The sequence below is a fragment of the Rhopalosiphum maidis genome, chromosome 1, assembly GCF_003676215.2.
Source record: "Rhopalosiphum maidis isolate BTI-1 chromosome 1, ASM367621v3, whole genome shotgun sequence".
In the NCBI taxonomy this organism is placed as follows: Eukaryota; Metazoa; Arthropoda; class Insecta; order Hemiptera; family Aphididae; genus Rhopalosiphum; species Rhopalosiphum maidis.
This window is the reverse complement of record NC_040877.1, coordinates 87,004,328-87,065,275: the sequence shown is the minus strand read 5'-3', so window position 1 is coordinate 87,065,275 and position 60,948 is coordinate 87,004,328. Positions and strand designations below refer to the sequence as shown.

Here is a 60,948-nt window from a genome sequence, read left to right as displayed (position 1 = left end):
CCCAAACCAAAAAATAAAACAAAAAATGACCAGCTCTGCCTAAAACAATAGTAAGTACTAAGTAATTGTAATTTTTTCTATAATTTTATTATATTATAATAAAAAAATATTTAAAATGTTTTTTTTTGTAGTCGGTAATGTTGGTATAGTATCTTTGCGATAGATAATTAAACATGAACAATAGGAATAATTGTTGTGTTTCTCGTCGAAAATGTGGCGAGAGAATAATATTACAGTGCGTAATATATTTTACAAAAGATACCTTCCTAGTATTGTATTTGTCAACTATGTAGTATTTTACATTTTTAATCCGTCTGCATAAATATATAATGTATATCAAATACATTCAAATGTAGATTTTGTGAATAATTTATTCTATACTTGCATATTGTATGTCGATAACTATTTTATAGTTGGAGTATGCGAGGTAATATCCCAAGTTTTTTTAATTAATATTATAGGGAATTCAACTACCGTCAAAAAGAAATTAGCCAAATTTTCTCCTATATTGGTTACCATGGATTAAGTAAAATAGATATTTAATTTGTACTTACTACTATTTAATTTATGCTTGATTAGAAACAAAAGTAGTAGTTAACTAAAAGTCCAAAAATTAACTTAAAAACAAAAATAAAATTACATCATAATGATTTAGAATGCGACAGTGGTAAAAAATATATATTATTAAAATTAAGAGATTTTATATACTTCGAAAACGAACATTTATTGTTAAACAGATTTGCACAATTTAATACGTACATTTATACAATTTTTTAATTAAAAGTTTTTATTTGCAATATAAACATATTTAGGTTAGATAATATTAATTTTATATCGAATATAATAATTATGAGTTAGTTTAAAGTTGCTCAAATTAACATTAAAGATAGTTAGATTTTAAAATGTTAAACAAATATATTGCAATCCGTTTAGATATTTGACATTTAAATTAGTGTATACGTCAACACGACACACATTAATAAGATTTATCTAAAATACATCTTAATATAGAAATAATTATTACTAAGATAAATTAATTTAGACAAATAGTATCTTATCTTGGTAGCATTACACCAAATAACAACTCCATAATTAATAACTGTTTGTACCAAAGCCGAGCATTATAGTTTTCTAGACATAAAGTTTGTAAGCCATTGAAACTCACGATTTTTTTTATTAGCTCGAATCTATAAAATACATTTTTAATTCCATTAATATCATTATTTATTTGTAACTCCCGACTTCGATTAAAGTCAAAAATAATACTTAAATACTCAATTGACATCTGAATCGACGTTTTCCAATTTATCACATAAACTATAAATTAATAGTCATAATACTACAATTATTTAAATTATTCTAATGAGGTTAAGACAACATTATTGTTATTACTATAAATTAAAAAAAAACCATTAATTACTTCAATTTATTAGTGTTTAATTCCATAAAGTTATGAAACCATATTTTTAGTTGATTAAGTATGTAATGATATACTGAGTTATTACAATAACAAGTATAACGCTGTCTAATAATACTAATCTTTTTACATTTACTCGCCTTCAATACTAAGACAACAATTTAATAACTATAACTAAAAGAAATTATCTTAAAAACATTATTAGTATAAAAATATAAAGAATCCAGTACGGTTCATTGCGATCCACCACACTTGGTTTAAAATAATAACTGTTTACCTCATCCATTTAAGTATAGTAGCTTATGATTAAAAGTCAAAGCTTTTTTAAGTCATTAATAAATTAACTAATAACTTTCAATAATCATTATTTTTTCAAATATAAGATTCGGCTTGGATCAAGGTATCGATAATTAACTTTCCTAATTTAAAACCAAATTGGCTTTTTGAAATACAGCTATAAGAATTCTAAAAATATATTATCCTACTTTTAATACATTTTTCAAAAATTGTACTTAAAAACAAGGATAATTTAAGTACTCAATATTTTTTACAAGGTTTATTATTATCAGATTATATAAATAGATAAAACACTAAATATTTAGGAAAAAAAACATCTCCACTCTACAATGGGAAACAAGTAATTCGATATTGAGATGTATGATATATCTAATAATTTTCGTTAAAAAGTAACTATCTGTATCATATTCAAGAAAAACACATTTCTCTTTTAAGTCACTTATTATTTTTGTATTAAAAAAATAGGTGATACAAAAATTGAGTTGTTTATTGTGTGATATTGTAATAAACTTAATACTATAGATAAAACATAAATATATTTAACACCTATAACACCTATATAATTTTAATATAAATGTCCATGATATCATGAGTATTATATTATTGTATGCATCTACCTATAAATTATAATTTTTATTATAAATCTATCTACATCAATAAATTTAATATAAATTGTATAATATTTTTTGTTCATGGTTATTCCATTTTTCGGCGAACGTAATTCTCACGCTGGACAAAGTACATATTATAGTTATGTATATATATAATTTCGACAATTATGTATATATATATATTTTAAAGCATCAACTACAAGGTTATTACTTTATTACTTTATTAGCTTATATTAAATTAATTACATTCAACGAATAAAATAGTACCTATTGGCATGTACTATTATAAATTATAATCTATCTGTAGTTATTATTTCATGTTTTGCTTTAAAGGTTCAACAAAAATATAAGAATTATATATTATACTGTTTATTAACACTATATTAACTATTAATGTATAATATTTATATACAACCGCCGCAGCGGCAGACGAATCCGTGACGTCACACGAAATTTTAAAAATTACCGTGACTGGCGAACTGGTAGTCACAAACCATAGTTGTATCATCATGCTAGTTAGACTGTATTCTATTTATTATGGTGATAAATTGTTGATTTTTTTCAAGTTTGACGGTCCTTCAAGTATTAAAATGAGAGCGTCGACCTTTAAATAGGTAATTACATTGATTTAAATAATCTTCGGTTACATCAGTTCTTTATAGGTTCTTTAGGAACTGAATACTGATGGAGCCAATCCATCTTTAAATGAAAATATACCAAAATTAACTAACAAATTACCAGAGATACAGGCAATTATTGCCTTGTATACATCTTTGTAAATCAAATTAATGTCCAATAATAATAAAATATAATATGTTTATATGGTATCACTGCACAAAAAAAATATATATATAGGTACATACCAACAAATAACAATAATAACTAATAAGGACAGTGGTAAACTCTCCCGATAAGACTTGCCACTTGGGAGAGTTTACAATTACCCAACAATAATCTTGTCTTATCTTATTTTATCTAAAAGAATAATGCATTTACATTGTTCATAACATAATATATTTAAATATTTAATCAACATTCCATCAGCCTCTTACTATATAATTATAAAAAGATAATTTATTTAGGATAGGTATCACTTATCAGACATCAGTCATAAGTCATATAGATACACACTTTTTTATAAAAACTTTAAAAATCCATTATGACCTAATATATAATACAGCAGTTCAAGTGTACATCAATTCTTAATAATATTTCTTCAACAGAGTTTGGACCAAAAGCATTGTTTCTAATATAATTAAATAGGCACATACTGTTTTTAAACAAAAAACAAATTCCAACTACAACGGTACTTAAATTTATTTTCGTGATTTAATTAGTTTATAATTATTAATTGCATTTTATAATTTATGATGATATTACTTATTACTTGTTCTAAACAATACTATCACCATTTTTATTATATATGAGTTAATCCAATATGACTAAAAAAGTATAAATAATAAAGGGAGTTATTTATTTTGCTATACTTTTTTGAGTTAAAATGAACAAACAATGTACATAAAAAAATAGTGGCAAGTCTAAGAACAGAGAACATTTAATAAAAAATATTTCATATGTCAACAAATTAATATTACCTATACATTTTGGGTTCAAAAAACAAATACCCTGCCTAGTGTGGTCCGACTCCATCACATCAAAATGTACAATCTTTACAAATTTCAATTACCCTGATATTATTTATTTTAATAAACTTATTTAATATTGAAAGCTGGTCCAATTCTAACATGTTTCAACTTTTGCCAGGGTACTACCCCTCGATGTTCGTTTTCAAGTGGTTTGGCATATATGTCACTGGCCAACTCATCTAGTGATATTTCTGCATCTTCCTTTGATTTCATGACCGCTTGATCTATTTCTATTTTTATTTCACTATCAATTTTCTAAATAAAATATAAGAATTTACAATTTAATACACTAATAAATAGGTACACACATTCATATACATACATAGAAATATAGAATGTACTAAAATAATTACCTTGAGATCGTCAACGGTTGCAAGGTTGGTAGAGAGTATTTTTTCTTTAAACGATGTAATTGGGTCTCTGGTCATCCTTACAGCCTGGATTTCAGCTCGAGTTCTGTATGATGTGCCAGGATCAGACATTGAATGACCGGAATACCTATAGGTAACTGTTTCTAAAAGTATCGGGCCATTTCCATTAATACAATGATCCACCGCAAACTTTGATGCTTCTCTTACAGCCAATACGTCCATGCCGTCTACCTATATTTTAATAAAAATATTAATACAGGCAGGATATAAATATATAATGGTTTGATGTTCAACCACAATTTTTTCCATAAAACAATGCTAATCTCATCCACTATAATAACCTACTCAATGGCGAGCTATACACAGACCTACTAAGTATAGTATAGTATTATATAAACAGTGGAACCTCGATAACTCGAATTTTATTTTCGCCCCAACCGATTCGAGTTATCGAGGTCCCGCTGTAGTTATTTTAATTTACACACTAATGGTCATATTATATTACAAAGATTATAAAAACTAAGCCACTGGCGGACTTATAAAAATTAATGTAAAATATCAAAAGCGGAACTAAAAACATTAATAACTCGTTTTAGTTATAAGCTATGTTAGCACGTTATAACTTTTGTACCCCATAATTAACAAAAGCCAACAGCCGCCATCCAATATCTAATTAAGATTTAAGAGGACGTCATACCAGCATGTGTGGTCTCCGTCTTACGAAAGTAAAACAGAAAATTTGCGTTCAGCGGTATTAATTTTATGCTGTTAGTTTTTGCATTAGAATAAATTTACCTATTATCAAACTTAAAGGTAATAGTAATATTATCTATGTTATTTCATACGTTTTATTAGCATTTTAATTTCAAAGTGAATTACGAGCATTTTAAAGTTTTAGTCTTTTACATAACCATAGGTAGCTGAATTAAATATTAAAATACCATTAAAAGCCTTCGAGATGCCTTGGATAATATTATTACTAAGACTCGGATTTCGATGCATTTGAATCTTTTCTCTTGGAATGTCTAACACGATACTTTCCAAGCTATAAATGTGTTTCAAGTACTCCGTGTTCTAACCATAAAATTGTTTTGGAGCATTTTTTGACGTTTTTAATGCATTTTCTACTTTTTTAGGACATTTTGACCTATTATAACTAAAAATGATTGACTTCATTTAAATATAAGTACTACATAATACCACGTAATATAAATTATTTTCATTTTGAACTTAACATCAGGTAATTTGGTTTTAAATTAGATAAGGCTGAAATTGTAAATTTCTCTTATTGTACAGCGCCATAATGCAAATGTAATTAAATTTTTAACTCATTTTTTTATACTATATTTTTTTACACAGTTATATAAATTTATTTAATAAATAATGCATTTTTTAGAGTTTTAAGCTCATGGATGCAATTTTTGAAAGGGTATTTTTGGTATTTTTAAAGACAATTATATCCAAGCTCTAATTATTACCTTTAAATTTGGTAATAGGTAAATTATTACTCTATTATTAACAGCATAAAATTGATTCCACTGAACGCAAATTTGCTATGTTTTATGTTCGTAAGACGAAGACAATACATTCGGGCCCTCTTAAGGTTAGGTTAGGACCTTCCTGTTAAGGTACAATCACAATTATTAAAGACATTATCTATTATAATTATGATATTGTGGATACGTCAATATCAAAATGATTAACGGTTAACAAATTCAAATGGTAATGGCAGCTCTATCTGTCGTTATAGTTTTAAATATTTTAACGAATTTACGCGTAGAACCTTCCGCGTTATCGTCTACTTTGATCACTAGATAGCTCAGCCATTTACGATATTTGCTTTCTCTATTTTAAAACCTACGATGTTCGCGGTGTTCATCATCATAATATCGTTGAGTTGCAAAATTATAAAATATCTCACTAAATTGAATCTAACCATCCAAGTTGCGTATGTCAAGTCGTGATCTTATCTTATGTCATATAAATATCTAACTCGCTAAACATTCTGTTTATACTTATTAGTTATTAGTTATTGATGAATTATTATTTCAAATTTTTAAAAAGTCGATAAGATATTTTACACTTAAGAAAGTGTTTTTTCAGATTTCTGAATGTGTGTTGTTGAAATATATATGGGTAGGTATATAAAGAATAATGATACTTTTATGCTTTTTACTATAAACTTTTTACGAGAAAAAAATGTAACTATTCTTTAACATAGTGAACAATTAAATAAGGAATAATTGTAAACTTTGTTAGTGATTGCTTTTCAAAAATTTTAGTAATTTTAAAATTAAAAGCATTACAATTATATTTTTTATAGATATAACTAATTATGTCGTTAAAAAATATATAGGCATTAGCCATACATGTAAAGTTGCAATGTAACTAAACTAATAATGAAACGCTACTTGTTTAAAAATGTTCTATATGAGAAGTGTTAAATCACGCAGACATGCAGTCATCATCATTTTGAATCTAACGATGAGTTATTAATTTCAAGTATAGATAATACACCAGTGGTCCAACCAACTTTAGGATCAGTGTTTTAAATAAGTATTATTTTCTAATTTCTAAGATATTGCAAGAAGAAATTAATAAGGCAAAAATAATCCTCTATAAGCATTCGAGATCGAATATTCCGGGATTGTAGAAAATAATGTTTACATTTTTCAATGGCCAAATAGCTAAAATCATAATAGCATATACCTATAACATATAGAACATAAGTAGGTACTAAAAATATAGGACGAATCGAAGTTCACGTATCACTTTTAAATACTTAATATAAGGTTGAATATAGTATATACACAGGAAATTTAAAATAATTATTAAAATGTCGAATTCTGATCAATAGTAATCAATAACTATCGACCATTTGATAAAAAATATTTAGATCGGATGTTTCCAAATTCCAAATGTCAACGAACACTAGCTACTAGGGTCGGTTGGTTACAGTATTTTTACCCAAATGCCGGGTATGTAATCGCCCCTGGTGTAGTAAGACGTGTTTGAAGCTGACCGTTCCGAACTCGTGCCCATTGCATACCCGTTGTTTTCACAGACAAACACGCAGGGCAAGTTCCACAATTTAGCGATATTGTATGCTTCGAACACTTGTCCTTGATTTGAGGCGCCATCTCCGTACAGGGCAAAGCATACTCCTCCGGTGCCCAAGTATTTTGCAGCCAACGCAACGCCCGCTCCTAAAGGCACCTAAACAAGAATAAGATTATCAAAATAATGAATCAATCAAACAGTAAGTAGATAGGAGGTACCTTTCTATTAAATTCAATATTTTTATTTTTTATTATTCGATATCATAGGTTATAATTTTCAGTAGGAGCCTATATGATAATAATATATAATATATTAATTGTATTAATTAATAATAATACTAATGGTATTATTATGGTTAAACGTTTAATATTGTTTTTTTTTTTCATATAAATTTTAAGAAGAAAATATAATCTTAAGTCCTTTAAAAGACCGTTAAATAAAAATAAAAATTTAAGCTAATAACTGATAATCTATGACAATAACATAATTAGGTACTCAAATAAACTAAGAAAAATAAAATAAGTCTTATCTAACTAATATGAATTTATTTATTATTTAATGTTTTTTTTCTTCTCCTGTAAAATGTACCATTTGGACTTGCGACCGTTGTGATTTAAGTTGATGTTAAATAAATATAAAGTACCCATATAAGATAATACAATACTTATTACTTATTAGGTACCAACCAACCTACCTAATAGTATATTATCATACATTCATACACGTTATTAATATTATTAAATACTTTAGTAAGATATTAGGATGGCTCAAGGTACGCAATACTATTGATTTCTAAAATAATCAATAGTATAAATGAATGCTGTAATTTTTTTGTGTTCTTTAAAATGCCCATAGCGTACTTTAAAATTAAAATATCAAAAAGCCTGCGTGAGGCCATGAATAATATTATTCACGTCTTTAAATTTTATAATAAATCAATTCACTCTATAGTATTAAAAATAACATAGTAAAATGAATTGTAAAATTAAAAATGTAAAAATCTTATGTTTTAGTAAAACGGTGCAGATAATACGACGTCCAGGTATACTTGACCACGTCCACGACACAAGGAAGCGGAGTCCTTTAAAAAAATATACAGTTTATGCGTACTCCTTCTAATTATATATTTATATCCTAGTCAATAGGACATTTAAATCTCGGGGTGTGCATATTTATTTCTAGATGCACTTATATGCAACTAATATAATAATAAACATTTTGTGTCTAAAATATCCAAAATAAATATTGTATATATTATAATAATAAACTTAAAATTTAATTATACAAATTACTCGAAATGTAACGGTATTATAAAATATGTATTGGTAATAGTTTTTCAATACAGCGTTTAATTTTGCGTGTTAGGTCCTTAACCGTATTATGATAAAAATAAAAATCATTATACCAACCTGAGCGCCAACGATGCCGTTTCCGCCGTAAAAGTTTTTACCATACATGTGCATTGAACCACCTTTTCCGCGAACTACTCCGCCTACTCGACCGGTGAGTTCGCTCAACACCTCCACAGGTGTTGCACCCATCAAGTATGTCCAGCCGTGAACACGGTACGCTGATATTATTGAGTCCTGTTCACGGAATGCCGATTTCATGCCCACTGCGCAAGCTTCCTACGTTTATATCCAATGAAATACTTCGGCAAAGTTGCTAATAAAATCGATAGACGTTCGAAAATATACGAATACCAACCTGTCCGGAGTATAAGTGACAAAATCCTCTGACGATTTTCTCCTTGTACAAGTTACCGGCTGCCGTTTCTATACGTCTGATATACTGCATCTGCTTGTAGTAATTTATGGCCTCGTCTTTACTCACGGTTACTATAGTACTGGGTCCGGTTTCTAATTTGTGAAGTTTGAACGCCTTAACATCCAAAAATATTACTAGGTACCTATCATTTTAACACTATATAATCAATAATATAATCAAGTGCATTTTCGAGTGAAAATTACTTAAATCCGTTTTATATTAATTTTTTTTGTGAATATTAAAAACAAAGATACATCGTAATTACTTATTTGAAAATTTAGATTATGATTCTAGACTTATTTAAAGAGCATAGTATTAAGTCTTAATTACATTATTTTATAAGTTAACCATTTTAACTACTTATTTTACACGAGTTACATAAATGGCGGTCATTCGTGGAAATAACGGTAAACAATGATTATTAAAAATTGTATATGTAAAATATATACAGTATAATTTACCAAACATATTCGTTCACAAATTTTTCATATAATAATGAATTTGTCCAAATTCAAATTTTTAAAATTTTGTTCAGTATGTAGGAACTTAAGAATCATATTTTCAATTACTTAATATTTTACCATTTAAGGAGTATTCTGTGATGATATTAACTTCTATTTTCCAAAAATAAGAATCACCGTTTTACTGTAAATTATCAAGTGGAGAATTTCTTTTTAAAATTTTCAATTTAAATAAATCAAAATGTTCAAATAAAATCTTCTGTTTTACAATATATTACAATAAAAAATTCGATTTTCATTAGAAAAAAGAAGTTTGTATCACCATAGAGTTATCCTTAAAATGTGAAAAAAAAATGAGTTTCTAAAATGGTCTTAGAAATTGATAAATTACCGTTTGTTTTTTAATTAAAAGGAAGCAGTGCCGACACTTTTTGGTACCAAAAATGTGTTAGATAACTGTATATGAGGGAATAGGAGAACATTTACATGTTAAAAGAAATGTTGCTAATATTTTTAGCCAAATTAATTAAAAATTTAAAACATCCAACTAGTCTACCTTAAAATCTCTAATATTAATTTTTATGTTAGAAATTATTTTAAATGAAGCTGTGAATTACTGTTGAATGTACCTACTGAGTAATGAATACTGAGAATATCAATAAATCATTGCGTTGCATACAATTATATTAGATTAAACTAAGTTGGATCAATATAAAATAGATAGGTAGGTACCTACTTATTATTTTAAATATGGCTCTATGAAATTACTTTTCTTTCAGAAAGTGATTATAGAAAAGTAGAATATACTATCAACTACATCAGCATAATTGCAGTTAAATTAGAAAGTGATATATTACATACGTTTATTAACATTTATTAATTCACTCAAAACCTAAAATATACATCATTTTCACATTGGTCTTCTAATTTATTGTATTTAAAATGTTACAAACTTTTATATCAAATGTGGCATCAGTTGCAAGGCTTCTGCATTGCCATGCCGACGTTAACTTCTGCAAAAAAAAAAATAGTCATCACACATTTAAATTAAACTGAAAATATTTTGTTCAATATTTGGAAAAATTCCTACTTATAAGGTTGGTATACTCGTAATATACAATATAATTAACATTATATGACAACATTTATTAGGTATTTATTTTACTATATTTTAGTTAGAAAACACGACATAAATACATAATAATTATTATATGGTATAAATTAATACATATATTATTTCACTATATGCAGTATAATATTGAAGTATCTATAATGTAGAATAATTTACAGCCATGTTTTTATTACCAAGGTTTCTTGTTTGAATTTGTCTCATTATATTCAGTAAATGACTATTAATTATAGAATTTTTTAGTTTAACTGTAAACTACGTAAAAGTAATGATCTATTCTTAATAATTATTATCAAGAGACACTAATGAAGTCCCTTAACAATTGTACAGCGCAACTAATCAAAATATAAATTGTTGTTTAAACATTGTTAATCTTTTATGTAGTTTTCGCCACAGTACGGATACATCATACATATTATTACATAATATTACATATTATATAGGTGCGCAATAGATACTTGAACTTTCTGAACTTTATTAATCCACAACTTGGTAATAATAGTTATCGATCCGCAAATACTTAATGTGTACTTAAATTGCCTTTTATAACGCAGGTGAAATATCATAGTACAAGATGCCTGTTGACATAATAATCAAGTGTTTGGCTTTGCGCCCGCGCGTATACGAAAATAAACGCTGCGCGCTACACCGGCGTCTGTTATGCAACGTGCGCGATTCTATTGACTCTCAATTTAGGCTCATTTTCGTTACGTTCGAAGTGTATTCTTATAGTGGGGTATCTTTCGAAGAAGCTAATCCACATCTTTTCTAATATGTTTACTTCAATTACTTATACATTTATTTTATACATACTTATGATGCGTGTCAGGCTCACTCACCTAGTAATAAACTATGAATTTATATTGCATATATTATGCTGCAGAGTTGGATGTGAATATATTTCATTGTAGATAAATGCAAGAAATTTAAATTTCGTTTTTAAATCAGTCTGGGAGTAAAATTAACCTACACATTTCTAAAAATCATCCCCTCGATGCCACAACCACCTAATAAGCTCCGTGAACTATATACCTATTTCACAGACCAAAGTATAATTGAATGTCTGCACAAAACAAAGATGTACCTACATTGTTTATTTGAACCTGTATGGGCCGATATCGAGTATAATTAAAAGAGCCAATTATAGAAGAAATTATATAGTGGACTTGAGGTAAATCCCAAAAATGTTCACAGATCCTTGACAACAAAAATAAAAACTTAATAAATATCATGTATAATATTTAAGAGAAAAAGATTTTCCGTATTTACTTAAATAAAAGACAATAGATTATGATAGATACAAATTTTTATTCAATTAAGATATATAATGTTGCTGTAAAAAAAAATAAAAACTGTTTTTGATGCAATATAAAAATAGAAATTATAGCGTCTAAATTGTTTTTTATTATTTGTCATATACTTATAAACTTTAGTTTGAGAAGTATCATAAATATATATGTTTCACTTGTAACGACTAAAATTCGAGCCTTATTAAATACAATTTATCACTATCAGTAATTGAAAATATTTATTTCTCGAGTTTTAGTCAGTTTATTTATATTTATTTTTTAGACCCATTTTTTTACATTCTAATTGACAACAATTAATATTATTATTGTGAATTAGGTTTGGTAGTACTTATGTATTAGGTACCATAGGTTACTGTTATATACGATTTATAAGTTCAATACGTTTTGGTAAATGCCATACACCCGGATGGTGGTGATTGTTTTGTTTTATGTAAATTTAGAAGTTAAAACTACATAGATGTATTCAAATCTTACTAAAAAGTATAAACAATTTAATTTAAATACATATAAATCGTAAAACAAATGCATTTAAACCAAATATAAATAAAAATAAAGTCAAAATTACGTATAATATAAAACATATTATACACATAATGATGTATAGTACTACAGTATGACTATGAAAAAAACGTACCTCTCCTTTTTTAGGATGTACATTTATGAAATTTTTAAAAATTCACCAATAATATTGAGCAATATAAATTTTAAAGTTTTTATTTTAGAACAATTAATTTTATTCGTTTTACTATAGCAAAGTAGTTTAATAACAACATATTAAATAATATCTGGTTGTTAATATAATAATAATAATTTAAAATACGAAGGCACGAGGAAAGAATACCTCGTATCATAACAAATCGGAGAAGCGCTTGGACCAGATCCTCAATCAATGACCAGTATCGGCAGTATCCTACAATTCATAAAAGAAATTCAGCTATATAACTTAATTTAAGCCACACAACAACATAAGTTAAACATATCTGAAAACTAATTTTAAGTTAATGTCAAAGTAATGGCCAAAGAGCCATTACTTTGACATTAATGTTGCCGATGTTTTTTAGTTCAATAAAAAAAAAATAAATAATAATAATTTATTGTAACAAAAACAAACCACAGTCCATGCAGGCATTTCAAAATGTTTATTTTTAATTTGGAAAGAGGTGCAGAGGCAAAACTCTTGTATAGCTTTATGCGGTCTCGAATTAATTCTAACCCTCTCACCCTAAAAAAAAAAAATAAAACAACAATATGGTGGTGCTGCACGTCCTTAAGCGCGATACACGATCTGGACGGGTATGTGTAAAACGTGATATTACAGAAGGTAAAAACGGATTGGCGTCTCTGCGGTCGAAAATCGAAATAACACCCCTGCAGCAGAGTATCGCGCATAATACGACGACGTACTCGTACAGCCGATATACAGCCGTACGCGTAACCATCAGCTACCTCTAACTATTACTTGTTTGTATACACCTACGAGTATTTTACATCCACGCGCGCGCTATACTATAGGCGTACCTCTTTCGAAATTCTTTAAACAAACCAATACAAACCGCGTTGACCAATTATACATAATATACGCAATGGCTGGTTTAGAATTTTTGAGGCCCCGGACAAAAGATTGAATGGGTCTATTATTATAAATTTTAAATTGAATTAAAGGATCAAAAATTAAAAAAATGAATTCTAGTCTGCATGGGCCCTGGACAAATACCCATGATGTCCCTGCATAATATGATGGCAACATAATATAATACATATCATAATAAATAAGAGTTGCGTTAAATTTGTATTTTCAACCGCGTCCGGAACGATATTATATTAAAGTTTACCTGCAGGGTGTTGCGGATAGCGGGCACCTTCACGGTGGTGAGGGTTATCATCGTGCGTGCGGCGCCGGTGGATTGATACGAAAGTCGGAAAGTGTAGTGATATGGAGTTCAATAGCGTCCGTAGACCTAGCGCCGGCTGCGTGGGCGAGGTGGTGGAACGATGCGCGGCCAGGGCGTTACGGACACTAATGCAACAACGAGCGCGCGACACACATCTCCGCGGCTCACTATTATAATATTATTACTATTATTGTTGTTACGTCGTATTTTTGTCGTGGCGTTTTACACGACGCTCAAAGCGCCCGTTTTTCGAATCGATGTTAAGGCAGGTCTAGACGGCGGTGGTAGCATCGTCAGATGGCGCTGCCGATCGCCGATGACCTTTTCGATTCAATAATAATTCATCATAGCCCATAGGTGTTATTATAGGTACCTACTACCTATAATTAATCTATTATACTATAATATTATTCCACTTGGCCGTTTAAAACTAAGGTATACTTGTGTTATGACATAGTCATAAAATATCGCAGTATTCGATGGACAAACAGATCCGATTCCTCTATCAATATTATTATAAGTGTGCTATTACGGCGCCGAGAAAAATTTACAAGATACTAAACTAATAAAGGCTCATCTAGTCATCTGCGTAATTGCAATTTCAACACTAACATTGTCATATAGTCTTTTCTTTTGAGAAAGTTCATCTCAGCATAAAACAATTTATATTAATTTGAATATCTTTGTTCTTTCCCGAAATTGTTTTAAATACAAACTAACATTATTATCATAGGCGTGCGCACAGGGACAGCAAGGTGTGCTCTTGCTGCCCCTGGACGGTTTGAATATATTTGTAAGGGCCGAACTGGTCCAAGCTGGGCCGCCACACTGCTCAATACAAAATAAGTTGGTTATCCAAAAAGTGTATTGCTACCAAGCTAATCTTTTCTGTGTTTAAACTTTAAATTTGAACTTAAAAATTTTAACCTAATACTCATGTATGGGCCGGTAAAACATTCGCTGCCCCCGACTTGAAACTCTGCGCACGCCTATGATTATTATTGTTATTGTTGTTAAAAGATAGGTATTAAATATTAAGCAGGAATGAGGTAAAAATAAGGAGTAATTAACATATTAAGAAAGAGCGAAAAACGAAATCCAAAAATGATTAAATAAAAAAAATAATAGTAAGAAAAAAATGTACCTACCTCAGACAATTATTGTCTGTTGCTTTATCGTAATGACAAAAAAAACCGACATAATATTATGTAGTATAATAAGTCTTATTATTATTATTATTATTATTATTACATTTTCATATTCTGTTTATATAATTAATTTTTCCTTGTCTGCGTAATATTACCTATAATCATTTTTAAACTACATTTAAGTAAAACTCTTTTCATTAGTCGTTCCTATTTTGTTATTATTTATTTCATAAAAGTACAGGTATTAGAGGTATAAGTTAATACTTAAAAATAAATCAATAAGTAAATGAGTAATTTTAAATATTTAGAAATCGTATTAAAACAAATTGATTTTTATCATACTAATATAAAATTATTAAAAAATATTATTGATACCTGTAATTCCATAATTTATAGATTAAGATATATACGCTATTTATAGGGGAGTGCTTACCATTTTTGAAATTATGATCAGTCTCAAGGAAGGGAAAGGATGCAATTGCTCTTCGTATTCGTATAATCTGTGAACAGAAGAAAAAAACGAATCCTGAAAAAAAAGACCAAGATTAAAAAGAACACGGAAAAAAAAATATTAAATAAATTAATTGAATATGAAAATTAAAAAATGATCACTTACTACGCACACATTTATACGACCCGTAAGTATGTACACACATAGAAATTGTCTACATTGAACTCCTTAAAAACGGTCAGTATCTAATCTCCTCAAGAAAAATATATAATAATTAATATAATTTTTAAAAATATTGAAATATAAAAAATATATATCTTTAGAAAAGTGTTGTTTTCTTATTGCATACAATTATGTGAAAAAATATAAAAAAATGTATCTTTCATTCTTAATCTTTGTGTATAGGTACCTAGTATATTTTTATATATTAAATACAATTTATTTACTTTGTATAATATAGATAATAGATACTATAGAGTAAAATACATATTTATTTCAACAATTTACCTACATTACAATATAATTATTTTATTTTTTTTATGATTAATTGAACAAATGTTACCTGCAACATGCTAAATGTTTTTTTATTTATTACGCTTGTAAAATTATAATATGATCCAATCATAAATTGATTAATAATTAATAATAATAATTTAATAATATCTACAATTTTTTCGGGGGATAAATTGAATAATACAGATAACAACGTTTTTAGAAAATGTTAGCATACACTTTATTCTCATCATATATCGGTATATCCTTAGGTCATATAGTAATATAGTATATGATTTAAGGGTTTATATGTGGTTTCCGTTTGGCATTCGTGGTCCTATCATGGCCCAATTAGTCCAATTATAATATACTCAGGTATGAGGCATGGTTTAAGATGTATATAATTTATATTTAATAATATATATAATATATAGGACATAGATATTATTATAGACTAATATAGACAATAGTATATCTTAAATTGTGGTATATGAGGTATTATAGCTATCTCTTTCAAACAACGTTGACACTAAACTCTGTCCAGCGAGAGAACGCGCCGCAAATCGATCAAAACCAGTTTATCTGCGCATTCCCAAGTGACACCTTGCCATGGGCAAATCTGGTTTGATAGCAGGGTAACGCAAGAGGTTGCGCAGAATCAGCGCGTTCTCTCGCTGAACAGATTAAACATTTAAACATAGTATAGACTATAGAGCACTAGGCAACTTATGGCAGAGACGCCAGAGTACCTACTAATTTCGACCTATGTGGGTAGTTCGTAGATAACTCTAATTTCTAAACAATCGTTGTTCGTCAATCGATATAAAAAGAAATTGTAGGTTATATCTTATATTATATATTAGAACTTAAAACATTTTAAAAATTACGAAACAGTAAATACATAATAACTAATAAGACATAAATATATTAAATCAGTAAATAGGTACACAGAGGGTAAAAAATTTATACTAAATATAGTATAATTCATTTTTCACATTTAAATTATCTGAATAGGTGCATTGCATATAGTTTTCAAAAACAAAACCCAAGTATTGTTTACGATCAACGGACTCGATAATTACTACAATATAAATAATTTTTACGAATATTTTAACGTTACGGTTGACACGAGTGCTATAGTTGTTTTAATTATACCTAAGAATTCAATTCAATATAATGTAGTATGCTAAATAGAAAAATAAACAAATATATATCTTTTTCTTTAATAAAATTTAAAGTATCAAATTTATTCGAAATGTCCTTAATTTTGTGTTATTTTTATTAGCAAACAGTCAAATTTTATTTGGGTATATGTATTTTTGGGTACAAAGATTTATTTTTATTGGAATTTATTATGAAATATAGAAGATTTGAAAGTCGAATAAATTGTTAAAATCCGATTGGACCACCTCACAAAAACCGCACATACATAGTGGCTGTATGAGACACGTAGTCCATAATATATTATTAATATTAAATGTACAATGCGTAACAGATAGAAACGACTTTTGGAATAATTGCTGTTCTAATTAATATTTTCAATTTTTTTTATTATTTATTATTAAGATTTAAAAATCCCTGGCGCTACATGTATAATTTAATTTTTTTATGTTTATTTTTTAATACTGAAAATAAAAAATTTAAAATTTGATTTAAATTTTTTTGGATAAATTCAAAATTGCCAATTTGTAAATCTGATTATAAGAACAATTTTGATGGAAAAAGATTTATCTTAGTCAAATAGTTTATTTTTTAAATTATTAATATTTTTTTTTGATTAAATTTATTTGAAACGTAATAACTTTTTTAAAAATATGATTTTTGAGAATTTGCTGACATGAGTATATTTTTTTTTTTGGTAATGTCCATCTGTTACACTGTTACAAAATACTATATAGCATGAACTAAGAAGATAGTTCATGCTATATGAACATAACATTAATAATTAATGTATCTCTATGCATTATTAACTACTACTTATACACGAGCTCACTATTTGTTCAGTCAGAACAGATTTTGAAAATGTTTGAAAAATATAATAAGTAATACGACAACATATTGATTATTGTTGTTCTGTGATATTCAATATTTTTTATAAACGTAATGCGTATAATTATTTTCTTATCATATATTTGTTATCAAATTATGTGATAATAATAAAATATACGTATAACAAATACTAACAAAATAAAATATGTTTTTAGCTACTACCTTTTACAAAAAATATTTTTAAATTACATTAAACTTACTAAAAAATTTAGAAAAATTTATTTTAATATTTTAGTTGGATTACCGAGTAATTATTGAAGTATCAAGAGTTATTAGTATCTACATACTATTCTAAAGAATCATGACAAGTTCAGAAAATAAATCATCATCAAAAGATTCTAACAACTCCAAATTGTCAAATAAAGAAATTAGAGAAGAATACTTTAACCAACTGCGTTCATGGTTGAATACAGTAAACAGTTATCAGTGTTATTACAATAAATTACAGCAAGAGTGTTTACAAAAAAACTACCGTCAAGTTTTAAAAAATCCTAATGAAGTTTCTAAAGTTGTGCCTAATGCAGTACCTGAAACACCAAGTGTTAATCAGTTTGTGGGTATGAATCATTCTTACATTATATTAAATAACAAATTGTTTTATTCTTTAATGTGATTTATCTAGGGATAAAATGCCGAGTACCGTCTTTATGGAAGCGTTTTGGAGCTGAATTTATTGATTTTTTAATATTAAGTATTGTTAAATTCTTAATTGCTTACTTTCTAGTAGATTCAATTCTTGAAATGTAAGTATAACTTGTATTTTACTATTTAAAACAATTAAATTTGATTTTTATGTTTTTCAAAATAAATAGTATCTCACTCTTTATCTGATATATCATCAGAAGTATAATCCACACATAGTATTTAAAATCTATATGCCCAAAGGAATAAAATTGATGTGGAACTTATTTTAATTTATGGTAATTTAAATAAATTATTATTAAAGTAAATCCATTTAAAATTAACACACTGTAATAAAATTTAAAAAAATCTAGATATGGTACAGAATCACCTGTGCATCCGAATTGCATGCCAAAAAAATAAACATACATTGGAATGCCCAAATTGCATGCCAACCCTTAGTGGGGTTTGTCCGAATTGCATGCCGTGTACTTAAAATTTAATCTTTATTTATCGTGCACAACTTAAACTTTTTTTTTGAATTTTCTATTTTTTTTTTTTTTTTTAATGCATGAATAGAAACTAATTAATTTTTAAATTTAAATATTTTTATATTCGAGTAAACATTGTACCAAATTGGAGAAGATTGTAGTTTTAGGTAATCAAGTTACATTTGTATACATGGCATTAAAGATTTTTTTTTTGCATATTTTTAAGGTTTTTATAGCTTATAAGTTCGTGGCCTAATAATAATTCTTATAAATTTGAGCGACAAACATTGAAGTGGCCGATACGTATGTCTGTGAAACAGACCCTAATACACTAGAATAGGTACAATTTGGTAAAATTTTTACTCGTCTTAAAAATATTTCAATCTAGAAACTAATCAGTTGTAAAAAGTACTGTACTACAACCATATCATAAAGCATTTCTCTTCATGATTTATTTAAAAAAAAATAGAGAAATCAAGTTTAAGTTGTGCACTTAAGTGCATTGTGCATGATAAATAAACTTGTGGATAGATAGCATGCAATTTGGACAGACCTCTCTAAGAAGTGACATGCAATTTAGACATTTTTTTTAATATGCAATTCGGATGCTGCCAGACTCACTTACCTCACCGCTCACCTAAAAACTTGTGGTATCTTATGACATTCAATTTTTAATTAATAATAATAATTTAGTCATCATTAATAACCTTGTTTACTAAAATGTCTTGAAAAATGTTTGATGGTTATAGGTTTAGCTAAAGAAATAGTACAAAATGAATATGTCTTTTTTTTATTTGTATATCCTGAACATTATACAGAACTTTATGTTTAATAAATGCATATTATCATGATTTTGTTCACAAATAAAAATATTTCACAACAATTTATAGTATAATAATGAAATGTTAAGTTCATAAATGTAAATACTTAGTTAAAAATAAATAAATTTAGTACTTAAACAAATAATAATATGATAATATTGTTGTATTCATTTTTAAATATGTTAATGTGTATATTTAATAATAATTCAGTGATAAGCCATTGATTATGCTTCTTTGTACTTAAGATAGAATGATCATGGTTTTAATACATAAAATATGTTTTTTTTTTTTAGCGATTTCACTAAATATAACAGTATTTTTACACGAGAGGAAGTTGATTATACTACAGCAGTAGAAATGACATCGGAACTATTGTTTATAGAAGTAGCACACCGAATAATAGTTTGTCTATATGAGGTAATTTTAAAAATTAAAATTACTTGTAAAATAACCTTAATTACTTCTAGCAATTAGGGCCGGCAAGAGGGTGGGACTGAAGGGGCCAGAGCCCCGGGGCCCGGACCTCTAGAGGGGACCCGGTTAGGTTAGGTATAAAATAAGTATATATAAGTAAAAGGGCCCGGAATTGATCAGCCCTGGGGCCCACCAAAGTTCTCGCCTGCTCTGCTAGCAATACACAATTAATATATACTTAAATCAAAATGTTCATAATATTATAATTAAATACTTTTGACTTTTAGGTATGTTGTCTACAAGGTAGTACAATATTTCAAGGTGGAGCAACAGTTGGTAAAGCACTATTAGATATTTCAGTTGTTCGAGCTGATAAGCTATTTTGTATAAGAGGTCAACAAGCTGATGTCATTGCTTTAATTCCTGGTGGCGATATTGGTTGGAAACGGGCAACACTTCGTTCAATCACTAAAAATTTATTTTTTGCATTCTTATTTCCACTACCTTTTATTACAGCAGCAGCCAATCAAAATAGATGTGCATATGATGTCTTGTGTGGAACGATGGTTGTAGAAGTTATACAACCACTTAGGTGTGAGCAATCTGAACTTATTCCTATTGGGTAACAAGATTGTCAATTAATAAATAATAAATAATATGCATTGATTATAACTTTAAATATAGGTTAAATTAAATAATTTAATATTTTATTATAAAAAAAATACTTAATTGTTTGAATTTTCTGTATTTTAAGTTTGTGGACTTATTAACTATAATTATTAATTTTTGTTTTGTTTTGTTTGTTTTTAAAATTTAATTTAATTTATATAACATAGATTATGAGATTAAATTATTACTTGTATTAAAATTAAATTATATAAACTTTATGTATAACTCCATAAGTTATTATTTTTTCACCTCTTAATGTTGTTAATGCTTTGTGTCATAATTATTTTTCTACACTTTTAACTGAAAAACAATTGAAGGTCTTATTTTTTATCCATAGTGGCATAGTAAGATAACTATTGACTAACAAAGTAAAAATGTTTGGAATTGAATTGCTTAAATGCTTAAAATTACAGTTGTGCTTATTTACTAAATTATTTTAATAGCTCTCAATCTTTATAAATAATATTGATGTAGATGAATAACAATTTAGAACTATAATGCAATTTTAAATATTCAATAGAATGGTTAATAAACCATTAATCAAAACTAAGCATTAACAAATAACTTTTATTTTTAATTAAGCTACCTACTAGTATTTTTTTTATTATTTATTAAAAAATTGAATCTGGTCATTTGACCATTGGCTGATAATAATTATTTTTCCTGTTAATATTATACCTTTGATAGTTAAGTTTTTGTTACAGGTTATATTGTTTATTTTGTTCTATTTAAAATTTCCAAATTATTTATTAAATATAAGATATTAAAGTGGTAAATCTTGTCAACAGCAGCTTTCTAAGAACTTATGGTCTTGGTCTATGTCCTATCTCCTATGGTTACTTTAAATCCTAATGATATATTGATGTATTTCAATTAGCTTCCTTCTCAGAAATTAAAAATAAATAAAATGTCAATGGGCCATTATTCATTACTCATTAGTATTTTGTATTCTGTAATTATAGATAGTACCTACATTTGGGTCTCAGAGAAATACCTACTAGGAATAAATAAGTCTGCTATTATATTATATTATTCTAATATTACATCATAGCATTGTTCAACCTTGAGAGAACACTGAATATTGTAAAATATTTTCGAATAATTTATAGCTATTTGACCAACAGACATTTACACATACAAATGTTTAAATTAAATTGGTATTTACGTATTGGGAGTTATACGTGTTTGTTACAATACCAACTGCATTAATAAACGTGACAAAAATATTGAATAAGTTGATAGATATATATTACAAATGTTGTGTATAGCAATTAAGATGTGTTTTTTATGTCGGAAACATTTTCATTTTTAGTAGAAAAAATAATTTGATTTTTAATTTTGATATATTTTCTGATAGAAAAGTGAATCTAGTTGACACTTTAGGGGATCAAAATTGAAAAATTACCATTATTTTTATAATAATTGTGGGAAGAAGAGGTAAAGTGGAAATATTTACGTAAATCCAGTTTTAGACAAAATCGATCTTATTATTTGTATGTGATTCATAAACAAATTACCGTAGTTAAAAAATGTTCACCAAATGTTTACATTAAAATTTTCTGTATAATATAGTATAATTTTTTTAATATTTTGACTATGGGCTATTTAACGATATAAGAATTTTTTTTAGTTTTTTTCTATAATGTCAAAAATAAAATGTAATGCAAGTTTTCTCATAAGTAATTTAGTATCAAAAATATTAAAGATATACATTGCAGTATATGCACCATTTTTTTACTTTAAAATCTAAAGAATGTTTGATTTTTATAACTAATATAAGGTTTAAAAAATCAATACAAGTTTTTATACGAGTACCTATGTAGTTTCGATTGAAATCAAACTATCTAAAATAAAATATGTAAGCACTATTTTTATAGTTATTTGAATTTTAAATTTGGGCAAAATTAGATACTTTTTAAGTATGAAAGAATAACGATTTTAGTTATTTAGTAGTAATTTAAAAATATTTTTCATGAATTTTTCACGTAGTTAAGTTTTAAGTACCTATATTAATATATTATTATATTAACAATGTCACAAAGACATTTTTAAAGCATTTAGATAAATCGTATGATATTGTAGTAATGCAGTGTCAATTTTTACTTTTCTAAAAAAATAAAATACAAATAAGAAAAATGTATAACTACCCATTGTATAGATTTTTATTGGAGGATGTTCGTGATTAATTTCTTCTTTTAAAATTGTAGTTTTACCCTCGTCATTTTACACCTTAGAGTTGCAATTTTTTGGCGCAATATATGTCCATAAATTACAGTAGTTTACCTACTCAATGACGATTCACACTAGGCGTCTATATAAACTATACCTATTAAAGGTAGATACAACAGAATGGTTACCTACTTTTTCTCTTTTTAAAATTGCAGTTACTTACCTAAAATATAATTTTAACGTTTCTTTAAACAAAATAATTCGTGAATTCGTGATGTAAAATATTCAATAGGCCTAGTAAATATTATTCTATGGTAATATATATTATAGTCACATAGGTACAATAGATTATAAAGGTATTGTATATTTATTTTATTATATTAAGAAGATATTACATTCGCATCACCATCGTATACAACAATACAATACAACGTAGCAAATTTATGTTCACCAGAACCAATTTTATGCTGTTACCTTTAATATATTGGAGTGAATTATTGACCTATATATCAAACTTAAAGGTTAGATGTTTGCACGTTGGTGTTTTAAAATATATTCGATTTTTAAGTTAGTTTAAGACAGTCTTTTCATTGGTATTGTAATTATTTTTCATAAGTATACCCTAGTATAGTTGTATTTTGTATCTATATGTATATAACTAAAGTTATAACTCTCTTAAAAATTAATGTGTAAGACAATACATATAAATTAAGATATCGGTACAGTCTTACTGACTGCTAAAGTGTGCATGTATAAGGTCAAATTCCATTTGTTTAAAAAAGGAAATGTTCAAACTGCACTAGAGTAAAAAACAGAAAGATACCTCATAGTCGATCTGCACGTCTACTGAACGAAAGATGTCATAAGAATAATTTTCGTTAAATAAGCTTAATTTAAACGTTTTAAAAATGCTCTTTTCCTCTTTCCACTTACAATTTAATCATCGTGGATTTATAGTAATTTTCATACTTTTCTTAATGGTACATGTTTATTGTATAATATTTAATGAAATTATTTTTTTTGTATAGAAATCATAAGAAATTAAAATCAAAATGTAATTTATAAAACAGAACTGAGTGCACTGTTTAAAAGAGATCTGTAAGTTTGAAAAATATATGTTTTAAAATTTAGTTTCTTTTAATAACAACAAAAAATTAAATTGATAAGTTCAAAAAACGTTTAAAAAAATATTATCTCAGATTTATAGGATATGACGTATGATGTATCTTTATCTACATAATTATTTATTTACAAATTAATTTTTAACTATGCCAATGATTAAAATTATTGTCAGTCCTAAGCCCGTAAGTGGGTTAGTGAAAAGAGAATTGAGTGTTTTAAAAACATTTAAATTAAGTTAATTTTCAAACATTTTTGTTTAAATCCCTTTTTTGACTTCATTGCAGTTCGACATTATTATTTTTTAATCTAAGTGCTATTCGGCCATAATCAGGTATACCTAAGTACTAATTCGAAATACATATAACTACAATAAATATACATAACGATATGTTCTAAAATAACTAGTTAATTCATTAACTGATGGTACCTAACTGTAATAAATTGCATTAATAAATGAATAAATTATTACATATTTACACAACAGTCAACAGTTAGGTTGCTAAGTAAGTAAATACTTAAACTCAATATAGTCATCGACTACTCAGCTCTGACTCTGAGTCCTCCCTATGGCCTAGTCACTGTTTAAAGTCGAGCGTTGCCCATTTGCGTCAAAAAAATTTAATTTGTTTTGGGTACAGCCTATATTTGTGCCAAATTGACTTGCGTAAACATTTTACAATAACGATTTGGTGTAAGACGCAATAACATGCCGACATATCTACGTTATAACTTATAAGGTTTAAGTTTTATTTTTTATTAAAAGATAAATTTACAATCTGTACTGTAGTAAAGTTATAATTTATAGTTATTTTATTTGTATAAGCTTATAGATTTTAAAGTTTTATATATTATTGCGTGGACAGATTGAAAACAAGTTTTATATCAATGTTTTATTATGTTGTACAATGTATACATAGGAGGTACCTACTCCGTTACTAGATATCATTTTTTGTCATCACATAAGAATGATTGTAGTGTGATTTTATCAGACATTCGTTAGTTAGGTACCTACATATTAAACACAATTCAACACTAATTTGGTCTATAATAATATTTTTTAAATTATAAATTATAAGAATCGATTTTACAACAAGCACAAGAATTAAATAAATGGTTATGGATTATGGTCACAAGTGTACAAATATTGGCGTATACTTCTTCTAAAAATGTTGAACACCGACGTTGTAAAATTTATATCTTTGTTAATTTTTGATTTTTTAATTTAAAATTGCAACGTATGTCGTATCTTTAAATATGCATTACATTAAATTGTTATTAAAAAAAGTTTATTTAAGTAAATTTGGCGCAAATAGGTTGTAGCCGTTGTAGGTACCCAAAATGAATTAATTTTTTTTTGGCATAAAGGGATTATTCCTATAGAGTCAATGTCGGTGTATACAAAAGACAGGTAGGTATCTTAATTCTTAATACTTATTATGCAGTCTATTTTGAAAAACGGACATAATATTCATTAAAGACTTAAGTTCAGATTTAAATGCCCTTAAAGGCTTAAAACCGTACAAATATGTATAAATAATAACCAAAAATACCCTTAAAAATATATTTTACTTCAAGATGTTTCATAATTGTATATTTTTTATAAACATGATAATTTATAAGTAAGGTATAATAGGTTATTATTTTATAGTAAAAAAAAACTGAAATTTGAAAAATTGAAAAATTGATTTGACGCTGCGATAATATTAACACGCATATCTTTTGGGGCAATATTCATTATTCATTCTAAACAATCTAAACATTCTAAAATATAAATTTGAATTGGTTAAATTTGTATAGTATATTGAACAAATATGTATTAAAACCAAAAAATGACCCAATAATGCTAAAAAAAATCCAAAATAAAAGTTTCAGTTTTGAAGCACCTGTTATATGAAACGAATTTTGTACCTACTTGGAAAGCTCAACTAAAAAAGGATGCACTTTGCATTGAAATCCGGGCCTTATTAATAAATAAATTAGTACATATATTAAATTAAATAGAAATTATAAAGTAATATAACTTGTAAATACTTATGTATAGCTATTCTCATTTAAAAGTAATAGGTAGGTAGTAGGTACATAGTACATTATTACAAATAAATAATAATTGATAGATTTTTATAGTTGTAAAATTTGACAATAAAAACAAAATATTTCCGTTTAAATATAAAATAGGTATTCAACAACAATTCTTAAATGTATAGACTATAGAATATAGATAGAATAAAATTGCTTACCTACATGCAGTTATGTACACGCCGTAATAAGATAATTTTGTACCTATTGCATTTTTTTTTTAGTTTTTTCTATATTTTATGAGTTAATATTTAATGCTAATTCATCAATAGATTTGTATAGAAATTTTATATATACATATTATGTAGATATAACACATAGGCAATTCAGATTTCAAGTCTTATTATTGTAAGTGGCGTGTACCTAACCTGCAATAAGCATTATATATATATTATTTTATTTAAAAGTTTTCATGACAAAGTCATCTAACTTATTGATACAGATTTTTTTCTTAGCAATTTAAAATTGTTAATATAAAATTATTCACAAAAATTTACATAAATATATAGAATGAATAATACATAAAATAGGATATGCCTAATATGGATAATAATATAGGTATACATAATTTATATCTATTAATATATATGGAATATTGATTTTACTTTGTTACTTATTATAAATATATACGTGCAGGTTACCTAGTCTTGTACTCTTGTATAAATTAAATGAGTTAAATTTTCTCTGTGAGCTATATTGCATACAGACCACAAATGGCATACCTAACCTATAATATATATTATATATTGTATGTACAAGCATATATCCATTTTATTGCATGTATCCGTATTAGGTAATAAGTACGAAGTACCAACGTTTTTTACGTCTGTATATATAATTGATTTTCTAATCACAATAATGTCATATCGTGTAGAATATCGTATCATATATGTACAACAAGTACAATATATACTATACAACACGAATAGAGTATCAATAAAAACAATAAATGTAACTATGTAGATGCAGACTACACCTATAAAATATTGATTAGTAACTCTATTTATCCACGGTCCACGACACTACATAATATATATATATACATATTATAGTCGCTTACATATATTTAAAGGGAAGCTGAGAGCAATGGGTGGTTCTGAGAATTGTTCCTTGTTTTTTATGAATACCTATTTATAATTATATATAAAAAAAACCAAGGAAGTCACTTCGCTGTATATCTATATATTATACATAGTAAATACTAGATAGCATGGAAATGTTAAATTGTAATTCAGTGATTAATTGTTGTACACGAAAACTATTCTGATCGTATCTACTTCCTATATGGAATATAAACGGTCATTATGACCATAGTGATGCGATCAGTCTTTATTTCTAAGGATATTTTATTAAATATTTATAACAATGCTATTATTGGTTTATTTTGATATTCAAATAAAACGGTAGTTTGACCTAATTTTTTCCAAAAAAAAATCGTATATATTACATAATAATTATTGTAATATTATACTTCATGTAATACCTATTAATGTTTACTAACTATTGAGTCAATATTAACGTACCTACCGTAGTGTGAATAGGTTCATGGTATAATAACAGCTTAAAAATAATTTAAATATTTGGAAATGTCATTATTGTGAATAGTAAATAATAATATATAATGTATTCACGAAAAGTTCCTGTAAATAATATTATTTGAGTTGCTATAAAATAACTAAAATTGTTATTTTTCATTCAAGTTCAAATATTTCAAGTATTCAAATTTTGAAACATTTGAGTTTTAAATAAATAAATATCTATAATTAAGTGGTCATTCCCGTTTTCCGTAATTTTTTTGTTTTTCCTAATTATTTTAAAAAGACTGATAATTTTTACTCTTGCAGAGCTATTACCACTATTATAAATAAAATTCCAACTATTACCTACTATAGATCCTAATTTATGTCTAACGACTAACATTATCTTTTATATAGCAATAAAAATGCTTCAATCTTCAACTTTGATGGTGGTAGAGGTAGACTGATAGAAGCTACTAGTAACCTCTCTGAAAATGAAATAAAGAAAAAAAAGGCGATGAAAGAAAAAAAAACTAAATTAAAAATTAACACATTGTCGTAAAATGGTATTCTGCATTTCGCTTAGAATTTATAAAAATCATTACAGGAAAGTAAAAAATGCAGAAATAATTTAGAAAGTAGCCGTTGCACTGATTTTTATGAAATATCTACCTATATTATTTTTAAAAAAATTCGTTAAACATGGCCGGATACCTGCAATAAGAATGCAGACATGTTATATTATATAGGTATTTTATATATTAATTAGTAAGTACCTAAATAACATCTTGACAGTTAATATTAACTATGATACACTATCGGATTATTATATAAATATTAAATCGCTATATTACTTTTAGTATTAAATAATTTTGCTATTATCACGTAGGTATCTGAATGTTGAGTACCTATACGACATTGCAGATTACAGTTTAACACAAAACTATAGTGTATAGCTATAGCATATATAGCCGATAGGTCCTAAGTAACAACAATTATTAATATGAAGCTATAACTAGTTATATAATACAATAACAGTGTGTTCAATAATAAAGTTTTAAAATCAAATATTTCGATCACAATATATGGCATACAAATCGCAAATGACTTGAAATTTTAAAATTCTAATTGATAACCATTTGTTCAATGTATGAACAGCATAACAAATATTTTTTTTAATTGCATCCCCTTTCTTGAGTTATTCTAAATTTTCTATGTTGAAATTACTTATTGTGAGGAATTAAAGTTTTAACGAATCGTAATAATTGAAATTACATCAAGAACATTTTTAAATACATAGTCCTCGTATAGAGGCAAAGGTACATACTGATAAAATGCAATAAATACGTATAAATCGTGCATATATATAATATATTGACACTTTAATACACTCGCAATTAAACAATTTTTAGATAGTTGTTTAAAAAGAATAATGCACTGTATTTTCGAATTTTGAACTCAAAAAAGGGGAAACGGGGCAATACAAAACCTATTTTGTTTTGCTGTCTATGTACGAAGAAAGGTTAAGAAATTGTGTAATAACAAATCCTTTGTATAGTAAAAAGAACATAAATCAAATTCAAGGTTATGCGTTCAAAATATTTCGTGTTACTTTTATCATTGACTCACGAAATAATAATATATGCTTTGGAGTGCTTATATAGCTACACGACTATGCGATGTTTACGTCAGAATAAACTATTTATTTTTATTATACCTATACTTTATAGTTTTTCTCAATAATTACCAAAGTACAAATAACTAATATAATGGAACTACAGCATTTTACATAAAACTGATATCAAGTGTTACATTATTTAGATACATTTGTTACTTAAGACTTATTTATATTTGTAAATATATGTAAATTCCAAAGTTAACCTATATAAATAGTAAACACGTAAAACTACGTTTATGGTACACCGTATACGATGAGCATACTGCAAGCAAATAGTTCATCAGTATATAATAATATTTTTTGGAAACAAATTACTCATCGTGACTCATAAAGTCATAACTCATAAGTCATCATTTATATTGATCTTTTTACTGTAAGTATATTATTATGGTAAAGTATAAAGAAAGAGACGACATTTTAGAATGTCCACTATACTACTATAGTCTATAAGTACTGAATAGTATCAATCAACAGACTAAAAATGAAAATTATATAAGGTGCCCTCTACTATCTGCTGACTATATTAATATTATGTATACAAAATAAATAATATTTTATTATACTGTTTAACTGTTATTATGAACAATTATAAACATGCGTATAAATTTACTACAAATGCATCGTCATTATACCCTTATTGATAACATAATTATAATGAAATTGATTAATTATTAAATTATATATTTAATCAATGCATTTAATTGCCTATAATAATATATAATATCATAATATATTCATGTTTATGAATATAATAATAAAAATTATAAATTGATTATGTTATTAAAATTATACACATTATGTAACAATATAGCTTTATATACCTATGATATGTAGATAATCCGTACAGGCTAGATACAAGAAAACGATTGATTGCCTCACTCGCATTATAAATTCGATAAAAAAATTTAACAACTAAATAATACAAAAAATGGATATGAATAAAATAAATCCTCCTTTACTTAAGAAAACCGTGATATTGAAATTTTAAAACAATCATAACAAATTGTATTAACATTTTTTCTTCATTAGTAATCATATAAATTATTTAGTCAACTCCCCCTTCCCCTAAAAATTATTCAGCTACGCCCTTGGCCTATAGAAATAAGCAGTGTGCTGCTTATTGTACACGCGCTGACGGCTACTTTTTGAGACAGCACAGCATCATTTGAAATTGACGTTCAGTATGTCGAATCACTTATCAAATAACTAGGTATTATATAATATGTCGTTCAGAATTTGTATTGTATTGCCTATGTATATTGTACCAACGGTAGCTGCAGGTTATATCTTATGGCAACGTGAATGCACCATGTCTGGCATTTTTGGTTTCGTAGACAGTATTGTATAAAAACTCCGCGAGCCACGCCTCTAAGATGAAGATGAGCAGCATTACGACCGTCCTAGAATATAATATTGTTAAGTTATCAAAACTTTTTTGTTTTGTCTTGTCGTCTAGACAAAGTCGTGGGTATCGCCCGATGGCCGTATCGGATGGTACAATAAACTATAAGGCAATTCATCTGTTATAAATTTAAAATTACCATAAAAATTGATTGTTATCAGACTATATACTAAAGTTAAACGTTTATTCGTTACTCATATTATATAGTATCATCGCCATATACATTACCTATACATTAGAATACATAATAATAATTCTACAGACATTTTTAGGAACTATTCATTGTTGAAATATTCTTATGTTGTATATATTAGGCAATAGGCATATATTTTTAATGTGTTAGCATGATAAAATACAGGAGGCCTCGGTGTATATATTTACTAGCTAACAATAGTTGTGAGCATTGATTAAATATTCTTATAATATAAGTACCTATAGTCAGTTAAATATATTTTATAAGTATTTTTTTATTAATGGTCTAAAATAATATTTTATTTAAACGACCAAAACTCAAAAACTTTTATAAATATAATACATAATGGGTGCATACATAATAAATTATCTTAATACCTAGTTAATCTTAATACATCCCTAATACTATTTAGTCATATGTGTATAAATATACAAATATATATGTATAAAAGGTATTATTGGTAAAAATATATAGAAATGTTTGGGGTTACACATATACCTCCAAAGAGGTATCCCCATTTCTATTAGTCCAAGATAATTAAACCTAGTTGTACGGCGTTTTAGGTTTTTTTTAGTTTTTTTTTTTATAAATGTCATTAAAAATGGTTTAAAACTTGAAATAAAAAGTTAGTGATACACAAGATTATTTCTTCTAGTTAAATCTATACAAAATCCTAAAAAATTCTTAAAAAAATATATTCACTAATTATTTTTATTGGTATTTTAAATTTAAATGTTGATATATTTGGATAACGATTTTAGTTATTTTTTACAATTTAAAAAATATTATGCAATGGGACATTTTTCGATAGTTCGTATAATATTATTTTTTTTTCATATAAAAAGTTAGTTTTAAGTTATTTACATCGTTTTAAAATACATCGGTATTGCAGATTAATAAACTAAATATGTTAACAACAGCTATAGTGCTATAGGTAGGTAGTAATATAATAATTATTGTTATATAATATTATATGTAATTTGTTTTTGGCAATAATTAGTTCAATAATTTACCTTCGTATCTAATATATATATATATATATTACTAATAAAAAGTAATTGTTATTAATATTAAAATTATTAGTAGTTAAAATATACGATAACCGATCATGTTTTTGCTCAGAATCATTTTCTGTATGGAATTATTTATTACTGAAATTTGAATTTAAATATAACATCTATAATATTATAATAAATTTGAATAACTACTCAATAAAAATTAGCTATACTCGACACCATAGCTACTATACATTATTACAGTGGAGCGACTTATCCCGTTTTCGTATAATTATGTTTTCATGTGTATTATTTTAGTATTTCATCAAATAAAATATTACCCACATTGTTTTTGAAAATTAATGTAAGTAGGGGTTTTATTTTTTATAGTTGTAAATAATAAAATAGGTACTTATCATATAAATGTAGATATATACACTATCGTCTACAACAGATTAGATACAGAAATACAGAATATGGTATGATAAATCATAAATATTGATCATAGACACGAGCTGCAGATAATTATTGTTATTTGGTACTTTACTTATATATTACTAGTAAGGACGGATCCAGCCTGAGATAATGTAGGGGCAATCTATATATATTTTATACGAAAACTGGGAAAGATAAAAAAGTACTTGTAAATATATACCTATATCCGCCACTGATGATTATGAAATGATAATTTTCTTACCAATTTATACATAAAAAACAAGGTAATATATATTTAAGTGGATTGTCGGTAGTGTGTTTTATACGCGTCGTACTGGTTACAGGTCTACGAAGCGGCTTTTATCGAGCGGCATTAGAATGACGTCAGTACGTCACAATTCGTTTTCCCCGGCTTTTTTGGATTTCTCATTATAAACATTTCAGTATTTTACCCCCCTATTCTTAACCTATATCTCCATTTCAACTTTCATTTTACTAGAAATATCAAAAATACCTAAGTCACATCTCAACTACAATATTATATTATTCTTAATTTCTCCTCATAATAAACTATAGTACCTCCTCAAATGTATAATTTTTATTTAATTAATAAGTTACGTATAATTTATCGGGAATTTAAAATATTTGCTTCTTACTTATTATTTAAAACAAATACTTACTGTTTAAATTGTGTATGTCATACATGAACTTATATGTAGTTGATTTAAAATGATTATGTATTTTTAATTTGTTTTCTTTGAGTACTGAGTAACATATGGGGAAATGTTATTAAATTATAACTCCTGTAGGTATAGGTACATAATTTTTCTTTAAAAATCATGGTACCTATTTCATTTTTAATTTAGAAGGAATTCTTTTGTTGTAAATTATAATTATATAATATAGTTTTTAGTTTTCTACACTACGGTTTCTATCGAATGATTTCTTTTTATTATTCATGGATTGATTATGAGTTATGAGATACTATAAATATATATTTGTTATATTAATATAATATAAATATATTATATATGTAATATGTATAAGGTATTAAAGTACATACGATATTTTTTTACAAAAATATCTTATTTAATAATTAATTACTGATAGTACATTGTAAATGGTAATAATAATTATAATATACAAATTATGCAATAATGCAATATTGCGATGTTTTTACAAAAAATTAGTTCATATACCATACTACTATAGATTTGTAAACTAGCTTATTATTTTTGAAAAACACCTGGATGCAGTCTTGCACCATATAATTCATTTGGTATATTATCCCAGCGCTGGATAATTTTATACTGATATGGACCGATGAATTTCTAGTTATTCACTGCGAAGTACAAACTACGCTTGGAATCTCGAAACCTATACAATGTAGCAGAGCTAATTGCCCGATTTTTTTTTTTTTTATTACTTTTGTATAGAATTGGGAATACTATACAGCGTTGTGTTTCAGATTTTTTTGAAGGGAAGAAGGAATTGTAGTTTTGTTTAATTTTAATTAAAAGCACATTAAAATAAATGATATTGATATAATATACAATTATGAACAGTATGCTCGTAAGTTGGAATTGGGAAGATCAATTTTCTTTAGTCCTGATCAATATTCTTCAGTTCAGTGTAATGTAGCCATGTAGGCTATAATAATATTAAGATTTGGTGACGTGCCCGATCTATTTTATGATGTACTTATCTACTTATGTCTTGATTCTTATCACACAATAACAAATAACTTAAATATTTTATATTGTCCTGCATTGCTTTTAATATTTCTACAAAAACTGGTATAACCAATAGGAAATAACCATTAAATTTCGAAATATTGATATATTGTATTAATAAGCCTTTAGGTATACGGTATACCTAATTTTAAATTATTGTAATTATTATACATATTGAACGTATGAAAGTTTTTTTTTTGTTCAAGGACTTAATTTAAATGCATAAGTCCAAGGGGGGAGGGAGCGGACTGTCTAAGCTTCCAATGATTACATATAATTATATAAACTAAATTTATTCTTATTCTTAAGTTTGGGAAGAAGTGTTTAAAAAAATAAACGGAAAAAGGAAAACTACGTAAATAGGCAGCAACCGCTGTCCGGCCATTGTCGCGGCCTTGTAGGTTGTAGCACTCGTAACTAAGGCCTAAGACACGAATAAAATCGGATAAATATATATTAAATAATCATGAGTTGTGATGCGCTTTTTGCACTCGGCGCCGAGTCATTAGTATTCAGTAATAGTCGGCGGCCGGCTGACGAGGCGCGACGGGGGACAGAAAGACAGCTGCCTTGCCTTCCACGCCGCCCTCCCACAACGCCGGTGCCAGGGGTTATCAAACCACGGTGGTAATCGTTGCCAACATCTTTCCGTCGAGTCGAGAACGTCCGATTAGCGAGTAACCGAGCGCATGCGCAACACAGTGCACACGCCGCCGATACTGTCGTTATTAATAATAATATAATAATAATTATTATTATTATCGTCTCACGCAGTCACGCCATTATTGGGCAATTGTCATTTGATATTCCCGTCGCATTTCCAATACATATATAAATATATATATTATTATATAATATTATTCATTTCCAGGCTATTTCGATCCGGTGATCACAAATTAATTATTATATTATTATTATTTTCCTTATCAGCCGAAATTTTCACTTTTTTCCTGGTTCCGGTCGATTGGCCTGTTTGAAGCGACTCTAAGTCGGAAAGTCGCAAACGCTTATAGCCGTCGCCCGTCGACCAACCGACGACGACTCGACGTCGAGACGAGCGTGCCGCCGGAACATACCAGATTACCAGCTCGACTCGCGACCACTACTACCACTACCACTGTCAGCTCCCGCCGCCACGCCATGTGCTAACGCAGTAACACCACGGTTTGTCGTCGTAATCGTCGACCGTCGTCACTCGTCGTCGCAACAGCAGTGCAACGTTATTACTCACCCTGGGCAACAGAAGCAGTGAGCTGCAGATACCGCAAAGCTGACGAGAATCGATCGTGCGCACACCCGGACGACGGCAACCACTACAGCGAAGAACCGTTCGCGCGTACGAGCAGACATCACTGGTAAACCGATTTTCCGTCATATTGCTTTTTTTTCTTTTTTTTAATTTTTTTACATCCGATTAATTAATACCGTTTTATAATTATTTTTATTTATTTATTATTTGTTTTTAAATATTTGAATTGCGCTGCGTATCGTAGTGCATCTCGCAAAAATCCGTGACGTAATTTATTCGTCATCGCCTATATTGTTCCTTTTATTACTATTATTAGGTATCGTTATTATTACCCCCGCTCGGTGCAGGTACTATTCCCTTTTTTTCCGTCGCAATACGCAGACGATATAAATACTAATATACCCATTACCACCGCCGTCGTGTATTTGTTTAGATTCAGGTCAACCGGTATAATAATACGCTCTACCAGACTACTTACCAACATTTGTACCCATATAAGGCTGGTAAATTTGTTTCCTGGTGTTTGGCGAGCGTCTTCGACAAGTTTCGATTTTAATCGTCCTCGCGATTTCCCTATTGGAAATGTTCACCCTTCACTATAATATTATTTAGAGTAACTACTCTAGAATTTGTACTAGAACTGTTCTCTTCAAATACGTTAAATGCAATACACATCTTTAATTTTAAAATGTATTTCTACTTTTGAAAACATTTATGACTTTCATATTAGCCAATCTCTTACATTAATTAATAATTACTGACTAGCTCAACATTTTTTGATTTCTTCAATCAAAATAATTAGTTTCTATATTAAATTATTAAAAAGTTGCATCATAATTTCTTCTTTAAATCTGTCTATTTTTTCTTATGAATTCTTTAAATTATATTTACAATAAATACCTATGTCTAAAACATTGACATTTTTGGCACCTACTAATATAATAGGATTTACCAAAACTGTATATGTTTGTAAGTGTACTGTTTCCTTTTATTTTTGGCAAAGTAGCAAAACATTATTTGTTAGTATTTTAAAATGTTATTGACCTAATTAAAGTATTTGTAATATATTAAGTATTCATAATATTTTATGTTATAATGTTATAAATCATGAAATAAGCCTTTATCATTCCTAATTTGTAATTATTTATCAATTATAATATTATAGGAAGGCTATCTACAAATTCTATGTTTTTACAAAATATTGAATTTATTATATATTTTTTATTGATATTAATCTTTTAAATTAAAAATGTTAATTAATAGTAATTGATTTGTTTTAAATACTTATTTATAATTTATATTAATTATTAAATGTTGGTTATTAATAGTTTATTATTAGTTATTGCTGTTGAGATAATTGACAATATCTTAACCATTGAATTCCTCACAGATTTGTCATACCTAGTTGAGTTTTGGGTTATATTAGTTATTAATAATAATAATATTATTTATATTTACTGTACTTAATATAAAATAATAATATTTTAAAATAAAGTTCTTAAATTAAAAAAACAATTATATTAATTTGCTATTATCTATGTCCTATATACATATTATAATTCAATAAAATATTATAACTAAAATAGTATAAACATAATTAATTTCTCATTTTTATGTACATTTTATTAAACAAATGCATTTATATTTCAGGACAAAAAATATTTTGTTTACAACCACCTACTTTCAACCTGCTTTTGTCACATCCTATTGGTATGTATTTTATAAAATACAATATTTTTTTAGTTTAATTATGATTGTATTGCATAGTAATGACTCTCAGTGTTTTATTTTATTTATACAATTTTATTAAAAATGTTTCATGTTAGAAATAATAAATAAATAGTTTTTTAAGACCCCCTATATTTTTGTTTTCATTGATTTGCCTAAAATACGTAATACTTTGATACAAATTATTTATCTATGTAGTGTTTTTTCCAACTCAATGACCTCATCTATGATGTCATTTCCCCCCCAAGTCACGCTGTAAGCATCTGGTCATGCTAAATTTCTTGTGCCCTTTGTAGTGATTAGTTGAATGACTATGAGACATCATCTAAATAATAAACATTATATTTATTGTTTTTCAATTTATACTGTAATTTGTGAACTAAAATGTATGTTAAATGTCATGAATGAATACATTTTTGAAAATATCAATTTTAATGTGAGTAGATACCTATTCTAACCAAATTAAAATTTTAAAATTAATATTATACTACATTAATTAATAAAAAATTTGTACATAATTTTATATTACAAAACATTTTTGTTTAATCTATAATTTTCATTAAAATGTATAAATGTCTTGCTAGTGTTTTTGGATATTTGATACTATTTAAATATTAAAACTGACATATGTAATTTTGCTATGACAAAAATTAATTAAATTAACATGTATTCATCTTTAGTTGTGGTTTTAATGTATGATATAATTTATAGGCATACTTTATTTTCCTAAAAATTAATAATTATTACTTTTTCATAAAACTCTGTAAAGATATAAAATGACTACTTTTAATTTAATGTATTTTGTAATTTAAAACATTTTTAGTTATGATTAGAAATAAGATTTTTTAAATTAATTTCAATTGCTGATCATTATCTGGATACATTTTTTACTCGGTATCAATGCTTAGTCACCTTATGTATCTGTAAGTTTGATTCTTTGAGTAAAATATTTTTTATATATTTCGATTGAAAATTATGTAGAAAAAATATTTTCAAAACCATTAATTGATTTTGAAATAATGAGTGTTATTTTATAATCAACGGTATTTAGCTAAATGTTAAATATTATGTTAGTAGTATTTAAACAAACCATTTTTTTATCTGGTAAAGTCCTATGCTTACAAAACTTGTAAATTTGAATAAATGTTATATTATTATTATTTATACAATATATTATAATGAATAATAAAATTATTCACTACTTTATGTTCAAAGAAAACTTAGGAATGTATGCTCATTTTACAAGTATTACTAAAATCAACAATTTGTACCTGAAATACAAACTTAATACTACCTACATATACATTATATTATTATCTTTGGTATACCTCCGTTAAAAAACTATAATAGGTAATTTATAAAAAAACAAATAACAGGTTTTACTGGTAAGCCATTAATTTCTAATTTATCTCCATTTTCTAATAATTGATGAATGCTAGAGGCTTAATAATATGAAAATATACTATGCAATATAACTAGCGTTTTGTTAGACAAATTATAAATTATTAATGCATTTTAATTTAATGGAGTCACAAAGAGTTATATTTTTACTTGTTTAAGTAATAATATTTAATAAATAATACATTAAATTTATTTATTTTATTGTTGGCGAGTTTTAAGATACTTTAACATTTAAATCTATTAGCTTACTATAAAAAAATTTAAAATTAATAGAGACACAATTTTTTGCCAGTTGACTGCCCTGAAGTAGAGGTTACAATCATCTAGGGCTTTTGCTGCCTCCGCAATTTTTTTTTCAAACATCTCGGTTATCTACTTCTTGTATTATTGATATCACATTTACCTCCTTTACACCTAACCTTACCTATCCTAATTTTATAGAATTTTAATTCATTTAAATTTAGTTTCAGAGATAAAACATTTGTTATTTTATTATTAAAATTAGTTCATGTAGGTATAATATGTTTATGCATTTAAACTAATTGTGTTATCTGTTGATTATAGTACTTTTATAATTTATAATTATTTATTTAATATTTACTAGTATTGAAATTTAGATAATATATTATACAGGAAGTTTATAAATGATTAGGAATCAGAGTTTGATTGAGTATTAATATTTAAATATTTTATATTATCTACCAGTCTACCACCCACATTTTTAAGTGCATTCATTCAATCCCAATGAGTATAGTATATGGATTTTACTCTGTGACTTATTCCAAATAGTTTTGTATAATAAATAAATAGTTGTTTTTGATTTAAATTACCAATGCTGTAACCACTATAGAAACTAAAAAAAAATACATCAAAAAACTTCTCGCTAAACTGGACCCAACAAAAGTATTTGGTAGATAACAGAAAAAATCCAATATAATAAAACTTATGATCAGAATAACAATTAAATTTTGATTCTAAGTTTTTAAATAGTTACTTCTTGTAAAAAAATATGCAGCTTATTAGACTACATTTTTAATATATAAATAAACTTCTATCTTTATTTTAATATAATATTGTTTTTTCTAAGGCATATTTATCTCCTAATAAATAATACAATTTCAGTTTTGGCAATGATTTAATTCAATTTATACTGTATAAGTATAAAATATGGTATTCGGTTTGATAAGCAGTTCAATATTATAACATTTATAACCCAACTAGAACTTAAATATTTATTTATTAATATAGTTATATAGCTTAAACTGCTTAAAGGTAATAGTAGATTTAGTATTTATTTCTACAAGCCATACTTGTCTAATTTATTGTAACAAAATTTGTTTAACTACAGTATATTTAATTTTAGTTGATTAATTATAACACTATATAATATATATCAAACAAATTTGTAATTTTTTTGTATTAAGATTTATTTAAAATTAGTAGGTATAATACTAGGTTTGGTTCATTGATATTATAATAATTCTTAATTGAATTGTATTTTTATTTTTTCTTATCAATTAAAGCCCTAATTTTACTATAATTTTTTATGCATAAGCTTATGATGTACTAATATTTAAATGATTTTTATTTTTACAGATATTTCAAGCAGAAATTTATATCAAGTCATCAACTTAGTTTAATGTACTAGGTTATACCTACCCTTTTTCAAGACTTAATTTTAACGCACACTAAACACAACATCAAATATGTCTTCTTGGCAAGATTATGTCGACAAACACCTTATAGCTTCTAGATGTGTTACCAAAGCTGCTATCTCAGGTCATGATGGTACCGTTTGGGCAAATTCCGATGGATTTAATGTTACCAAGGAAGAACTTAGCAGACTAATTGCTGGTTTTGAAAACCAAAATGTTCTGGCTGCTTCAGGTGTAACGTTAGCTGGCAGTAGGTTTATTTATTTGTCTGGTACTGATAAAGTCATTAGAGCAAAGCTGGGTAAAGTAGGTGCACACTGTGTGAAGACCCAACAGGCTGTAGTTGTTTCATTATATGAAGACCCCATTCAACCACAACAAGCTGCTTCTGTTGTTGAAAAGCTTGGTGATCATTTGGTTGCCCATGGATACTGAACGTGAATTGCAAAAAAAATATAATTAATGTGGCTTCAAAAATGGAAGAAAAAAAATTCAAAATTCAGAATATCAAGAACAACTAAAAACTATGTGTTATGGCATTTAATATATTACATTAAAATAACCTAATCTCAATTACACCCAATAAAATAAATGTTTATAATTTTGGGAGAAATATATTAGGTATATATATATTATTTTATTTTTATTTTTTATTTATTTTTTAATGAAATACCAAACAACTATTTCATTATCTTTTATTATATTTTATTTCTGATAAGATTTTGATCCGCTGCTTGGGAACTATAGATTTGTTTAACATTATCATTGTTGTACACAAGTTTCAGATATTATTTCTACCTAATAAAAATTAAAAATTAATTATCCTCATAACTATAAAAACTGTTATACAAACTTAGTAATTCTATTGAATATTATCTGTATATTACAATTTGATTATCAGCTATTGCTAATAGTCAAATGTATGATATAATTAACTATCATCAGTTTTTAAAAAAAAATCCTTGATCCATGTTTATATTTTTCTACTATTATATACAAATATACATAAAAAGAAAATCATGTTTTCTTTATTTTTAATGTTTTTGCTTTATACTTGTTATGATTTGCACTTTCCACTGTTCGATTTAGAAACAGTACCTAGTTAGATATTTATTCAAAACTCCATGACGAACGAAAAAATAGTATGTACCTAACAATTAAGTGTTTTGTAATTTGTTTAATATTTAATTGGCTGTGTGGTATCTTTATTTATGTTTATTAATTATTTTTTAAAATTTCTATGAGCAATAATAAACGTATAGCTTTTTATACCGATTTACGTTCCCGTGGCTACCAAGTAAAACAATTATAAAAGAAATATTGTATTGTATAATATATTGTCAAATATTTTTTTTATTATAACCAACCAATAAACAAATATTTATAGAATATTTTACACATATAGCTGTATTTTATTTAAATTCTAATTTACACAATCATCCTTATAAGTTAATATCATAAATTACATATTTTTACAAGTTGGACTGATTGAGTTATTCAATTATACTACCATATTGGCAAACTTTAGAGTTTAGACCTGATGTTTTTTGTAAAAGTTAATTATTGTGCAAACATAATAATAGATAAGAGCATTGAACTCTTGTACTTTTTTTTATCATCATTTTCTTTAGATATAATAACATTTATTTTTCTTTGAATAGAATTATTACCGGACTGTGTGAATATATAACTGTTTATTCTGTGGCCTATTGAATGTATTTTACCAACACAATAACTAGGGTCTAAAGAATGGATAATGTGTTAATAGTTTAATATTTCATTTAATTATCAGGTTATTTTTCAGATGTATTGATAGGTATTGTAATATAGGTGAATATTAATATTAAATTGGTATGTATAGTATAGTCTAAATTTGAAATTTTTATCAAACTTATTAGACACAATTATGTTTTTTTTAGGTACCTACATATCACATGTGATGAAAAATAAAAAGAACTAATATTATACTGACTTCACAAATTTAAGAAGTACTTGAGGTAGTCAAGAAAAAAATAACCAAAGAAACTATCTTCTATATTTGACACAAATACTGGCTTATTCAATGTTCACAGGTACCCTTATACAAAATAGATACCATGAACATAAATAATATATATTATGAATTGAATAATTTCAAAAACAGTTGGAACTATATTGGTAGTAGTTTGATAATTTACAGTACCTAATTAGTTTTTATTTAATTTATAAGGAAGTTTAGACATTAATTCAAATTGGACAAATTTGTAAAATATTGGATATCTATTGAGCTTTTGTTCATAACCATAAATGTTTTATTCTAACATTAATTTTATTGATAAATCCATAGTGACAGTACTCTTTAATTTGTGCATTTACACTCTTCATTAGCTATGTATGTATTATTTTATTAATCGCTGTGTTGGACTTTTTACCTACTTTAGTTATAAAAGATTATGCCCTTGAATGTTATTTATGTTTTACCTTCATATTGACTACAACTGAGAACTGACATTTTTATGTTTACGAAACAACTATTTCCGACCTTGGAATTTAATATTATATGATGACCAACTACATACATTATACATATACGTATGCTGATTTAAAAGGCTCTCAGCTTTCTCTGAATCCCTGATAACGAAACAAATTGCGTGATTAACTCTACTATTTTTTAAAACGTTTTATTTTAATGTACAACAGGTTATCTAATATCTTTGCAAAATAAATTAAAAATAAGTAATTATTAACACAGAATACTTTTATTCTGTTAATAATTATTAATTTCCATTAGTTTCCATGAGTATAACTAAAATAAGTAATGACATACCTGATATCTACTAAATACTAATGGACAATGGTGGTTATTTCTGAATTTTGAAGATTAAAGGTGGGTAATTTAAAAAAAATGAAATTGTCAGAATTCAAATTTGAAAGTATGTAGTATTATAATTTAGTAATTACTAGGTATATCAAATATCTAATTAGTATTTAGTATCCAATAGGTATAATACCTACTATATAAACTATTTTAGTACCTAAATAACTTATAAGTAATTTTAGAAATAAGTAGGTAATTACAGCCATACTATAAAATGAAATACCATATTTTAATTTGTATAAACCCTGATAACATTTAAATATATTAATATATAATATATACAAAAATGTGTTAAGTGTAAATTATGTATTCAACTAAAAATATTAGATTATAATAAATATGTTCTATCATAATATTTTTAAATTACTATTAATTAAACATAATTTAATATTTTTAATATTGATTAACAATTTACATTTGAAGTAAGCCCATAGATTTTTTAATTGTAATTGATTTTGGGAAAGGGAAACCGATTGCCGACGGTGGACTAATTGTACAGATAGGTACCTAATAACCAACTATATAGGACTATCAGACTATTAAAAATATTTATCTCAGTAAGTTAAGTTCTAGTGAGTACTAAATATTTAATGTCGGAAATAAATTATAAAGAGAACTTTTTATTTTTCACCGAACTAAACATTTGATAACGTAATTTACTGTAATTAAAATATATTATATGCAAATATATTATTAGTATTTTATTATGATTAATGACGTATCATGATAAACGTCGATAAAAAAATAATTAAATAAGTAATAAAAATTATATAAGTAATAAAATGTTATTGATTTTAAAGTAATTTAGATTTAGGTAATGTTGTGCATTTAAATTAAATTTTATTATTTGATACATAATAAATTATAGTCAATTTTGAGATACGGCAATGACTGCTTATAGAATAATCTCTGATTAATTCTATTCATGACTTATAAAAATAAGTTTTTTATTTATAAGCCCGTGTCTAGATTTCTATAATATTACATTTTAAAAATTGTTCATCGTCGGAGACTATTTATAGGGTAGGTTATTGATAATATCGTTTCCCTCGTGGAAAGCTAGAGACTGAGAAAGAGCTAGAGAAAAACTGTAGAGTATCAATAACATGGTTATCTAGGTAATCGTGACTTATGAGTAATACTTTTAAAGTCTAGTTACCTTCACTTTAATATAAACTAACAAGTAACTACGTATAGATAATATACTATATAATATCAATATGTCTATACTCTATACATAATTATACCTTGGTATTCTACTCTAGTAAGTACGCTGGTATAGTATCTAAAACATGTACGTACTTAAAAACATCCATTTGTCCATGATTTAGAATAATAAATAAATAGTCAATAGCTGTGTTAAATAGACACTAGGTACTCAAGTTTTGAAAAAGACATTTATTATTTATTTTTCTGTGACTCCGTATTTTAGACATATGAAATAAACAAAAATATTTCGCACTCAAAAATCTATAATATATACCTAGGCAGATATAATAATTTTAACATTTTAAGTTCCTTCACATAACACTTAGGTAGGTACCGTTAAACCACGTGTAATATACACGCTAATGCTTATGTATATTTGAACAAATACAGCATAAACTATAAATATTTATTATTTTTCAGCAGTTATACAATATTACATTTTTTTTAAATATAAAAATAATAATTATTGTAAAAAAAAGTCTACAAGTGAATATAAACAGTATTTAATTATGTTTTTTCAAATTTTTAAGGTGAACAAATATTATTTGTAATTTTAATTTATCAGGAGTTACCTATATTATTTTATACTTAAATGTTTAAAGACAACAATTTTAAATAATACTATACCTACATAATACAATTTTAGTTGAAATATAAAAATATAATTAAGTAGGTACAATGTACCTACATAGATGATAATATTTTTTCTGTATTTTTATTTATCAACGCAATAACAAACGAAAACCAATTCATCAAAAATAAAAATAAAATATATGTATATAAATAATAATAATAATAATAATAATATGATAGTATATAAGTCATAAAAATGCAATAAATTGAATGCTAATTAGTAATTTATACAAATATTTATTCTGCATAATGGGCAATGAGTACTGCATTTTTGTGTACATATATACTAGTTACCTACTAGTAAACTATAGGTATTATTTATATAATACAATGCCTATGGTACTATTGATACAATGGTACTAATTATTAAATAGTAATTACTAATTAAGTCATAGGTACCTAAATTGTTATAAAACAAATGTTAATCGAATTTAATTATATTTTGCCTAAAACTTCAAAACCCATCCTGACAAAATTTCATAAGATCATGAATATTTCTGAGGATAAAGAAGTGCTCAGCTGTTTTTAAAGAATTATCTTGTGTTATAATTTTTAGGCCACGGTCCTAGGCATTTTTAAAGAAACAAAATCTATTATCAAATATTACCGATTTAGTTTATACATTAAAATATAGGTACCTTCTATCTGCTTGAAAATAATAAACCATTGAAATTTTGGACATCTTAACAAACATCAATTATTGTTGAATATTTTCGTAATTTTTTCGTATTATTAAATATATAACAAGTATAATTTTAAAAATTATCTTCTCTGTTTTTTAGTATTACCAATAATTTATTATAACTATCTTATCAACATTTTAGCAGATCAAAAATATCTAAATATTATAAGTTGTATGACTGCCTTTAAAAAATTCCATTGTGGCATAGTCCCTTCATAGTCATTTTTGTAAAGCCTGACTTAAAAGACTTAAAGACATCCCATTCTACCAGTTTTGGAAACCCAACACAATATGTATAGTTTACCTTCATGATTTTTATTTTTTTGGGTACTTGTGCTCAATAAAATAAGCAGCAATGTATAATGGAGTTGCAAACCTTTTTTTCATTAATCATGTACAATGGGAATTTGTAATATGTTAATATTGATAATTACTCATGTTATACTGACTGTAATAAACTAACTGCTACAAACAAATTATTATTTAGAATATTATATAATATGTTATTACTTATTTTCTCAAATAAGAATATATTGAATAGAAAATCAATATAATAAATTGTTGGAACTTATTCATAAATGGCTATTGGGTATACACTAAATGTCGACATCAGTATAAAGGGACATTTTTACATAGCAGACTACTAGTTTAAAGTTTAATATCAATAACTTAAATATGTATGAAGTATAGGTTTGTGATGACCATCATTTGTAATTTTAAAATTATATTAAGATCTATGACTTAATGTGAACATAATACATGCTGTAAATATGCTCAATTTTTATTATATTATATTAACAAAAGGAAAAATATCTATGATTTAAAACACATGTTTCAATTATTATAGTTTATTTAAAAAATATATTTGTATTCTCAGCCTTTTATATATAGTTATCAGAATTGAAACATTTAATCATACTTAATAATTATAATGTATAAACTATAAGTAGTATAAATAGTAAGTATGCTGAAGGTACATAAACCACTAAATAAATAAGTTTATTGAACCTACTCAGTACTTTTTTGAAAATGTATTTTAGAGAAGTTAAATGTTATTCTTTAAAAAAAAAATCAGTGAATGCGGTTATTTCACAATGTAAATTATATTTTCTATTTTTATTTGATACATTTTATTGTTATTTATATATGTGAGCACAGCAAACATTTTTTTTTTAATAGGTGGGTATTGAATTCTTTTGTTTTATCCCCCTATAATTTGAATTAGTTTGTGCCTCTGCTCATTACCTACTCAGAAAGGCTTGAGGATTTTCATATTGCAATTTATTTTTATTTGTTTTGTTACAATTGAAGGCCAACTATTATAAAATAGAAAATAAACTTCATTCAATTAAATGCTTAACTCCCTCCATAGGTCATCCTCATCACTATCAGTTGTTTTTTAAATTAATACTAAATAATTAATAAATGAAAACAAAATTAAACTTATATAAAATTTTTTGAAATTATACAAACTTAGCTATTAACAATACTTTTATTTACATTTTTTAATAATATGGGTCATGGGGCATGTAAAAAGAAAAAAAATATTAAAATTATATGCAACATTTTATAAATAAAACTGTATAATTATTTATAAAATATGTATTTATGTTACTAAAATATGTACATAAATATGTGCTAAGAAACTCAAAACATGTATTTACTATATGTTTTATTTATTAATATTTAATTATACAATATACCCATATGAGAACATATGAAAGAAATTATATTTTAAATAGTAAAATTATTTGAAAAAAGGGATTAAAAATTATAAAATATAAATAAAAAAAATAAAAATATTAATTATTTTAATTACAATTTATGATAACATACATTTTTAAATTTTCAAATTCAAAAGATTCTTGATTTGGTTGTAAAATTGCCTTATAATCCGACTAAATGATCTTTCGACTTCACTGATGTTATTGAACAGTATTGTATTTTGACTATGTCTGAAGGAGTAAGTTCTACATCTAATGAAACTTCTGAAGAATGACCAGTATGTATACTTTTGATAGCTTTCATTTGTGCAAAACCAGAATATTTTTTACTTCAGTATTTATAATTTCGCCAATTTTTCTTTGTATTTTTTCAAGTTTTTATACTGTTTTCTCTACAATATTAAAACTTTTAACTAAAGTTAAGTCATGGATTTCTAATTTTGTAATTACATCTGCTAAAAAAAAATTAACAGAAATGTACACTACTTCATTTTTCAATTACAATTGTGTATAATTAATAATTATTAATAAATCTTAAATGAACAAATTGTTAAATATGTAGGAAAAAATAGAATTGTTGAGAAATATGTAAAAACATGTACTTATGGCAAAATATGTAAAATAAAATATAGCTAATTTTATCGGAAATCCCCTGAAACGAATTTATCACTCACCTAAATTAATTTATCAAGTCACAGTAAAAATATATATTTAGATATAAATCCGAGCCCTAATGATAACAATGACAAGATAATTTTTTTCAGATTGAAAAAATAATTGTAATACATTTTTAATATTATTCCAATTATACACTTTTTAATTAGTTACCTATGTTTTTTTTCAGTGTACGAACATGATATTAATTTAATATTGTAACAAATCTTATTAAGATTTTAAATTACAAATTTGAACTATAGCATTATTATAATATTTAATATATTATAATTAATTTTAATATATTTAATATAGCTGTAGGCTGTGGTAGATATGTTTAATAAACTAACTAAACTTTTTTCTATAAATGCAAATTGGTAAGACTTTACTTAATTAGTAATAACTTGATACAAATTTCTATTTAGGTACTTACCTACTATAAATATTGTAATTTTTGTAGGCAATAAGAATAATTAAATTAGTTGTTTCTTTTACTAGTAATATTATTGAAAATGCATCTATTAAAGTACCTTTTAAAAAGTAAAGATAGTAAAGTAGTGTGTAAAATCATGTGAACAATTACAGTGGTTAAATTACTTAAATTATATGCCCAAATATTATATGCAGAAGAACTTTTATGTTAGTTAAAGTTCATCAATGCAATAATCAGTAAAAAAAAAAAATGTTTTTAGAATAATATTTGTTTTAATACCATAATTTATTGTAATAGGTATTTATTTGTGGGAACACCTACCTATGGGGTTAAGCAGTGATTCATAGTTAAAAGGGTTGCAACCCTTTTAACCAGCTGCATTAATTCATTCTTGGTATTAAAAAGGGTGCAAAAAATCAAAATGGTTCCTGTACTCTAAAAAAGGGTAAGTTAACCCTTCCTCTATACCATATAGTATAAATGGTTTTTTATATATTTTTTTATGCATAGTGTTGGTATATCTGTGTCGGCAGGGCATATGTTAGAGAGTGCGCACCATCAGACTGAATCGCATATCATTGGGGAGTACAGACTTACTGTGTGTAGTAAAGAAAAAAAAGGGTAAATAGCCTTTTATTTTTTAGCCAACCACAGTGCTTCATGCAAAGGAGTCCAAAGGGTTCCTGCCGTCCGCTATAGCCGTACAATACCGATAGTAACGCTACAGTTGTGTTTGTGTGTTCGACAAACGTACATGTTTTGGTTTCAGTTTACTATTCTATTTTTTTTTTTATATAATAAAGTGTGTGTTTTTAAGTTATTAGAATTTTATTACAGTGTTTGTTATTTAAACATAATTTTTTTTTTTTAAAGCTAGCAAAAAGGATTAATAAGAATATGTATAAAAGAATATGGACTGTAATGGTATGAAAAGTGTTTAATAAATATCATTACATTAATAACTTTAAAACATGTTAACTATTACATTTTCTATTTATTTCTCAACTATAAATTAAACAATTTAAGACTTTTTTATATTAGTAAATCTTTTTAGTATTGTTTTTTGAAAAATAATATTAAAGAAAAAAATTATTTTACTGGCTTTCAATATTTACTGTAATGATTTGTGAATAAGAGTATTCATATTAAAGTATGTATAGTTATTATACAAACAATTATAATAGTTAGTTATAAAATAAAATTCTATATTATTTTAATTTTTTTAACTATTTAGATTTCAATCTTAAACATATATTTTAAAGGCATTTAAAATATTGATATTTGTAATTTTATAATAGGTTCTTTGGTATTTTAAAATCTTTTATCTATTCATGCTACAATAGTATGAGAAATTTTTAGTTTTTTAAATTATCATAAAATAAAAATGGTTTGATGAAATAAAATTATATCATTTAACCTTAGAATTTTAAATATTTTGTTTTCTTAGTATCAATAGTATTTACCTATATATTTTAATATTTCAAATAATGAAATGATTTTCAATTAGTTTGTACTTCATTCAATTTAATTTAAATTAAAAATGATGCTCATCAGTTTACTCCAAAAGTTTTAAATTATTAATTGATGTTTGTAAAAACAAATAATTAATAATAATTTTTTTCTACATATTAACTATTAAAAAAAAAACTATCTTTTATGTAAATTTGTTGTTATTAATGTTACTTTTTAACTCAACTTGAAATAATAAATTAATGATTTTTTTAAAAATAATTTTAATAGTTATATTATTTTTGAACTGTGTGTAATGTTAATGTCAAATATACAATAAACTATTTTTCCAAAATTTGGCTCTATAGCTCTATTAAGTTTCTTAATGCTACCAGAAAATATTGTTCATAAGTTCATTACAAAGTATTTAAAAAACATCAAGTATTTTCTTGTCTACCTTCTATAATATATTAAGTTTAATTTAATATAAAAAGTTATCATAAGTTAATAAAATATCATTGTTGAATCGGAATTAGTGAAATTTAGTGTTCTCAAAAAGTTTATGTAGTTTAATCATATTTTTTTTCCCTAAATGTATATTATTTATACCATTATACCTATGGTATTTCTAAGAAATTAAAAAACTTCAGTAATAATCATTAAGACTTATTTTTTTTTTAGATTATTATGAGTAGTGTTGTATTTAGGTTGTCTGGAAAGTATGTATCTATGTTAAAATGTATTTAGATCCCTCACATTTCAGTTTATAAGAAAAAAATATTAAAATAAATGTAAATCATAATTATTAATTTATTAGCTTTAAAATAGAATAATGGTAAATAATTATTACTTATTTATCATTATTAATTTAAAAGAAGGATAATTTATTATATTAGAATAAGTAATAACCTTGTTTAAATTGAACCCAGTTTATTAGATCACTAAATATGTATTATTATTTATTATTGCAAGTGTTAATTGGTGTATAATAGTTAGGTATCAGGTATGTGAGTAATAACTATCTATTTACTTAATAATTGCCTTAATCAAAAATTATAATTTTCAATCACCTTAGTTAAGTAAATAATGTGTATACTATTAATTGTTATTCATAATTCTTAGTAACGGTGTCATAAGCAATATATTATAATTTTTTGCTATCTTTATGTATACAGTATACCACACTGGTTTCATAAGAGATCTACTAAAAACTATACACTAATAGTTTATTCAAATTTTTAAAGTAAACTTAATTAAATATTAATTTATGAAAAATCATGTTGTGTACAATATTCATAAAAATGTATTTAAAAAAGATTGTTATACAAAAAAAATTATTATTATATAAATCACAAAAGGTTGTTTTTATGTCATTAGAAAATCATCAAAAATTAAATCCTTTAATGGATATTTCGATCTCTACTATTCCCTTTGCTACCTCTTTTAAGCCAAAGGAAATGGAAATCACCATTGCTATTTAATATCTAATCATATTTTTTTTTTTTATTTATATGTTTATTAATTAATGCTAAATGGCTTTTATGACAGTATAGATAAAAATATTTACAAAACTAAATATTAAGGTTATAAAAAATATAGTAATAATATAATTTATGTGTTAAAAATATGAATGAATATGATGGATACGAAAGTAGTTAAGTACGAAATTATTGGTTGTTATTAAATATGGATCTCATTCTTGTTAGAGGTGCGTTTTTTGCAAAAAATGCTATCTACGACAATTATATTATTGATATATTTATCACGTTGTGGGTTTAGGTTAATAATAAAGGTTAGGTAAATAACAAAAAAACTACCTATGGTAGATTGTTTAAAAAATCAGTTTACTTTAATGGTAGATTGCTTAAGATACCGGTGTGCTTTACAAGTAGATCACAGCAATTATGGTATGTTACTTACAGCACTATTACCTACCTAATTCTTGACTTGTATGTAAATAAATAGATTAGATAGTTAATTATAATATTTTATAGTTGTATAATATATTAATATAAGATCTGAACTGTAGCTTGCAAACAATTTTTATCTGTCCCTTCAAAAGGCGACGAATCAATATTACATGCACTCAAAGTCTCACACTAGGTATTTAATGCTGACAAACTAAGAGTTTCTAATTTTTTTATGATCGTCAAATAAAAGTTTTTAAAGATCCCTAATACAGAAGATGGGTGGTTCTTAAAGGTTTTGTAGATTTTGATACTCATTTCATGTACCTAGTCATCTAGGTATTTCTAACCTATACACAAAACGTAATCAACATATTTAAATATTACTAGGATAAATTAATGTGTATATCTATTGATTTTATTACTTGTTTACATCTAGATATCTGCTAATATTATTCTATCAGTTAATATTAAGGTAGGTATTTGTAAATTTAAATGATATTGTGAATATCTGGTCGTTTACAGTAAGTTGATAAAGGTAATTACTTAAATTAACTTAAATTATTTTGACATCAAGGGGTTAAAAAAGACAAAACAACTAATATCAACTCATAATTCCTACAATGTTGGTAGTGGATAAAGTCATAACAATTACCTAGTTTGATGAATTTAAATCTTAAATAGCTAGATAGATAGATAGGCAATACTAATGTTGAAATGGTATACTATTAATTATTACATTATTAGGTATTTTATTATTTTAATATTTTATAAAGTATTTCAGAAATTGCTTCTTATAATCTTAATTTGACTTAGAATATTAAATTTATTATTCTATACCTACATAGTACATATACCAATAGTACATACTAGCTATATTAGAAGTTATTAAGTTTAAGCATAAAATATAATGATATTATAGTTATTTTATGACTTCAGATTGGAAATTAATGTTTAAACTTCTAAACCTCAGTAGGTACCTAGGTAAAATATGTATTCATTTCATTACCTATTTTTAATTCGTTAACATTATTAGCATTATGTAATTATAAGGATAAGTATTTTGATTTTTGATGTATATGATCGATAAGCTATCAGCATCTAGTAATTGGATTTTAAATATGAGTATCGTTTGCCTATTTACTGTCGTAAAATAAATACTAATATCGTATAGTAAAAAATTATAATTATAAGTTTGTTTTTATAAAATATATTATTGCCTTAAGTAAAACTATTTGTGCCACGTCGTTCATGAGCCTCCATAGCTCAGTGGTTAGAGCACTGGTCTTGTAAACCAGGGGTCGAGAGTTCAATTCTCTCTGGAGGCAAGCTAGTTTTTTTGCAGTATTTTTATTTAACTAACAAGACTACGAATTAAATTAATTTCAGAATTTGAACCAAATTTACAAAAATTAAAACCTGACTAACTTAACCCACGTAATTTGCATAATTTAATTCCATAAAACATAGCTAGAACCATTTTGTTTAATTTATATTTTGTTTTTTACTAAACTGATCTCTTAATGAACACTACAAACAATTTCAATCTCTGTTTTATTAACTCTAAAGACGCAATTAATGTTAAAATGTTGTTTAAAAATATTTCAATTGAGTAGATACTTTATAAACTTATTAAATTCCACTTTTTCATCTATTGTTTTAAAAGTTGATTTTATACTCCGCCTGAAATACCCCAACGCGTACCTTCTTATAGATTTTTGAGTAAGCTATAGCTAATAAAAATGCATTATTACTATAACACCTCACACTTCTGCTAATATTTTTTACTGAATATAAATTTATATTTAGAATTTGGAATCAACAAATTTGTTAATTAAAAATGTTCTCTTTTATAAATCACATAATACAAAAATAATATCACAAATATTTGAGTTACTTTTTAGTCATTGGTAGGTAATATTATTTTACTATATATAATATTATACTATTTATATTATTTTATTATATTTAATAATTTCAATTTAAAACATAAGAAATAAAAGTTAATCGTGTTTTGTTTCCTTATCCGACGAATGACAGTAAAGCACTGAGAAAAGTTGCTATTTTGGAAAATACCTATTTGCATTTAAAAAGGTTAAACTAGTATATTCTATACTATTTATGTGATAAAAATTATTGTAATAAATAATTAATTATTATTATTAATGGCAACTAGTAACTAGTAAGTTTGACAAATTTTGATAATAACTTTAGAGCACTTTGTTATTTTAACTGAGAAAAATATACTCGAAAACTTAATTTTTGTACGCTTAATTAGTTCATTCTTTATACATGTTTAATGTATAAGATATATTAAATATTATACATTATATTTTAATTTCCATTATAGTTGTATGGTTTCAATAGTGATTAAAACACTATACAATATACACATCACCTATATGGCTATAACTATAAAAAAAAATATTAATCTTTATTCTTTAACTACTATGTATGTAGGACTATCAATATGATTATGGAATACCTAATTAAAATAAAAAATTAAATTTTAGTAATTATTAAAATATTTTATTTAAAGGAAGTCTTTAAAATCTACTTAACTGGCCATATTTTGAACAAAGAAATCTTTGAATACTTATATAGTAAAAATATCTTAAACGATTGTTTTGATCAGAAACTATAGAAAGTGAACGTTGATTTCGAAAAATAATATTCTAATGCCAAACTAAAGAACCATTTGGTATTTTCATAAGTAGATTGAACTAGAAAATAATACAAAACTTTTAATTCGTCCTTAAAATCCGCGTACGTCATCTCAATAAACTGAATTTCATGTATACAATTATTTTTTTCCACGTCATAACCATTAACCATTTTACCAATAAAATAGGTATTTAAAAGAAAGTTTCAAGTTAAAAGTAACTTTAAAATTATTAATTATATTTTTGAGACAGGTTTAAATTATCCAGACAGTAAATATAGTAAAATAATGCTGTTGATTATTATGATTATTATTGTAATTAACTTGTCAATGTTGTTCATTGATCCAATATTATAAGTTTGAATATTTTAAATTGTTTATGGAAATTAATAAATTATTATTAAATTGTTGATAATCGACTCTTGGATAACTAATGGATATTTACATAATTAATTGATTACCTATATTTGTAATAATTAAAACAAAAACTATTAATCCGTATTGCCATTGTTAATTGTTATTCAATAAAACGCGCAATATGGCAATATATTCATATTATATAATATGAGAAATAATAACTGTGTAAAAAGTAGCAATTTTTGTTTTTGTTATTGTTCCATGAATTTTACATCAGTTTATGTTTTTATTTTACAGGTCTCAAATACAATTGTTGTTCGTAATAAGTATATTATACGAGTACGTTGCAGTGGACGGACATTTACTTGATATATATTGGGCATGTTGCCTATACAGTTCGCCGTCCAATACACTTATGAACGAGATAAGGAGAAAACGGTAATAATATTATGATTGATTTAATATTACTGAATTTCAAAAGCAAAGAAAAATAAAGACAACAACCCACCCTTTGACAAGGGGCAACACTACAGTTGCCGAATATAATTCAATTACATGGTAGATACGGTCAGCGATATAAAAACGAGGGCAAAAACAAGAAAAAAATAAGAACGTAGAAAAGCGTATAATAAATAAATATATATATATATAAATATTTTCTCAATTCGGCCTAATGGTTTGGATGGCTCCTCTAAGGCAACAAAACAACAATAGCTGATAAAAAATATATTGTCGGGATGGGCTTGTCCCTCCAGTTGTTTCCCTCTGCAGTTATCGGGATTCAGCCCCTCGAAAAAATGATGCCCTCTATTCGGTTATTTTTTATACATGTATATATAAAAAAAAAATACGAATTAGAATGGGCGATCCCTCTCCGTTCGGCCACCAGTCGGGGTTGGTTTTTTTATCAATAGAAATTTCTCCCTTGGCGTGCATAGCGGTCACAGAGGTTAAGTAAGCCGTGCTTTTTCCTCTGTACCTCCACATAAGTTCCTTAGCTTTCGATTATTCCACAAAATTATCCATTCAAGTTTAACCCTCCCTTTTTTACCGGGATACTATTGTTAACGATTTTCGCGTGTATGATAATCTGTCAAAAGCCACAGTTTTCGAGTGTATGATCCGAAAACGATTTTCTGGTACACTAGGGGGTAGTTTTTTTTATAAGATAAATGGTTTTCATAAATGGAAAAATAAATAAATAAACGTTCTTAAAGAGCGAGAAAAAATATATTTTATAACTATTGTTGCTTACATAGAAGCTTATCTAATTTTAGTATACAAGCTATTTTCTGGATAATTTAGTATTTTTGATTGATTGATTAATTTTATTTAAACGTTAAAGTTAGCTAAAGAACGTTAGTTAGTTTAAGTATAGAAATGAAATTATTTAATAGTTTTGGATTAATTCTGCTTTGTTTAAACTTGATTAAAAAATAATTCAATAAAAAATATTGCAGTAAAAATAGAATTAATTGTGGAGGTACAATTATTAAAATGATGTAACCAAAACATTTTAATCGAAGTAGCATTAGACATTGGTTATTGTGGAATTTTCCTGCACATTTACAGTCGTTTACTATAACATTTCCATCGTTATCCATTAATTATATTTTGATTCACGCGTATTTCCTCTTAGTATACTACTACAGATTGTGTCTTACCCCGCTATTCACATGTACGCGGCTGGCTCTCTCTTCACGTGTTGAGCGGGATTCAATTAGTCGTTATTCTAAGAGATAAAACCCACACATATACACATAGATATAACTCCCTCCGACCAATATAGAAGAATAATTTGGCCTATTTTCCGCGGATTTCGCGTGTTGTTCGCCCCCGGAACAAGCAAGAATTCAACGAAGAATTTAATTTCGGGTTTCCGTCTTCCCTGTAAGATATAGTATATTTCCTGTTGTATTCTCTTTTTTTTATTTTCATTATTGAGTTAATGCTGTGTAGGTTTTATACTTTTATCTGTCTTCAAACGGTCGTTATCCAAGAGGCCTGCCATCATATGCTTTTCTTATTCCATCGAATCGTTTTTATAAGGTTTGTTTCGCCTTAATTTTTGGTCTTTGTATCCATTTCCACACACTTTAAAAACTATTTCAATTTTAGACTTTAATAAGATGTTTTCTAATATAATGTTATACATGAGTATAAACTAAGTAAACAAACAATTTTAAAATTGTGTTTAATTTTTTTCATATTATTATTATTTAACTTATCCACGTCTTTTACGATTTAAGTTAATTAATTTTTATGCGTGTCAAATCGCTATAAGCATTATTCAAATTGTTAAAGAAATATTTTTACCTTAGTTGGGTTATTTTTTTACGTTTTTTTTAACTAGCTATTCACTGTTTCCATGAATGTATAATATTTGAAGGCTTATAATTATACTTATTGCATGTATATACTATTACAGTCTATGTATAATAAGATCAGTAAGGCGATAAAATCGTTGGCGTCATGTCAATTCAACGCGACGTTAATTCAATGCTGTTCAAATTCGTTGCACGTCAATTTATCGTGTATTATCATATTATATTATTGTCATGAATTATGGACTCCAGTTGTCGACTTGTCTTTGTCACATTTGACGAAAATGAGATATCATGTTAACTTAAATTAATCATATCTAATAATTTATGATATTTTTTGTAATTACCAAAATAATATAGTTATATTAGAGCTAATCGTTGATTTTATTAAATTCTGAATAAAAAAAAGGATATATTATACTTTAAATTTTCCTTCAAATATACAATATTTTTCTAAATTAAAACACTATAAATCTGTATGAAAAGGTAACCAATACTAAGAAAAACAAATGTCGCGGATGAATTCGTTTAAGTGGACAGGGCCGGTGAGAGGGTAGGACAGAAGGGGCCAGAGCTCCGGGGTCCGGACCTTTAGGGGGGAGCCTGGTTAGGTATAAAATAATTATATATAAGTAAAAGGGCCCGGAATTGATCAGCCCTGGGGCCCACCAAAGTTCTCGCCGACCTTGTGGATGGAGTATTAAAAAAGTTCGAAATAACAGTTTAACAGGCATTGATGTTAAAAAGCACTCAATTAATTTAGAAAAAAATAGTAGTAGGTACTTTTACTAATTTCTATAGAGTATACTGACTCGAGCGGTAACGCCGGTAATACACGTATTAAAACGTGTACGTAAACAACAACGTAATTTACCAAACGATCAAACCGATTTACGTTTTAATCTACCTGAAAAAATGATAAAAATTTGTTTTTACGACATGAAAATGATATAAATTCCGATAGAATATTAATTTTTCAAAACAACGTTTTATTAAAACTTATACGAAAGAATGTAAAAATTGATTTTCTGATGGTACCTACATTTTTTACTATTCAAATTTTTCACCCACAACGCACATCTTTAAACTAGACAAAACAATGCAGTAGTGACTTTGCGAGGTTTAAACAAATTACTACCAATAGATTAAGTCCTAAGAGAGCAATAATTGACTTTGGAAAATTTTTAGTGAATATGAATGCGATAAATTACGAATTTCCAGAAGCAGAATTAAAGTTATGTTTTTAAATAAATGCTAATCAGTTATCGGAGCTCCGATGAATGTATTGATTTTACAATAGCGTGAATGTGTATTGTTTTGTGTAGAAAAATGAGTAATGAGTAATGACGAATATTATTATATCAACTTACTATACTTAATTATTTTGAAGACACTAGAGTAGGATGCACGAACAGACGACAAAATATGTGTTATCCAATAATACATTTCTTAGTATTATTTTTGATTATAAATATATAAATATAACTAATGGTATTATGTTGTCATTTACGCGATGAGTTACTTTTTCACGATGATTAAATGTATGCGAATTGACAAATGATACATTGACATAGGTATATCCCAAAATATTATGTCATAACATTCATAACAATTGAGTCTGTCACGTTCTGTCAAATGTGACAACTCTACCCATTGAACACGTTCGACAAAAGGTAGCCAATAGGTTAGTTATATAAATCTACGGGATGGGTTTTAAATAGCATTGAAATAGACGGCGAGTTCTGGTAGTTTGCCACGTATGTACTAAGATTTGTGGAATCATAAAAAAACGTATACGGTGTTAATACGGTCGAGGTCGGTTCTGCAGTGTTTGTAGCGATTAAATAATAATATATTAGACATTAGACATCGATGCAATATTTACTGCACGCCCGTGATCGTCCGGACGATATGCTACACGATGACTTTGCACGCCGTTCGCAGTGTGGGCTTTTAAAGAGGTTGGTGGATACAGGTACCTGCGACCGCGGTGTCGTTTGACCAGTGTGATCTATGCAAGCATTATGCGCATACACATATACGTATATATATATAGTCATATATGCGGCTTGCGTAATATATTAATACGCTGCATATACGTTCACAATACATAATATAATATGATATATATACATATATATACGTATATTATTGTACGCACTGAATAACAATGACAATGGTTTTATGTATGTGTATACGATATACATGTAGGAGGAGCGGGCAGCGGTGTGTGGGTATTGATCGCGAGAGGGACTATTTCTGTATGTGTGTGTGTGCGTGTGTGTGTGTGTGTATAGCGGCGCGGTGTCCGGGAGAATGACGGCTGTCAACGGGGAGAGAGAATATAAGAAAGAGAAACAAAATACGAGGAATAGACGGAGATAGAGCGAGAGAGGGCGAAAGAGAGAGATAGAATGAGTGAGCGAGCGACATGAGGGTAAAACGAGAGGGGGTGAATCCGGTGGGAGAAGAAAAAAAGGCCGAACGGATAAGGAAGAAAGTTATGGGTAGATGTGGGGCGGCGGAAGACGAGAGAGATTGAGAGAGAGACAGAGAGTGAGAGAGAAAGGGTGAGAGGGTGAGAGAGAGAGAGACGTGAAGGGACGGAGAAAAAGAAAGGAATGACACGACCGACTTGGCGTACACACTTACGCACACGCGCATTGATATATATACTCGCAGACTTTTTTGCGGGGGTTCGCGGGCGTCGATGGCGGTGGGCGGGCGGCGGGCGAGCGGGCGCACAGAGCGTGAATAAACATAATTGTCGGCAGGCGCAAGCGCACCGCGTAAATACATACATTTATCTATATAGGTATATACATAGACCGGATAACTGTATATATATACACACAGACACACATATATATATATATATATATGTGTGTATAAATGTATAATATGTAAGTATAGTAAGTCGGCGGCGCGCATAGTGATGCAAACGGGGAAAAGGCGGCGACGGCGGCGGCGGTAGAATAATGTGCAACTGACGTTTTCGCGGGCATGTTATTATTATTATAAATGCTCACCGCGCCGAACGTCTTCAGTGAACTGAGAAATTGCTTAAATCGTTTTCCTAGCGTTGCCCCTTACCCATCGTGTTCACCACTAAAAAAAAAATCCATAAATATGTAGCCATTTCAAGAGAAAACCCGTTTTATGTATTGAAATGACCAATGATTATAGTTTTAATAAAAATATTGTATTTATTTTAATCGATTGTATAACACATAATATATAGGCAATTAAGATTTTTCATATATCTATACACGATAATCTAAATGTTGTACGTTAAAATATATAATCGATAACTTTAATTTTTTTTTTTTAATACAGTGATTTTGGTACAACATAATCATTATAATATTTTTAATTAAATTACATTAATTAATAATATTTGAACTATTACAAAGTAATGAAGTTATGAATAAAATAAACTTAGTTAACGTTGAAAAATAATTAATGTGGCCCAATGCACTAGACATAATTATTCAATAAAATTAAAGTCGAACAGTTTAAGTCTTTTGATTGAAAAGCGATTTACTTAGTTTATTGTGAATAATAGTGTATACTCCTTAACAATCTCA

The 60,948-nt window shown here is 26.4% G+C and overlaps 2 protein-coding genes, 1 non-coding gene and 1 pseudogene across 5 annotated transcripts; 3 read left to right on the top strand and 1 right to left on the bottom strand.

Moving 5' to 3' along the window:
• Positions 1-3,825: 3,825 nt before the first annotated feature.
• On the bottom strand, positions 3,826-14,118 carry LOC113557042 (probable pyruvate dehydrogenase E1 component subunit alpha, mitochondrial). The gene is made up of 7 exons (XM_026962324.1): positions 13,902-14,118; positions 10,584-10,643; positions 9,110-9,283; positions 8,812-9,030; positions 7,310-7,558; positions 4,325-4,573; positions 3,826-4,226 (listed from the first exon to the last, which is right to left on the bottom strand). The coding sequence occupies exons 1-7, from the start codon at positions 13,950-13,952 to the stop codon at positions 4,038-4,040; spliced, it is 1,191 nt and encodes a 396-aa protein (XP_026818125.1). The 5' UTR covers positions 13,953-14,118; the 3' UTR covers positions 3,826-4,037.
• A 4,122-nt stretch (positions 14,119-18,240) lies between these two features.
• On the top strand, positions 18,241-21,203 carry LOC113557187 (protein FAM8A1-like). The gene is made up of 4 exons (XM_026962553.1): positions 18,241-18,658; positions 18,724-18,844; positions 20,328-20,451; positions 20,736-21,203. The coding sequence occupies exons 1-4, from the start codon at positions 18,403-18,405 to the stop codon at positions 21,072-21,074; spliced, it is 840 nt and encodes a 279-aa protein (XP_026818354.1). The 5' UTR covers positions 18,241-18,402; the 3' UTR covers positions 21,075-21,203.
• A 14,255-nt stretch (positions 21,204-35,458) lies between these two features.
• On the top strand, positions 35,459-41,110 carry LOC113555494 (annotated as a pseudogene). Of its 2 annotated transcripts, XR_003405394.2 has the most exons (3): positions 35,459-35,792; positions 37,337-37,396; positions 40,412-41,110. The product of XR_003405394.2 is annotated as a profilin pseudogene, transcript variant X1 (transcript). The 2 variants fall into 2 exon arrangements; XR_003405395.2 differs by lacking the exons at positions 35,459-35,792; positions 37,337-37,396 and adding an exon at positions 37,713-37,850.
• A 12,163-nt stretch (positions 41,111-53,273) lies between these two features.
• On the top strand, positions 53,274-53,346 carry Trnat-ugu. The gene has a single exon. It is a non-coding gene; the product is annotated as a tRNA-Thr (tRNA).
• The last annotated feature ends 7,602 nt before the right edge of the window (positions 53,347-60,948 follow it).

Excerpts from the sequence above, each read along its gene's own strand:
- LOC113557042 (XM_026962324.1), bottom strand. The coding sequence starts at position 13,952 with ATGATAACCCTCACCACCGTGAAGGTGCCCGCTATCCGCAACACCCTG. Across the intron at positions 9,031-9,109 it reads GTCACTTATACTCCGGACAG|GAAGCTTGCGCAGTGGGCAT; the intron begins GTTGGTATTCGT and ends ATATAAACGTAG. Across the intron at positions 4,227-4,324 it reads CAACCGTTGACGATCTCAAG|AAAATTGATAGTGAAATAAA; the intron begins GTAATTATTTTA and ends TATTTTATTTAG.
- LOC113557187 (XM_026962553.1), top strand. The coding sequence starts at position 18,403 with ATGACAAGTTCAGAAAATAAATCATCATCAAAAGATTCTAACAACTCC. Across the intron at positions 18,659-18,723 it reads AAGTGTTAATCAGTTTGTGG|GGATAAAATGCCGAGTACCG; the intron begins GTATGAATCATT and ends TGATTTATCTAG. Across the intron at positions 20,452-20,735 it reads TAATAGTTTGTCTATATGAG|GTATGTTGTCTACAAGGTAG; the intron begins GTAATTTTAAAA and ends TTTGACTTTTAG.